The sequence below is a fragment of the Sphaeramia orbicularis genome, chromosome 13 (genome assembly GCF_902148855.1).
Source record: "Sphaeramia orbicularis chromosome 13, fSphaOr1.1, whole genome shotgun sequence".
Lineage (NCBI taxonomy): Eukaryota > Metazoa > Chordata > Actinopteri > Kurtiformes > Apogonidae > Sphaeramia > Sphaeramia orbicularis.
Window position 1 is genome coordinate 4,495,503 of NC_043969.1, and position 72,078 is coordinate 4,567,580.

Genomic DNA, 72,078 nt, shown 5'->3' on the forward strand with positions numbered 1-72,078 from the left:
ATTGAAATCATTGCTTGGTAGATTAATCTGGTTCAGGAAGGTATCAGTCTGGTTATCATTGTTTGTCTGTGGTTGAGAATATAATATTTTATAGTATTTTTGGAAGCATTGCTGAATTTTCTCTGAACTAGTTTCTATTTCATTTGTTGAGGAGTTTCTTATTTTGTGTATGGTTGTATACGACTGTTGTTTTCTTAATCTGTAGGATAGGAGTTTCAGTGACTTTCCACCTGTCTCATAGTATTTTTGCCTAGTAAAAAATAGGGTTTTTTTTTAATTTCCTGAGTGTTTATTTCATCTATTTCTTTTTTATTTTTATAATCTTACTTTATTGTCCTCTTTAAGAGATTTTGTGTGTTCTTTCTGTAGTCTTTTCAAGTCCTCTTCTAATTTTTTAAGTTTTTGTTCTCTTATTTTCTTCTCATAAGAGGAGATGGCTATTATTTTACCCCAATCACTGCTTTTAATGCATCCCAGAGAATAGGTGGAGTCACTTCCCCATTATCATTAATCTCCAAATATGATTTAATTTCACTTTTCAATTTTTCTTTGGTACCTGGGTTATTCAGAATGTTTGCGTTCAGTCTCCAAAGAGTGGACTTATTATTATTCAGATGAACTGATATATAGATGGGACCATGATCTGAAATGGTACTCAGTCCTATTTCACAGCTAGATCTCCTTTAAGCATAAAAAAGTAATCAATGCACGAGTAAACATTGTGAGCGGACAAGTAATGGGAGTAATCTTGGCTCGTCAGATTTATCTCTCTCCATATGTCCACAATCCCCACTTCACGCATCCAAGTGTTTAATCTTCTGTTAATATTTTTTGCGTCAGATTTCCCGTTTGATGAGTCAATTTTCGGATTTAATCGGATATTAAAATCTCCACCACATATTATAATCCCTTGACTTTTAGTTGTCATTAAATCAACTATGTGTTTATAGAAGGACCAGTCGCTACCCGGAGGAACATACACGTTAAGTAGACTTATCATAATAGCTTCTATTCTGCCTGTGATCATGACAAATCTGCCTTCCTTATCCTTATGTTCTGATATGTGTTTGTAATTTACAGCACTGGATATTAGAGTCACCACCCCTCTCCGCCTACCTGACACATGGGAAGAAAAATAAACATGTTTGAATCCTGACTTATTTAGTTTAGCAAGTTCAGAGTCATTGAGGTGTGTTTCCTGTAAGAAAGCTACTTGGATTTTATCCTTTTTTAATTTTGATAATATTCTCCATTTCTTAATTGGATTGAGTACTCCATTTATATTAAATGATATTATTTTTAAAGACCTATTTTACATTTATGTGATTTCCCCCTTCATCTCACTCAAAAACCTGGTGCGCTTCCCCCTCCCTGTAAGAACCAACAGGGAATGAACATTGAACACATTAATAAACAAACTCAACATAATTTGTCCGTGTGACTCCCTATGTAGGGGTTGATTAACCTGACCCTGTTGAGCCTCCCGAGGGGGCTTGAAGGGAAAAGTCTCTCTCTTCAGACCGGAGAGAGAGGCCCTTACCTGCAACAGTCGCATGGTGAAAAAAGGAAAAAAGATAATAATCCAAAGTGGACAGCCAGTCCCGAACGAACCAGGTCCAACAATAATTAGTCTCCACCACATTCACAGTTATAATAGAATTGAAGAGATTTCACAGTTAACTCCGTTGTCCTCGACTTGTGGGTTAGATCCTTTAGGTCCCGGATGGGGTCGGTGGTGGTCTCCTGAAGGCTCGGAGCTTCTCTTTGTAGTTTGAATCCTGTCCGGTGTGGCATAAAATACGGACCTTGTAAAATTTGGACCTATTTGGAATTTGCGCATGCGCGCGGGTGTTAGGGTTAGGGGTCTAGGGGTAACTACTAAACAACACGCAGACAAATTAGGGGTCTGTTATATGCATAAAATATGTACCGCGGATTTTCACGCATGCGCAAAATCGGCAGGGGTACAAATTTTATAGGGGTCCATATTTTATCCCACACCGGCCTTGAATGCACCCTTCACCGCTCGTCTGTTCACTCTCCGCCAGGACAGCCGCCGCACCTGCTCCATAAGCGTCTCCGGAGGTTTGAAGGTTGTCACAGTGTAGCCTCTTCTCAGCAGGTCCTCTGATGCCTCCTCTATGGTATCATAGGTTTGGGTTCCATCGTCGAGTCTCACACGCAGCCTGGCAGGGAAGAGGGTCTGGAACTGCACTTTATTTTCCTTCAGCACTTTGCGGATCTCTGAATATTCTCTTCGTTTTTTAAGTATTAGGGGTGGATAATCGTGATCCAGATTTATGCGGTTTCCTTGCCAGGTGAACCCCTTCTTCTGCTATGCTTTGCGGAGTAATGTGTCTTTTGTTTTAAAACTTAAAAACTTAATTATCATGGAGCGTGGCAGCGCATCCGCTGGCGGCTGTGGTCCCATCGACCTGTGGGCTCTTTCAATCTGCAGGTCGGGCATGTCCTCAGTTAGCTCCAGGCCCTCGCAGAGTAAGTTTTCCACAAATGCAACCACCGTTGTTGAATTCTTCTCAGATCCCTCCAGAACCCCATAAATCCTTATGTTCTCACTTCTGGAACGACTCTCTAGATCCAGCAACTTGTCCTCCAGCTTAGTGTGCAGCTTTAGCATAGCCGTGATAACCTCCTTTGTGTTTTGGATCCTCTCTTCTGCTTTTTCCATTCTTCCTTACGCCTCGTCCATTTGGGCATTCACCTTTAATAATTCTTCTTTTATCGTCTCCAACTGTTCTTTATTTTCTTGGCGAAACCCTCGTATTTCTCGCAGAATCAGATCCAAGTCGGCCATTACTTTACATTGAACCACGTTGTCTGCTAGCTTAAAACTGTTAGCTGCTAATTGTTGTTGCGCCCTGTCTTTCTCGCCGATCAGTCTTTAGACGATGTTTACTACACAAAGTGGCGATAAGGTTCTTTTCCCCTTTCTCAACATTTTAATGGAATAATTTACATAGTTTGTATGGGGAAATTTATCTAATTGCTCTGATTCGACCGGGAGCTCGTTCACTATGCGGCCATCTTGACGGTGTTCTGACCGGAAATCTCGCATCTGAGATTTTAGTCCTGATCTGGATACATTCAAGCACATGAATATATACCTTAAGTTTTATAAAGCTTCAGTAATATCTTCATTTGTTCCAAAATTATTTTCTCTAATTTTTTTTTTTTTTGTATGTGTTTTCTGGGTCTTTTGTTGACCTCTCTTGTAACCCTTTGTTGTGTTCACTCCACAATTACATTTTTGTCAGCAACAGTAAATATGTTGCTATAAATTAATTGGAAACTAAGCAGGCACAATGTCTCTGTAATTTTGCATGTTACACCTTCCAGTCTACTTCTGTTTGTCAGAATAGCACTTTATAATGTAAGGCCTGATTTCCTACCAACCCCAAACATAAAAGAATCCCCATTTTGACTATGGAAAAAATCTACCACCAGCAGTGTAGTATCTCTGAAGATGAGGTCTCCTGGAAAGGCTGAGTATCATTTGTCTTTGGGGATCCTCTAGAAGATCTCAGTGACTGCTTGACCTAAAATGGTCTTGTTAGAATGGTCATGATCATCATGTGAATCCAGTTCAAATGGAGGTCAAAGACAATGCTCAAAGGTATCTGAAGAGAGGGGAGGTGAAGAGCCACCACTTTTTGCTGAAGTCTATAAAATTACACATTAAAATAAAGATCAAAGTTGAATGACCTTTGCTAAGGCTAATTGAATGCCAAACGTCAGATAACAAGAAGAAACAATTTTATCGATGAAACTCTGAGTCTGAATGGAAAAAAAAGCAAGAAAAGTTTACACTTTGTGGAAATTAGTTCTGCAACCATGCAAGGCGCTAACACCCTCAAAAATAAGAGCATTTTGTCAGTGGTTCAAAAGTCCACACCATATGACAGCAAATTAATTCGTCTTTGTTTCACTCCACTGGATAAATATAAATGACAATGAAATGAAAATTCTGCGAATCAACCAAATTGTTATACTTCATCCTTGATTTGGCTAGAGCCACACTGCTAATGACTTTAAAATAGCTTTTCCTCTTTTGTCCAGTACTATTGCAGTTCCAAAAACTTTGACAAACAGTATATGTTTTGTGCAATGTGATCCTGGCTTTTATAGCACCATCATTCTCCTCTCATATAGTGAATGAGAAATAGGTGAAAAGGACAGCTATTAAAACACTGAAGACCACCTCTTCTGTTGTGTCATCCTTCAGCTGCAGGTGTGGGAGCAGTAGGCATTTCCATTATCACAAAGGTGCATCAGTACACTGGTGATAAATGAAGTATTGACAGTGTTGACAGGGTTACCTCTAGAATGCATTACAAATTACAGAATACATGCCCTTATCATTTATAATTTAGCCTGTTACATTACTCATAGTGAGTTAAAATTAGTTGGATTACTTCAATATTATCTTACTTTACCTTTGGATATAACAATGTGAATGGATGTGTCATCCCCACACCACCTCTACCTGAAACAGACCAAACTCAGGACTCATTCTGAATGTATAATACTGTGTAAAATCTTGAGTCACCTTTAGCCTTTTTGTTTTTGCAAGGTTGAAATGAACTTATATATTTATTTTGCTTTCTATTTTCTTCCCATACTACAAGAAAATACAGGAAATATGTGTGCAGCATTAAAAGACACACAAAAAACTGAACTACATGTGTTTTAAAGGTTAAAGTCACTATTTAGTGTGACCAGTGACCCCATGACATGAAGCAGCACAAGCAGTTAGACATGTTTGACATGTTTGGAAATGAAACCAGGTAAAAAGCATCAAAAATGTAATGCAATAAATCTCATTATCTGAACAAAAGGGTTACAGACATGTTAAGTGCAAAGGCACGTCACACTTTGGTGTATAGAAGCTGTTTTTATTTTTACTGCTGTATACTTCCCATATATCCAGATTGTATAATAATACAGAGACAGAGAAATACATATCTGCGGTCTTTGGAACCTTACGAAACCAACAAACATAATGTAGGCTGAAGACATTTTGCACAATATGGTTCTTAGACATAGATGAAATGTTATGTGGGGCTAAGTCCCGATTTTTCTTAAAATGTTTTTTAAAGTGTATTGTACACTAAATCAAATTCAAGTGAAAACCACAAAAATGAATATCACAATTAAAGTATCTATATAGTATAGCTCCATAGCAGAACATTTTGGTCCAAGTGCTCTTAATACTAATAGAAACAGCAGAGAAAGCAGCTTTTACCTTCTCTGTTCTACCTTTGTTTATTTTTGGTTCCACACAACATGAAAGGGAGTGAGAATGATATAAAATAACCCACAGAACTTGACTGTTCAATAGATTCATGAATGTTTACTGTCCATTACTCCATACTCTCTGTTGTGTGTGGACTTGTAGGCTATACACCATGCATAGGTTAACTGTGGTAGTACATTTTGCACTTTGTTTTGCACTTTATTTTAAATTAACCCAGTTTTTAGTCCCTCATCACATACTGTTGCTTGGTCACAAGCCCCTACAGCATCCATTTTCAACATGCATGGTAGCACGTCCCAAGTCCATATACATCAGAAATAAACAACATGGAAAAGGTCACGTTGTTCTATAGCAAAAACTATACAATGGTATTGTCTAGACGTATGTTGATCTACTCTGCACCTTAAGAAACAGCACTCTAAAGTACACCCTATGTATTGAAATGCAGTTTTATAATGGAGCAGTATGTATGTTATCACTTTGAAATCGGAAGGTGTAGTGAAAGCAGGGAATTATGGGGAATTAGAGATGAATTTTAAAATTCAGTGACTCAAACTTGTATCGTATAATTTCGATAATATGCTGAATACTGGAAGCACACACTGTACGGTTGGCTGTTGTGCAGTATATAGCATCCATTATGTCATGAATAGGAGTTAATTTAACTTACTACTTTCATTCAGTGTTTCCTCACAAAGAGCCTCTGTTAAACCAGTAATCATCTTGATGTATTCTCCAGCACTTTGGCTTTGCAAATCAACTTCACAGCCGGTTGTTTACAGCCCTCCACATGCATTTAATTCTGCAACGCTGGTCATTCTGACTTTGTGGTTCAGTCAGTGTAAAGAAAGGCCAACTTAAGGCCTCAGTGGTTCCCATGGACCGGGAAGCATTAACCCTTCATGCTCATTAGCCACGTGAGTGGGTATTGAATAGGTGAACAGGCCTCCAGTTGGAGAAGGGATGGATGGGGGTAAATCAAAATCCACTCTACTCTTGGCAGAAGACTTTGTTAACTACTGAGTTGTTGTATAAAGTAGATAATGTGATTTCCGGACAAGAGTTCTCTTCACACCTCTCTGCGACAGTGGCCAGCTGTGAAGTAAAACTCCATAAGATGAACTCCAAGAGGGAGATTTTCTGAATACACTGGACCAAATCTCCCATTCAATAGAAGCCCCCCATTCAGGTTGCTATGGGCCAAGTCCAGACCGATTAAACTGCCTAAAGACTCAAACAGTGATGACACAGGAGGACAGTGCAGGTGCTGTACTTGTTCTTTCTTTTAGCATGATGATGTGAGGAGAAGTAATGGGTGGAGGAGCTGTGTAGTCAGTGGAACATAACAGTAATGGCTGATCTTATTTCCAGACACATTAAAATCAAAACACTTTATAGATGTACTGTACTGTAGATGTATGAAAATGCACTCTTTTGTTCCTATTACATGAAATAGTCAAGATCACACACAAAGTACTTCAGTCCATTTACGGACTAATTGGACGAATTGTGCCTCCATGACTCTCCTTACCACACCCATCATTACAAACACATTACACAGCCAAGTTTTGTCAAAACCATGGGAAATTTTTCTGAATTTTTGAATATATTGAAAATCACACAGGCAATATTGTACCCCAAAATTCAGCAAGCGAAGTGTCACTTCACATCTGAAACCTGTACTATTCATCTTAGAAAATGAAAGGTCTCCTTGTCTCCTTTGACTGTAGCAGAGGGATTGAGAGAAAATACCGCAAATCATGATGATATCACTCTAATATCAGCAGAGATAATTGTTTTGAATCTTCAAATCTGTAACAGACACAACCTGTGACATGAACATGGCTGTTTACCAGTTTGAAAAATGTTATCGAGTTGCACTGCAGGATCCAGGAGATTTAGGGGAATCTCACCACAGAAATGGAAGATAACATTCATAATCATGTTTTTATTTGAGAATAAAATACATGAAAATACATAATGTTTTATTTTTGTTAACTTAGATCGAGCCATTGACCCATTGACATCTATAGTGGGAGTGGATCATTATTTACAGCATCTGCCATGTTTCTCAGAACAGACTTCCACTCATTTCCTTCTGTTTATGCATAGACTGCATATAATTGACAGATAAATCATAATGTCACCCATTGTTTTCTGAAGTGCTTTTTTGAAGCTGGTATTTTGTAATTTGACCAGTGCTATGCTGTCTTTTTTTGTTGCCAAAAGTGACCATATTTGAACTAAAGGGGTTTGGGTGCAGGAATTCAAGGGGTCACAGGTGAGCTAATGCTAAATGATAGCTTACAAACTCAGTAAAATGGTAACCATCATCAAACACTCAGAAAAGCTATTTCATAATGTTATTATCTGTGAACCACAAAAACCATTGAGCTCTCAGGAGAACAAATGATTTTATTAAATAAAAAGACCTTGTCTTTGACCTGAGATCTTATTAATAGACGTAAAATTTGGATGCAGAAAATATTAATTTAGTATTTAGAGAGAAATCCAATGTAAATCTATGGGCCAAGGTTTTTTGGAGCCAACCCTAGTGGCTGTCAGTGATATTTTGACTTTAAGATACTTCCACATTAGCGTAATTTTGGAGCTGACATCTTTGCCCTTTGGGTTTTATAAGGTACATTACTATCACTTACTATTTTATATGAGCGACGACCAGAGTTGACTAAAATGTTCAGAACAGATGAAGCCAACACTGGGGAACTTTAGTGTTTTCTTGCAGTACAGGAGAGTGAGAGGGTATTCAGCTGGTTATAACCTGCCACTTCACCGCTAGATTTCACTAACTGAACCTTTAAATAACTTATTTTCAAACAGTTTAAACTGCTCATAGATTTTAGAATTTAGGATTTTACTTTGTTACCTTTTACAGTGTTTGTATGTTTGCATCAAGCTGAACTTCATTCGATGCAACTCATATTTCTAAATAATCTCTGGCTCAGTGAGAATCTTATTAAAACTGGAACTAAAATGCATCTGCTTACTACTACTTCATACTGACCATCATCCATAAATGTGTTCTCCTCTGCCTTTTTTTCCCAGGGCTTTGGATTTTAAAATTGCTGGCATTGGTATGGATCTTTGACTTTATCTTCTGTAAATGAAGTACTAATGGTGTAGAGACGCCTGTTCACATCTCTTCTGTGATGCATTGGGCTTGCTGGGCAGCTGCCGGCTAAGCTCAGTGTGTTATTACAAACTAGTCAGGACAATGGAGCTTGAATCAGCAAAATACCAAAGTGGATAAATGAATGTGCTTTCATCAGTGATCATGCTCCAGTTGGAGAAGAGCTGAGGTATCAAGACTGTCTCATCTCATGTGATGGAAGACTGCGTGGCACAGCACAAATCTACTGCAACAGATACCACTGAAGCAGTGTTGCCCAGGAGAAAACAGACATCCATCCAGGTTGTCTTACAGGAATCTGTGAAGAAATAGATGTAGCAAACTAACTGTTCCCTCGCTGTTGTAATGTAAAACATCTAATGACACCTGCTGGAGTTGTAGTCAAGACCACCTAATCCGAGATCAACTCATGATTGGGAGTATATTGGGACAGGGACAAAACTAATCTTGAATTGTGATCCAAGACCAGACCAGATACAGATCAAAGACATTATGAGAACCAAGTTTTTCATATATTAACACAAGAATGACTGATTTGATAGAAATGATGCTGAACACTTCCAGAATATATTAGACTTCTAAAAAAAAGGGGGATGATGCATATTTTGTCTTTTAAGTATCCAACACCCAGTTTGGGAAGGACTGAGTGATTGACGGAGGCAACACTCAAAACACGTAAGTACTAGGATTAGAATGTTACATACCAGCAAACCTTCAAAAAGTCTGATTCTATATCTACAGACATTTTCAGACGGATGATCAGTTATGAATCACCATACAGTTTTCATCATATGTATACTTTATTTTATACAGCTAGATGAATGTATACATAGTATACAATACATATGACAACTGATAAAAAATAACATTTTCTGTACATGGCGTGAAAGAAAAAAAAAAAACAAAAAAACCTGTACTATACCATCTTTTAGATGGCACTATTGGTCCCCCTGAACCAAAGCAGAGTGAACTTTTGTTAAGTAAGAGTAAGAACAGGCAAAAGCAATTCCATTTTCATTCTCAGGATGTGGCCCTAAAACTGCAGCTCCGTGTTAATCAAATTTCTAATACTGTTTCCATTTCATTCTATGTTTGTGTTTTGTTTTTTTTTGTTTTTTTTATGTTCCTTCTGTGTGAATTTTATGCACTACTTTGTACACCTCTGAAAAGTCCCTCAGTGGTTTAAAACATCCAGTGAAAAGTAGTTTTCTTTGGATGTAAGGTATTTTCTGCTATTAATCCCAGTAGCCAGTGTATTAGATAACCCTGGGGGAGATTTAAGACACAGTCTGTGTTGCTGTACAGAAATGATATGATCCAATGTTAAACAAGAAGAAAACAATAATAAATGGAATGTCAGGAGTACATCAGTAGCTCTTTTTATGCTTTTTACTTTTTAGGGTGGATTTTCTTTTTAAGTTCTCGAAGAGTGTTAATTTAACAACCACTTGAGATTGGATGGTTGGGGCAGTATAACAGTAGGCTGATATGATGACACATTTTCACAATTTACACTATTGTTAAGGGTTAGAGGTTATAATGAAGCCATGCAACAGGAAGGCAGAGTGTCCAGGACACGGCAGCTAATAAGTATTTTATCCAGAACAGCACAGAGGAATTGAAATGTTACTCTACTTCTAAAATGTCCCTGTTCATTTTACTGTTGCATGTGAAAATTATGCTACTTTATACTACATTACATTATTATTGTAAAAAATTGCTGCAGATTAATTTTCTGTGAACATACTAAATTAATTGTTGAATTTGTACCATCACAGGTCTATAAGAAGTGAGTTTACTTGTCAATAGAGAAATTTTGAGGGAATTATCACATTTAGGTAATTACAGAAAAGTACAAGTAAGCCATGCCTCTGTTCATGTAAACTCTCACAGTACTAAGGCTTTGTAGCTCTTTGGCAGCAGAGAACAAGCAGCGAACATTCAGAACAGCCTACATTCAGTGTGCAGAGTATATTAACAGCTTCACTGGACATATTTATGTCTTAGGAAAATATTTTTTGGTTGAAGTGAAATACAGGGATTTTTTGGTACAACAGGAGAATGTACCAAAGCTTACACAGTTGATATTTTGTCATTTGGGAAGAATAAAGCTATTAGATAATAAAAAATGACTGAATGGCAGTGTGGCGGACTGCCGGTTTAGATTTATTTTCGTATTAATGGTTGTAAGACAACAGCCATTAGCTCAGAACTAACAAAAATAGAAAACTAATTTCAGCTCTTTGTTGCAGATACAGTACTGTGTTTCACATTTCCTTTAGTTCTTCACTGAAACAAGAAAAATGTCAAGTCACAGGTGAGACTCTGTGCCTCCGGTCCCAGCACAGCACAAGTGTTGAGGTTGAATCTCGCAATGTTCAGGACTTTGAACTCTCATTTCTCTCATCCCCTTCATGTAAATACAACACAAATATGGTCTGTGTGCAGATGTGTGTGATTACTGTCTGTATCTTTCTTCTGCTAATGCACAGGCATTGTGTTGTCTGTGCTGGTAGAGGTAGACTAACCACAAGTCAAACCTGTCACTGATGGTTTGACAGTTTAAGAGAAGGCAGCTGTCCTTTTCCCCCAGGTAAACAGATATCTGTCTTTTATAACAAGAGAATCACTCTCTCTCTCTCACGATGTGTCTCCATTAGCTTCCTTCCCTATATCAGATGCCAAGCATTTGCATTTTTTTCACCCAAAAGCAAATCAATTATCATGATAATTTGGGCTGTGAAAAACGTCTGAGGACCAGAGAAAGTTCTGCTCTAACATGGCTTCAGGTTGCAGAGATCTAGTTCCTGAGGCTTCCTCCTTCCAGAGCAGTGCTCTCTGGGTAGGTTCAGTCCATTCTCAGTCATGCAGCGAACTGGCCGCCTTTTAAAGCCCCTACCACAGGACTTGGAGCAGTGAGACCAGGCCCCTATGTCCCACGTTGGACATGGATCCCCACAAGCTCTCACTGCTACCGGCCGGTCAGTGCTGTCACAGTCTGTTGCAGGACGTCCCTCCATGCTCTGGCACTGCACCAATCTTTTCTGCAAACCACCTCCACAAGTCACAGAGCATGCCTCCCAGCTTCCTGTCACCCAGTGGATGGCTGGCCTTTTACCCATCACCTGCTTCTTAGCCTCCACTTTATTACTATCCACCAGGACACTGTTGTGAGCTGCATGACTCCGCTCCTCTTTACGCAGAGTCTTCTCCTCCTTACTTTCTTTGCTGATGTAGAAGGAGTAGCGGACCCTAGGGGGAGTCATCTTCCCCACAGAAAGGACCTCCACAGTCAGTGGCTCCTGCAGGGGTCTGGTTGCCTGAAGAATCTCTACAGATGTGGATGTGCCACTGTACCGTAGGAGGCTGCCCTTCACCAGCAAGTCACGTTCCACTGCTGACACCACATAGTTGCCATTGAGGAGATATTTGCCATGGCGATTCTTCACTGCCAGGTAGTTTTCATCACTGACCATTCCACGGTAGCCCCGCTGACGGATGTCAATGTTGGATGCTCCTACAGGCAGCATTACCACAAAATTGTAGCCGTGACTGGAGAGGGAGAATGAGATACAGAACATTAATGATGCTGAACAGACAACTGGCTGTTACAAACGCTTCAATGGTGATGATTTTTGTTTAACAATCCTCCCATCTAATGCCTAGTGCTTCTTTTGTAATATCACCCCTTTAAAATGTGATCATATTACTCGTATTACTAATTGTAAAATGTGAGCTATCGCTTTGAGATGAAGGTGGATGTCTGAGGTGGGATAGGGTGTTCTCCAGTTTCAGAATCACTTTTTCTGCAATCTCACCCAAGAGTGGAAAAGAAAGACTTTGAGTTGAGTCTATATGTTATATGCTTATGAAAGATCAAAACATTCATTCATTAATTCATCATCTGAACCGCTTTGTCCTTGAGAGCGTCATGGGGGTGCTGGAGCCTATCCCAGCTACCTATGGGCAAACATGTCTCACCTAATGTAAGCCACTAGCATCTGCAAAAACAATGGTCATTTTTGTGTTTTGTAAGTTTAAAAGAATGATGTCTTTATAGAAAAAATCTTCTGAAGGAAAGCACCTCGGATTTTACTGGTTTCCCTTTTGTTTCTTTGAGCTTAGTTGGGTTAAATATTTCTTCATCGAGTTTCCAGAGCCAGAGGCAAAGGATACACAGTGTTCTAGATCAAAACTGTGACATTGTAGCATACATCACAGATGTAGTTTAGTCTTAAACTGTTTTTCCTTCTGCTTTTGGAGTAATATTGTTTTGACTCTGGTAAGACTACACCATGTCTATATTAATAACGTGATCATCGCCTCAGCCAAGTTTTTACCGGCGTTGTCTCAATAAAACCCTATCCAAATCACTAAATATAGAGCTCATGTTTACATATGTTTCCTTACATGGGCTTGGTGAACATTCCTGAAATTTTCTTGCAACCCTGGTTGTCCCCACCACATACACCGCACTTGTCAAACTTCTTGTTCGAGTCCAGCTTTCCATCGCAGCCTGCCTTGATGCATCTTCCTTGAACACATACTGCTGAGGTGTCAGGAGAGCAGGGAGTCCCGTCCACAACCTGTAATGTTTAATGATATAGACAATGACCGGTAGCTGTCAAGAGAGTAACTATGAATTTCTTCTACCTCTTCTTATGAACTTTGTTCCTAGAAGTAGCACACGAGAGAGTATCAGCTAATGTAAATGAGATGTCTTTTTGTATTGCTGCCACAAGCTTGTTTCCTTTGCTGCTTGCATAAATAGTTGCTGACAAGCCACAGCTGTTAAGTGATATTGTCCCTGCATGTTTCCCTTTCTTTAAACTCCATCTGTCTCGCAGCAGTAACCAACACTCTCTCTGCTGCCACCAACACATCACTTCGCACTGCCGTGCTGTTAATGTGACAGCTACACTTATTGCATTGTGGATGAGGGCCAGTTCATACTGAGCAAACTGTTAGACACTCAACCTGAAACCCTGTTTGAACAAAGAACCACTAAATATTGGCGACAACCTTTTTCTTATGACTAGATGCTCACTGACATAGTTTTCATAATGTGTTTTTAAGGCCAATTGTTGATATCCACTTTACTCACAGTCACGTCTCAGCTGCTCAAGTGTAAGGTTTTTATACATAGCAGCAAGAGTTTCACTATTAGTCTACAGCACGGAGCATCATTTGCAAAAAAGCTAACAATTATCAAGCTGAAATCAGCCTCTAGATGGTTTGGTAAGAATATTTTATTTGTATTGACACTCAGTATGTTGATTCTTTACTTAAAAGCCTAATTTTCTATATGTTCTTGAACTAATTCCATTTTTCAGTGATTAAAACATCGCACAGTTGTTTGCAACAGTACAATCTGATAGCGAAGTGAAAATTGCAAATCAGCTGCATACCTTTGGAGCGAGGACATAGAAGTACCCCGTCCCATTTGCTCGGCAGATGAGCTTGCATTTGTCCTTGGGAGAGATGCCAGAATATTTGGGAACCCAAACCACGGAGGAACCCAGTCTGTTGGTGTTTAGGTTTAAGCCATTGTATGCTTCACACTGCTCTTCCCGGAAACTCTTGACTGGAAATTTAAAAACAAATGCATTATGTGACTTGTGGTGACATTGAGTCTTCAAGATGTTTTTCAGCAAAATTGTAAGACATAATGCAAATACTATGTATTGTTTGATATGATTTTTCCACAAAAAAATTCATTAAAATCTAGACATTCCCTATCCTCTGGAAACTCAAACTTTAGAGCTTATTAATGTTTGCGTACTTTATCTGCTGGGCATAGGGTGTTTCAGAAAAAAGAACAAGCCCAAAACTAAAACACAGTGGCTTTTGAGTGATGCTTTAATTGTGTCAGGATACTTATTGCTTCATATGTGAGCATTCTAGCCAAGCATTGTTTACCTGTGTCAGGACAAGAGTTAAGGTTGCAGGACCGATATTTGAGTCGAACGCCATAGCAATATTTGCCCCCATTTTCTGGGACAGGGTTGTTACACTCTCTTTTGGCCAGTTGAACACCTCCGCCACAACTTCGGGAACAGTCTCCATATGCACCCCACTTCCCCCACCGTCCATCCACCTGGGGCAAAAGAAAACATGAAAATCAGTCTGGTAGATAGTTAAAAATTTAAGACAGTGTTTTCGTTCCATCCTCACCTTAATGTACATGGTGCTGTTCTTATCACTGCAGGTTCCTTGGTAGCAGATCTTCCCATTGCCACAGCCAGTTCCGTCAGCCCAGGGAAAGTGTCTGGTTTGACAGACCAGCTGTCCACGAGCCTTGCCTGTACACCACAACTTGGAGCAGGGATGCATGTAGGGACAAGGCTTGGAACCGGGGCCGAAGGCCAGTTCACACTGACGGTGAAGGCTGTAGCTTGACCCAGGTAGATTGTCTGGGAGAGAGAGCTGCTTCTGAGGCTGGTCCAGCAAACAGTCTCCTATGGAAGAACAATAAGTCACATTAGTGTCAGTTTAGAACTGAAATAGAACCCGTCATGAGTGAACGTTTATCATGAGTGAACTTTTGTGCCAATCATCTGATTAGTTTTTTTGACAGTAAGTTGTATAAGTGCACTGAGACTTGTTTTTACTCCAAGGGTTAACTAATTCTAGATACCTTTTTTTAATCTTTAGAGTCAAGTGACAATTAAATAAATAAATAAATAAATAAAAAAATAGCCATTCAGTCGCAATTGGTTTATGTGTTTATTTCTGTTTACTAGTATATATCTGCAAAGGTGCTAAAATATTGTCTGAAATTAATAATTTGCTAATAGTGCAGTGGAATTGATGATGACACATAAACAGAAAAAATGATGAAAATGGAATGTTCAAAGTGGGCTAAAATAATTCCTCTATTGTTTTAGGTTGTTCAAAAATCTACTTCTGCAACTTTAGTTACAAACATTTAAAAACTTCAACTAGAAGGATGTTTTTATTTGCATAGTATTTCTGGATGATTGATTGAAGTGAAGAAAGCAAAAATTTGTAATTACATAATATTACTTCTAATTAAATTTCCACTTGTTAACTGTCAAAATTTCAAGAACATTGAGGAAATGGAATTGCTCAAGTTTGTGCAACTGAAAAATTATGCTTAAAGAACAGCACAATGCAGATATACTCAATCTTGAGATTATTACCTCTACAAGAGACAGTGCAGGCACTTTTAATGTTTAGATTAAATAAATGACTCATGTCTTAAACTTAGCTATGGCCATTTGGTTGTACACTAAGTATGTACAAGCAATAAATTGCTTTGTGTTTTATTCTAGCCATTAAACACATAGTCCACTTCAAGTCACTTAGAGGAGTTTACATAGAAATGCAGAGGAATAAAAGCCTATGACATATTGGCACTTAGGAATGTTATATACACTCATGATGTTATATAAGGATTTAAGCTATTAATAATGTGGGATCTGCAGTTTCATGGATTTTTTCTTTAGCAGTCCTAAACCAGACTTTAGATCTCATGTAAGGTAACTTTGCTAACATCTATTTTTTTTTTTTTGTTCACTTTTCATTTTTCGACTATTAGAAATATACACTTGTTCACTGTTTTATGTCAACTACAATTAGTTTCCATCAACATTGTTTCAAAAATTGCACGACACTTCAAGAAGAAACATTTACATTTTGTTTATGTTTTTATATCCAGCTGAAGAATGGACCATGTTCAGACATTTTCCACCCAGGGTGTAAAGCTCAAATGCTTTCAAGGTTTTGAATTCAACAAATTGTCATAACTGTTACATAAAATCAAAGTAAGATGTATAGAGAAAGTCTGTCTTTTGTTTTTTGTTTATTGTGTTTATTTTGTCTATCATAATATGTGGAGATAAAAATAAAGTATTAAAAAAGACATGTAGTGAAAATATACAGGGGCCATATTTCAATTTAAAACATATCTTTGATAGCACATTAACAGTGGGAGAGAAACTAATGTTAGCTACTTCCAAGCTAACATTACTATTTTAGTTTTTGTTTAGGTGTTATATAATATAATGGGAAATCTGTAAATTAATTGTGAAATATCAATGCCCATGTCTTTGCACGGAAGTAAAACATAATAAATATATCTTGTATAGGAAATTTAACTTCTTCTTTTCACCCAACAAAGAAATGTTCTGGTACCATTAATGTTATCTGATGCTATGTTCATTTTGACACGCACTTCTGTGTTTATTCACATTGCATGGAACCCAAAAGAGGGTTTAAAGACCTTTGGTGGGTGAAAAGACAGACAGACTGATAGGTGTTTCAGAATTGTTTGATGCCTTTCCTGTGATGTCAAACTGTAATGTTAGCTGGGAAGTGGCTGAATGCTAACACTAACTGTTAGCTAGATTTGGTATAGGTTTACTATAGGTATAACCAGTATAATATACTTTTTATAATAAAATAATAGGCATACTGTTTTAACTTATGGTCTGGATTTTAACTTTCACCTTTCTTTTCGGTTGCTGATCCAAGCAGTGATATGATGACAATTTGTTACATACTCTGCAAGAAGAGAGAAATTTGTTCCTGGCCTAAACGAACTTTGTTCTCGGTCTTGCCACCTCAAGAAAAGAGACTGCTTTTAACTCAGTAATGAAGTTAGCTTTTGTCAATAAGCACAAATGTGTTTTCTGCTAGGAAAACAGACTCCAGCATTAACTTCACATAAACACTTTTTTCAACATATCATAATTTTTCAGACTTATTTGATGCCTTTCTTGTCATGTCAAATGGTAATGTTAGCTGGTCAGTGGCTGACCAGCTAACATTAGCCAGATTACCTGGCTTTATATAACTTAACACAGCATTTCAGCACCCTGAAAGTGATATTGGAGGAACAATGACTGTCAATTTTGATTTGGTTTCTTTTGCAGGTAAATACAATTATACTCATCTGTTGGAAATTTGTCCACCATTTAGTGCCAGACATTTGGCATGAAGGACATGTCTCACTCTAAGCAGATGGCTGATGAGAGTAGAAATGAGGCCAAAGAAATAAACTGTGAGCCAGAAAACCAAAATATGGAACTAAAAGAAGCCAAAAGTCTGGAATAGAAATGTATATAAGTTATTTTACAGAACTGACAAATGTAACCATGATAAACCAGAGCCTATTGTTCTTGTTGGTACAGTTTGATTACAACCACCTGAGAACATTGAGCCTGGACAGAATTAGCAGTCCAGAGACACATATAGGAAATGTTTACTAACCATGACCTCTGTCCAGGAACTCAGTAATGATGGCAGCACTGCACACGGACCAGGGCCGGCTCCTGTCAATCTGAATCAGTGTGGGAGACATCATGTGGTTGTCCTTTAGTTTCCCAAATACCTCCTCACACGCCTTCACATTGTCATGGGGCATGTTGAAGACATGGCCTGAGGGGAGAAGGTGGGGTATTAAAACAGACAGAATGTCTCATTTTTGCTGAAGTTTTCTATTTCTTTGTCACATTTTCTACTTCTGCTTGTTGAGTAGATACTGCAGTGATGTCAGAAGATCATGAAAATATTAACAAAGAGCAACTTCTTACCAAACATGGATTTTTTTGACTCACGCGTGTATACAAGGCCAAGTGAACTCAACTGGGACTGATAGGAAGCTGATGTCATAACAGACGGATTACCTCTATGCATGAGAATATACAGCATGGTATGCATCCATGTACTAAACTAGACCTGACCAGGGAATTTACTTCCCAGGGAAATAATTTTATTCCCTAAATACACATGTTGTACTTTCCAAAAGAAAGAAAAACATATACTGTGGGTTTCAGCATGTTCAATCAAGAAATAGGATCATTTAGAGGGGAAATTGTGTTATTACTTAACATACATGAGTGTGCTGTAAACCGATGCCTCTCAAGGGGCCTCAGGATTTACTTGTAGATCAGATGTGTCTTCCTTCTTTTACAGCCTTCTGAAACACTGACACCAAAACTCTCACTTTAACTATCCACAGGATTAGATTTAGATGCATGAGAGACTGATTTACAGTGGTCAAGTTCTACTTTTTGCCATTATCATTTTTGTTATAAACTGCAAGAAAGGAAACACAAAAGAAAATTTTGAAGCAGTAAGCTGCCTCTCAGAACGTTAGATGGGAGACCAATAGCATGCTCATATTGTTGTATCATAGGAATGTGTTTAATTGTATAGTAGTATAATATAATAGAAGAGATAGGAAGAAATACTAAGGTTTGTCTCAGGCTTTTTAACAATGCATTTTATATCATCTGTAAAGAAATACAGGGTGGGGAAGCAAAATTTACAATATTTTGAGGCAGGGATTGAAAGACAGTGTATGACCAATTAGTTTATTGAAAGTCATGAGAATTTATTTGCCACAAGAAAATTTACATAATAGAAAATGTTTTTATTCTACGTGTCCTCCTTCTTTCTCAATAACTGCCTTCACACGCTTCCTGAAACTTGCGCAAGTGTTCCTCAAATATTTGGGTGACAACTTCTCCCATTCTTCTTTAATAGTATCTTCCAGACTTTCTCAGAATTGTTTTGCTCACAGTCATTCTCTTTACATTATAAACAGTCTTTATGGACACTCCAACTATTTTTGAAATCTCCTTTGGTGTGACAAGTGCATTCAGCAAATCACACACTCTTTGACGTTTGCTTTCCTGATTACTCATATGGGCAAAAGTTTCTGAAAAGGTATGGATAATAGTGTTTGGTATGATTATGACATCAACATATGTTTGGTTTCAAAACAATTGACGTAGTGCCTGCTGAGAAAAAACAACTAAATGTTCATTGTAAATTTTGCTTCCCCACCCTGTATAAATGGACACCAATGGACACTAGCTACCTAGGATAATAGAAAAACAAAGGACATTTTAACTTTAAAAATACTGAAATAATAAAGTGTCAGATGCTCTGTCTTTGACTGGATATTTCAACCTATTCTCCAGAAACCCTGACAGCCAGCAAAATCACTACAATCACAATTCACTGCATTTTGCATATAGAATATGTTCATTCCCTATGAAACTCCAAGCAATGAAGATTATGGCTGACCTGAGTTGTACCCTTGGATATTTGAAGGCAGTTTGCACATATTTACATATGTTTTGGAAATGTCCCCAAATTAGGCCTACTAGTTTCTGGAGGCAGGTTGCTTCCATTCACTCCAAAATGTTTAGGGTTAGATTATTAGAAAATGGGTAATTCTGGTGGGACTTTCAGCAAAACAAAAATTGTTGGCCGACCCACTGGAAGCTTACTCACTCTCTGTCTATTCATGGGGGTTAAATTATATTAGTGGGTCTAGGTTCTCACCTGCAACAAACCCCCAGTTTCTGTAATGATACTACTCCACACCAATATTATTAAAATTGGTCACAAAAAAGTATTGGTGGTGCACAGTGGTTGGAATTCATTAATTTTCTAAACTGCTTAATCCTCAAGACTATCACAGAGATGCTGGGCATTGTGTATGAGTATTGCAACTTATTGCAATACTCATATTGAGATTTTTGAAAATAGTTATTTCTTTAGCCAGATGGTGTGGGTGCCTGTGTCTTAACTAACATAGTGCAGCTGTTCTGTCAACACACACAGACCACAGCCTTTCTGCCTGTGACATGAAGACCTGCTGGTTTTCATTCAGTCTGTTTAATTAGAGGCTGATTTACAAAGGTGAATGCCATTAAGTAGTTGGTAGGAATCAAAGTTGATGGTGCTCTGAGACTGGGACTGAGATCAGCTCAGTACTCAAAGTTGCAAAGCCATCCAGTGAAGCCAGTTTCCTTACTGATTATGCACATATACATCTGTCAAAGCTTACTACAGAGTTCCTTTGATATTTTGAGCTAAGGTTAAGGCTCTTGCCTTGAGCATTTCTCATTTCTCGGCTACACGCAGCGTAAACATACATTTGCATAAATCTAATATGTGCATTTAGTTCCTGCCAATCAAATTTATTTTTTCAAATGTTATTTACCAGTCCAACTTTCTTACCAAGTTCATGGGCAGTTGTGAAAGCTGAGGGCAGGCCGTCATCCTCGATGACAGAGCAGCTCCTCTTTGGGTCACACATGGTCCCCACATCAGCCATCCCCAATGTATCACAAGTTGTGGCTCCACAGAGATCCTGACAACAGACACGGAAGTTAACTGGAGAAGGATTTACTATTTTTGTAGGAAACTTGAAAAGTCAGAACATACTCAAACCTATGTTTGTGCCATGATTTGTGTGTCTCAGCCTGGAGCTACAGAAAGAACAGATCATGAGGGGCACTAATACAGAACATATGGCACTCTGGTTTGCTTCTTCCTAAGCAGAAGGTTGAGGGGGACATCCAACCACAAATTGCCTCTTGGTGTTTAGTTTTGGAAGAAAGGACAGAGTTTGGGAGGACTCAATGAGGCTCACCTGCAGTACACAGCACAAGAACCATAAAGCATCATTTCAGCTGGAGCTCAGTAGCCTCTTCCTCTTCTATCTCTACTTGCTAATAGATTGTGTGGGGTGGTCAGACGTTCAGTCCACTGTCAGGTCTCCCTCCATTAAACATCCTTGCCATAAATTACATCAGTTATGTTTTATTCAAGATGGCATGAAATGTTATAGCCATTTTTCTAGAATGCATAACGTCTGTCACCATGACCATGTAACCATAACCATATCTCATATCATAGAAATTTATCAAAAAATCATGCCAAGGTTGGTGTGACTTTTTCTTTAAGTAGCACTAATGTTTTGATTAGGATTTGAGTTCATATTTTATTTCTGTATGACTTTTCAAAGTGAATATGACACAAGTAATGGAACATAAAATTACAGTACATTTACCCAAGTGTTGCTCTGAAAGGTTCACTATATGAGATGTATGTATGCAGTTACATGGAGTTTATGATGGAGTCTTTGTTCTACTGAGAGGCTGATATCTGTTGACATTAACTGACTATTACAAAGCTAACAGTCTGTAGTATATCACACTACTGCAGAGGGAGAAGAACAAAGAAGGCAACAAGGAACTCATGATCAAGTGTGAAAATATGGAGGGACTTTATTTCAAGGTAAAACAGTATATTTGATAATACATTAATTATTGGAGGCCAGCTCATATTAGCTATGTCATAGCAAACATTTCAATTTCATAGCTTTTATTTGTTATGTGATATAATCAGGAACCTGTACATTTATTAAAATTGAAATATTCATATCTTTAAGTATGGAAGTAAAACACTGAATATAATAAGACTTGCCTAGTAATTGTAATGCTAACTGTCTTGCTTTCTTTTTACTTGACAAAGAAATGTTTTGGTATCATTAACATTATATATTGCTTTGTTCATTTGACATACTTTAATGCTTATTCACATTACATGCAACACAAAAATGTGTTTTAAATACTTTGTTGGGTGAAAAGTCAGAGAAACTGACAAGTATTTCAGAATTATTATTATTATTTGATGCCTTTCCTGTTATTTTAAATAGTAATGTTTGCTGAGAAGTGGATGAATGCTAATGTTAGCTGTTAGCTAAGTTTTCAAATATAGTGTTTTAACTTGAGATATGGTCCAACATCCCTCTGGATTTTCTGTTGTCTTTTCACTTATTGATCCAAGCAGTGATATAATGACAATTTGTTAGAACGTTGTTAACAAGTGTTTGGATTTTTACTTAAAATCCAACCCAAAACCTCTACCACTATAGATTATTACATATTCTGCAAGAACAGAGAAATTTGTTCCCTCTGCCATGGCTGTAATTTTTTTTTTCTTTCAGCTTGTTCTTGATACATGATTGGGCATACATTTATTCTTGTGTAGTGTCAGACAACTATTGTGTGATTGGTCCTAAATCTGAGGTGAGCATAATTAATGCAGAAAAGTGGAGGACTTCCCAGGAGCTCTGCATTTGAGTTTCTCATTAAGAAATGAAATGTCCTGGCCTAAATGAACTTTTTCTTGTTCCTGCCACCTTGAGAAAAGGAACACATTTCTCTGTTCTTGTGGAGTATGTACAGGCCTTACGTCAGTACATTGTAGCTGTTATAATGAATGTAGGCCCCCACAACAGCTGTTAGCTTAGTAATGAAGTTAGCTTATGTCAACAAATGACCAGCTCCTAGGGGAAAACAGACTCTAACATAAACTTCACATAAACACACTAACAACCCCTCTTAATACTTCTTGAAATCCAGATTTGGGGTAATTGTACTCTACTTACTTTACTTTACTTACTTTACTACTTGACTATTATCATTATACAATACATTAACTTCCCCCTCAGCTATCTTTTCATTCCATTTTTTTCCCTCCCCTCCTTGTTCAGTGACAAACAAGTGTTGATTTTGAATATTTGTTGAGTGAGTTGAGAAATTTTGACTGCTTCATCCAAATAAACCATTTTAAAGCCCTCTTGGAGATGTTTCAAATGTATTGCCACAATGCTGTAAACAGGCCTGTTTTGCTGAGCTCATAAAAAGTTGACTCCTTAGAGATATGTTGTCCTTAGAGGACAGTGACACAATTAAAAACCCTATAAAATATGATGGATTGCTTTTTAAACAAGCCAACAGTATATAAAACAGTTCAAATGAGCTCAACCATGACCATTTACAACAGTAACACTGAACAGACATATTAATGGAGCAGTAAAATGACTCCAAAAACGTTCTATATAGTAATAGTAAAACACTAACAGGGACTGTTTTGCTGCACACTCCCTCTGGTTTATCATACTTTAACCTCCTAAGACCCAGAAAATGTCAGTAAAGACCAAGCTTTTTCTGTTTTTTTATTAAATAAGTGCCTATATTGGAAACATCATGATGTAACAGTTTTTTCAGATGCATTTTTAAAAAAAAAAAATTTATGAAATGTCCTTTATGGTGGACAGTGGGGTTTTTTTTTTTTTTGTATAAAGTTGTGAAACTCTTATCCAAAAATGTGGACAGAAAACCCATAGCTGGTATATTTTGTTAATAATACTTCTGTACTTACATAACTTGGTACTTGTAGAATATTTTCACAATGTGGTATTTGGTAATGTGATAAAGGATCTGAATTGTTCTTCCACAACTGTCACACTAAACTGACAATGCCCTTGTTGACCCAAACAGAAGAACTACAAATGATGAAGAATGATGCCAGAATCACCCTCTGCCAGCCATGTGTATTCAACACCCTTCACTTTCCGTAACCTATTACAAGATTTTTTTTCCAATGCCTTTATTGTGCCCAATAAGCATAACAACACTGGACCTGGACTTTCCTACATACAATTGTCTTTGATGTAAATAAGACATCTTTCCTGGCACTGGGATGATTCTTCCTTGGTTTTGACCTTTAAGTGTTTTTGTATGTTGCTATGCAGTGGAGGAGACAGAGGAGGGCTGTGTATCAGATGAACCTAATGTGAAGCAGGCACTAACGACAAAGGCATCAGAGTGTGACACAGAGATAAGTTACTCACAGTGAGGAAAGATTTCCGAGTCTGTAACCACATCTTGCGTCACATGGGCTTATCTGATGGACATGACTGGCCGGAATGCTTTTGCATCAACTCATCAGTTTGAAGTTATAACAAGTGGTTTTATTTGTTATTAAATGTTTCAGTATGAATACGACTGCAAGTGCTTTAAATACACACGCTGTTACCCAGTTTTTATTTTCTACTTAAGACAGCAGACAGAGGTGAGGTCTTTCATGGAAAGAACTGGCTCAGTTGGTCTTTTCCAGTGACTCATTGCAGCAGCTAACAAAACTAAATGTACAAATGACAGGCAGCACCACACACAAGTAGTGTATAAGTGCTTTGCTTTGCACCATTAGTGTGATGCATTACAGCTAAATGCGACTCACTTCTCCTTGGCTTACCTGCTTGGTGAACAGTATGGCAGTGTCCCAGTACTCAGGATGCTTGTCGCTGTGTTTATTCAACTTCTTCTGCCAAGAGCAGAAGTTGCGCAGAGTCAGTGCTGCATTACTGGAAACCTTAGGTCCCTTGTCAGCGTCATTTATCACCATAAAGCCCACCACCACAATGTTTATGGAGTTGAGAATGCTGGGGTGCTTGTAAAGCCTAGCTGCTACTGACATCAAGGTCAGGAGGTAATGCTTCAGGTCATCCCCGTGAAATTTAGCCATCGATTCATCTGCTACTACCAGCACCTCCACAAACCTAGGTATAGAGGCGAATCTTTTGGACCTCCCCAGGGTTTTCAACACAGTTTCAGTTAAGCCATGTATCTCCAGATCGCTCATGTATTTGTATTTCTCCAGGGAGATGTTAAAGTTAGTGTCAGGTGTAACTCCACACCTGCTGGTGAAGTTGCTGCCTGTATGCGCAGCGCGTCTCCGGCGCTGAATTACGTGCGTCTTATCCAAAGAGTTTCCAACTCCAGATGGGGCTGCCGCGTCTTCACTCTTGGACTGGCTGATGAAATACTCCATGCCGTTGTAGGAGAACCCCCCGTGGAGACCTTTGCAGAGACTGAGCGCGGCGAAGGAGTCCCTGTCTGCATTGACATCCCCGGAGTAAAAGCAATCCTTGAGGTCGGCGGCCGCAGAGTAGTTGGATGCTGAGGAGCCACTCTCAGAAAGCATGCTGCCCGGTGCAAGGAAACTAGAATCCGGCCTGAGATTGAGGTAAAATTCCTGATTGAATGCGCTTAATTTAAAAAACATCTGTTTTTCATCTATTGGCTCCTCTCTCCGGTGCTGATGTTTTTCATACTGTTGGTGATCCATGCGAACAGGTATGCAAAAATCTATCTCCACGCAATATGTTAGTTTCATGTAAAGCAACATCTTTGTTAAAATTATCAAAGAACTAATGAGTGTAGCCATCTCTGCTCCTACTCAGTGAACTCAACTCTGTATTTCGGCTGCGGTGCGTTTGCATCCAGTAAGAAGTTGTGCGCAATGGCACAGAGCACTGGCTGTTTCCTCAGAAAACTAAGCACCCGCTCTGCGTTCTTGCTTTTTCCCCATCTTGCACCTTTTCCTTTGTGGCCACCAACTCTTGTGAGTTGCTGAGCTTTAAAGTCGCGCATAAACGCAGTCAAGCGAAATCTGAGGAGGTGTGCAATAGAGAGCTCATTGGTCATACGTCTGAGTTTGTGCTGCAGACCGCAGCCACTTGGAACTCTCCAAATATTATTGTTGCTGTACAGCATGTGTGACAGGAGCTGGAGCATCAACCCCCTCCCACCAGGGAGACTCACTGCGAAACGAACGGACAGACAGAACAAACAGAGGAGCGGACTGTTGTAATTTGGAGGATACATGTTTATATCTGCTTCAATCTGCACCTCAATGCACCTGCGCATTAACCAACACTGACTTTTCTTTTTTCTTTTCTTTTTAATGTTGTGAACAAGAGAGCTGACAAATACCTAAAACACACCTTTCTGTATAATTAACTTATTATACAGCACACAAAACAGATAAATCAAAACAAAGACACATTGCCTTTGGAAGCCCTGTAGATTCACCCAAATTAATTTTTTCTCTCTAAATATCCATTCGTTGTTAGAAAAGTTAGACCAAAGGCAAACCAAAATGCAGGCGAAGAGCGACATCTGCATGCATGACAAAACTACTGCAACTTCGGCGCATCTTTGCGCCTCAATAAGAACATTATACTCTGGCACCATCTGACGGTAAACGTGCAAAATTGCGTCTCTGAGGCTATTTTTCCTTAATGCAGTGGCATTCGTCTGGCAGACTGTCTACATTTCATTAAAGTGATTTACACCGTGCCTGGCAAACATGTGTTAAGTCTTGTAATACAACAGGGGCCTTTTAGAAAAGAATTCCGTAACACTGTGAATACATGTTTTGCAGACTGTTATGGAAGAAAAAAAAAAAATCACGACTACACAAGATGCTTCAAATTTGCTTAAGTGAAAAAACTATTGTAACTTCTATTGAGATAAATATTGAGACTTCTTCCTAATGAAAAGTATTTTGCAGGGAAATCTCTTTATTTGTATTCATTTTCTGGTGTGTTTAACGCCCACATACGTCGGTGTTCAAGGTGACAGTCATTTTTAAAGCCCATAGAGTGTGCTGTCTCTTTACCAGCGGTGGACCTTTGTGCTAAGATAAAGGAGATCAACCTGGGGGGCTCCAGGCTCTGTGGGAGCCTGCCACTCACACACAACTCCGAAATAACTCGACTAGAGGACTTCCAGCTATGCGTAGTATACATGTCCTGCCGCTGTCATATAGCACGGTGGGTTAATAATAGGAGCGCCGTTGTCAAGCTATTTCAGAAGGGGGGAGTGTCGGCTTATTCTCATTGGACCCATTTTATCGGCGAGTTTCGCATGAAGTGCGAGTGGGAGGAGAATTTCCAGCAACGGAGGATATCAAAAATAAACCCCCTCGTGTCCAGGGAAGAGCAGAAAGTATAAATACCCCTGATATGTCCAGACTGCAGCTTTGCTGGTGAGTGGTAGCTTACAACAGGACTTAGCTTGGTTAGGGAATTAGATGTGAGGCCACAGACAGACTGAAATTAAATTCCAGACATAGTTTGACCAAGACTGGTTTTACAGCGCTGGAAAAATAGGATCTGATTAGAAAAATCGCCGATTCTAGAAGTTACCTTAGTCACTGAAGACGCGTTACAAGCCAGAGAATAGAGGACATACATTAAAAAAAAAAAAATTTTTAACCACTTAGTGCAATTTTTCAATGCGGAAGATGTGTTCCACTATGATTTTAATCTTTCTATCCACGTGCGTAATGAGCGTGGCATTTTCTGCTCCGTTTGAATCAGAGGATGTTGTACCTGTTCGGATAAATGGACGAATCAGCAGTCGCTTTTGGAAAAGAAGTGAGGAACAGCCGAGGTATATCCTCAGTGCATTTGGCCAGGACTTGACTCTAAGTCTTATCCCAGATACCAGTTTTATTGCGCCTTACTTCACCATACAGCGCATCAAAGCCAGAGATGTTGGCTCTTTACGCAGCGCTTCAGGTGGCCAACCTGCTCTGGACGCGGATCTCCAGTCATTAATCAACCAGACCAAGGAGAGCGAAGGACAGCTGAGAAGCTGTTTCTACTCGGGGAATGTAGATCATGATCAAAACTCAGTTGTGGCTGTCAGCTTGTGCTCCGGCATCTATGGCTCCTTCATAACGGAGGGGAAGGAGTATTTAATTGAGCCCAAAGTTCGTGGCGGCCTGGGGCCAGACTCTGCCGAGCAGCTGCATGTCATCAAAAGGAGGACACTGACCCAAAGTACCGGCGTTCCCCTTCTGTTTGATCTCGCGGTGGAGGAGAGCCGAGCAGAGAAGCACAATGGGGAAAGTTTTACGCACGGCGACAGTGACGCACACAGGGAACCTCGCCGTAGACGCTTTGTTTCCGCGCCACGGTTCATAGAGACCCTGGTCGTAGCAGACTCAACCATGACCCACTTCTATGGAGATGAAATAAAGGTCAGATACTCATTCTTTCCTGCACCCATAGGAACATAAACAAATCATAGTTTAATCTAGACTATCCCACAAACAAACCCACAATTGGTAAGGATCATTTTAAATCCTCCTTTATTACTCCATCTACCCTGCAAAGTTATAATTCATGGCTAAACTGTTGTGGAAGGATTGTTTGTCTCATGTTGCTTCATAAAACATGTTTTGGCAATGAGAGAGCTTGGGAGGAAATCAGTGGGCTTCATGTTTTCCATAGGCTGAAAAAGAGGTCAGGCAACAGAAATGCAAGCAATGCTGAACCACATTCCTCAGGAGTTGGTCACAATTTGTCAGCCAGCTCTCAGCATCATCCATGGAAGGTCACAGTGTCTGTTCTATTCTATGACTCTTCTTTTAAGATTGATGGTACTTTCATACATAATGCTACATGTTCTATTAAATGTTTGAGTTCAATTACAGTTTTATGAATTTGGGCTGTATGTGAAAGCACTCCTACTTCTATCTTCCATCACAATTATTAAACCTGGGTATAGCCTGAACTAAACGAAGGATGTCTTTCAACAGAATAAGACGATTCATGATCCTGTCTGTTAGTCCTGAATAAGCCCCTTAAATGCCAGACACTCTACAGGCTACAGGCAACCAAGCAACCAGCTACATTAGAGTGGATGATGGTCACGTTCATAATTTGTTTTCACATCAGATGTAGTTGACAGCCAGTCATTAATGTGGAGATAGTTTGATTCTGACAAAGTTATTGCACCTTGCAACCCTATTATAATGATTTTTTTTTTTTTTATTGGCACTGGTGGTTTTAGTTTGAGGGCCACTGGCTTAAATCAACATGTGGTTCTGTGGGTGTATGCACAGCACATGTGGAAAAACTTTTTGTACAAGCTCATCATCCCATCCTAGAAAAATTTCAACCAGACTGATGGAACACACCACATGGCACAATCCCCCACATTCATTTGTAAATGATCATATGTTATACCAACTGTCCACTAAGGCACAGTGCCACGATGACACTGTGGAAAAGCTTACATGAATCTGTTTCACACAACACACTTATGACCTATTTGGAGGCACAGGGTAAAAGTTACAACTTTTACAAATACAGATAGTGTCAGACTTCAATAATTACCAATCACTTCTGCTCCTCTCATCCCCTTTAAAGGCAGCAGACGGTTTATGGGGCCAGGAGGAGTATTTTGTTATTGGATCACACAAAATATTGTATATACCAACACATGCATGAATCCGCAACACCTTCACACTACATGTTTAGTGATGATATTGGTCAGAGAGTCAGATTTTGATTTAAATTTACTTTTTAGGAAACAGTAATCCCTCTGCCTCCTTCACACAAGTCAAGATAACAGTATGTTCTATTATTACTTAATGATTTAAGAGTACATGTGCTCCTAAAACTGCTCTTTTCATTTGCATTGGTGATAAATGTGGCCCATGTTTGTGCCTGACAAATAAATCCATTTTAGTTACCAATTATAGCTTATCACATGTGTTTAGTTTTATCCAGTAGATTACAGCACTGGTACATGTAGCAATACTTAAACAATTGTGTCATCATACTGTGGAAGACAACAATTACAATTATTGTAATTGTTGTTCCACTCAGTACATACATCATCTTAGTCACCAGTCATAATTTAACTGTTTCAAGAATGATTATGTACAAATGTTTATTTATTGTTTGTTGTTATTATATATACACAATGTAACGTAATCTTTGTACCATGTCTTTCCTCCTTCATAGCATTATATTCTAACTCTGATGTCAATGGCTGCCCAATTGTATAAGCACCCCAGCATAAAGAACTCAGTGAACATGGTGGTGGTGAAGATGTTGGTGGTGGAGATGAGGAGGTTGGTCCAGAGGTCTCCAGCAATGGAGGTGTGGCCTTGAGGACTTCTGCACCTGGCAGCAACTTTTCAATCCTCCAAGCCAGAGGCATCCAGAGCACTACGATACTGCCATGCTCTTCACCAGAGAGGTGAGAACTAAGACAACAGTATATCTGACTTTTTCTTTTCAGAGATGTGAAATGTGTATTTAACCTAGAATATTTTCAGAGTGGCTGCAGTGCTAATTGTTGTACAGTAAAACACAGCTTCAACATACATACATACCTGCGTCAACATACAGTTCAAAAATAAATCCCCAGAATCTACTGGAATACCTCTATGTAACTAACACTTTGACTGGAATTATTAACTCAGTTCCAGCTAATGTTAAGCTCTGAAGACAGCTCATAGATGAACTAACTTACATTTAGAATTTGCTTATCAGTCACAGAGTCTACATTTGTGAAAGAACCAATACTCACTGCATTGGAATTTATGTTTGTTGTAAACAGAAAGCATGCTCTATATGTAAAACCACATAGAACATTAACTAACAAGGGTCAAAGTTCATAAAACAGGGGTCAGTGATCTCTGGCATTGGATGGTCTCCAATGCCCAAGACCGTCTTTAAACTAGAATTACAATCCCTATTTATATAATCATCAGCTTTCTTGTTCCAAAGTCACATGATGATAACCAAATCATTTCCATGACAACAGATCAAACTTCACCTTAGGTTCAACACCCATATTTAGAAAACGCTTTCTAGAATGTTGTAAATGTAAAATGTAAAATCTGCAGTGGTGAGAGAATTGGTCCTTGGGGAACACCTCATTTGTATGGGGGGCAAGCTCTATCTAACAGGATTTTATTTTGTTACATATTTGGTTGCAGGAAATGCCAAATGGTTTCAATGTTGTGCATCAGAATTGCACATATAATATATAAATATTCAGAATTTGCCCAGCATTTCATGAAACTTATCACACCTAAGTATTTAAAACTATTACAGGACTTTGATCTAAATTGTTGCTGTTTTAAGACTTGTGTTTTTTCAGTGCTTGGTTTAAATATTTTGGCATTGAACAACATCTAGAGTTTTGTGGGTATTTTGTAGTACTATGTAATTACAAAAAGGGCAATCCCCTCTACTATTTAAGCTTAGTTTACTATGTTGTCCGTTCTTACAAGGGTGAGTCATGTATTAAGCCCTGGTGGAATCTGAACCTAGGCCAGCTGCGGTACAAATGTGGTTTCAGAGGCAGCATACATAACCACAAAGCAATTATTTGAAACTAAAGTGTCTTACACAGGTGCATTAATGGTCAGTTGTGTTGGGTGTGGGTCCATTATCCCTCTTAAGTTTTGGCCAGTTATCACATTTTTCCATTTAAGCAACCCTGAAATGCATTTGAAATTTGAAGAACGAAGATGAAATAAGGTGAGTAAAGGAAACCTACAGTTTTCCTGAAATGGAATTATCATCTTTTCCAAGTTGGGGGAATGTCTACAGAGAGCTAAGAAACTGCATTATGAGCACTTCAACAGGAAATAAGGGTACACATTTTTAAGGTTTGAGTTGGGATTGGCTTGTTCTGCTGGCTGCCTTTCTCCATCTGGTATGTGCATGTTGACAAGGAGTTAGCAGACAACACATTAGACAAGTAACTTCTCTATATTATTAATTTTTTATTGCTGAGTGTCCCAGTTGCAGCTTGATTTGATGACAAGCTTGGCGTTTATCCACCTACTGAGTGACGTTAGACAGCTACATGTGTAAATCTGGCCAGAAAAATGATGAATAGAACATATGGGCTTGCAGTCCTGTCTTAGATTTGTTGTAGTGGCTTTCGATCGGGAAACCATCATTCATGTAAAGTCAGTTTGTGTTTGTTTTTCCATTTCCGCATAGGTATGCTTTGAAATGTAGAGGACGGAAGGCTCCTCGTGGATGAGCTAACTTTAGTGCATCCACAAATCAGTCCTGTCATGATGAAACCACAGTAAATGGTCAGGGTATCAGTGTGCAGTTTGACCAGCCTGAAAATGTGTGTCTGTTCATCTATTCACAAGAGAAAGCTCAGCTGGTCATGTGAGGCTGTTGTGAAACACAAAACTTGCACACTGTTACATGTAGTGGAAAGATTTTTGTCACTCATTTTTGTGGTCTTGTTATATGAGTCTTTTCCCTTCACTTCAGTTTTCCACTCTTTCTGCACTATCTGCAAATGCAATCTTCTGACCTTGCGTTTTGACCCACGCATACATACAGAGATATGGTTTTGTGTGTGTCTGCATATATGAGTGGAGGATGCTGTTGTGGAACAAGGTGTACAAACACATACTGAGCTCCATTCAGCTGCAGCTCCAAGTCCAGATGTGTTTTGAATCACAGAGGGTTACACTTGGTGGTTTTTGGGACTGAGGCGAGGCCATGGACATGTCTGTCTGCGTCCTACACAGCCAGGCGTCTCCTTGAACGGGGAAAGATTTCTGATACACCACACTGTTAATTTTCCCACATCACAACTCCAGACAGATGCATGCTGAGGGTATTTTTTGTTTTTTGCTTTATTTTATAATGGAAATAATGAACAACATGTTTTTGATTTCTTTAAGAAATGCAGGAAAACAAGTAGACTGGAATATTTTTTGTCCTACATGATTAGTGTAACAGCTACTGAGAGCTGCCCAAATGCTAACTATATTTAATGTTTGGTAGAATAATGGCTTTAACCCATTAATCGCCCACTTGACCAGCTGTTTCTAAGCATTTAGTTTGTTTAAGGATGACCACTGCAGGCCTGATGCACATATGATTTCTATCAAGATAATGCATTTGACACTTGGTTTTAACATGCCATTCCTACTTCTCTACTGGTTTTTTCGCTTTTACAAACTGCATGATGCTCTTGTTTTCTTGTCATTCCCTCCTTACCAACAAGTGCTGATGATTATCAAAGAAAAGCTAATGCACAGGGCATCACTGTGTAGTGCTGACATATACCACTAACTCTTACACAAAAACCAACTCAGGTTAAGCACCTCTGCTTGCTTAACTACCAGATAGGTATGGGAATAATTTTTTGACAGAAAATACCAATAGAAGTGGAACATGTTTGTTGGGATTGAGTTGTGCCAGTGAAACTCCTCATGATGCTCATGTGCACATTCACTTTGAACCATTTGTCAGTCTCTGTATCACTCTGCTTTAGAGGTTTGTTGAGCCTGATGATAAATAGTCCACAGTGTCGTAGGTTTATGTTTTCATCGGTATAGCAATGGACACTTTAAGGTTTGTCTTAAGAAATTATGGCTCAACACATCTCTGTTCATCTTTAACAACCACCAATGCCAAAATTCCCTTCCAACACAGTTCCCCTGTCATCAAAAAATTGAATACATCAAACACATCAAATGCCACAATTTTCTAACTAATAGAATAAAATAATGACTACTAATTACAATATGTAACTTATTAGAATGACTTAATTTAGTTGTGCTTATGTGTTCTACAAAATATAAATCTTTCCTTACAATAAAATGGTTTGTTCAATTTTAAAGCTTCTGCCTTAAAATATTATCGATGTAGGTATCAGCCTCTCAAATCAAATCACACTTTCTAATCTTGTTCTTGGTGGTTGTGTGTTTGTTTTTAGGACATCTGTGGACAAAAGAGCTGTGACACATTAGGTGTGGCCGATGTAGGCACTATGTGCGACCCCAGAGAAGCTGTTCTGTTATTGAGGACAATGGCCTGCAGGCGGCCCTTTACAGCTGCACACGAGCTTGGTAAACTCATATTTACTGTCACAAAGATCTTTTCTGAAACGGTTATCATACATCTTGCATGTGTAACCCTTCCTATCCTTTCCTCCTGCAGGTCAGGTGTTGAGCATGCCACATGATGACTCTAAGACCTGCGAGAGGCTGTACGGAGATCTGGGAGGTCATTATCTAATGGCTCCTTTGTTTGTCAGCCTTAACAAAACATCACCGTGGTCTCCCTGCAGCGCACTCTACATCACTGAGTTCTTTGACAACGGACATGGTAGGAAATACAGTAGAAAATGTTTGTATTTCAGTATTTTCCTGTGTTAAAATTTGTTACAGTGAAAGAATCAGAGACTGAACCCTTCTGCCAACCAGGACATCTGCCATCAGACTGTGCTGTGTAATTACAGCTGATTCAGAGATGATAAAACATAATGTTATTCCTCTTGCACTCTAACTATGGCTTCCTGCTTAAACATGTTGCTCTCCTCAAATTATGGGTTGTAGGGATGGTTTATCTTGTTCTTCACATCCTCTTTTCGTTACCCTCAAGCTCTTACTCTATCTCTCTTTACCTCACCTCTGTTGCTCCCGCTCCTTATCATGTGTTGGGCATCTTGTATTGTTTGTATCCTTGCTAGACCCATGAGCAAACCTTCTTTTCCACTGAGTCATACTATGGACTTCTTCCTGGTCTCCACCTCCTCAGCCAAAAGCAACAGCTGGTGTCAGCAAAATATGTTCTTTATCAGTTGGAAAATGTCTCCAAAGAAAACTTATGTGGCCGAGAATGTTCATTCCGGACTGTTGACATCATTGTCAACTCCAGACAAAAAGCTTATTCAATGTAATAAAACATCATTAGAGAAAATGTGACTAAATTCAGATTTAGAGTAGCTGTCATTGGTCCAGATTCAGAGTTTGAGGTTGCCTATGAAAGCATTAGTTAAATCTGAATTATTCATTTTTATAGTCAGGATTCAGCTTGCCCTGAATATTTTTCCCTCTTGCCATACCACACAGACAAAAGCAACACATTAACAGTCGCTATCATGCTGCAAAATCCAAAGTGTCCAGTGCACAACATCTGATCAGCCTCTTACAATCTTGTTTTGTTTTGTGACCGTAGGCGATTGCCTGCTAGATGTCCCCGAAAACGCCATGCCGTTACCAGAAGAGCTGCCAGGCATCAAGTACAACCTGGACCAACAGTGCCAGCAGATTTTTGGAGAGGAGTATGTCCATTGCCCGAACACCTCAGACAGCGACATCTGCAGCCAACTGTGGTGTCAACAAGATGGGACCACACAGTGCACCACCAAAAACGGCAGCTTGCCCTGGGCTGATGGCACCAATTGCGGCGTCAATGGGATGTGCCTGCATGGGGTGTGCATGCCAGCCCAGGAAGTGATACAGCCACCGGTACGACTGCTTTTGTTATCTAAGAAGTCATGTTATCCAGAGTGTGATCACTGGCTTTGAAGCTTATTTTTGAACAGTGGATTAAATGTCTTATAGTGACTTGTAGTCTTATTTTGTGGTGACTCTCCAACAGACATTCTTCACTGGACTCATTGGAGTTCATTGTTTTGACTTTATAGCCCATAGCTTTATGGTTTTTATTCAGTATCACAGCGTTCATCAAAGCTACAGCTGTAGCAGGAACTGTTTTCAATAAAAATACTCTTATAAATTGACTCTTATAAAGAGGTGGTCAAGCTTGATGCACCAACAGCTGACAATATTAGCAATTATCTAAGAAGCTAAAAAAGAAAGACAGAGTTCTGCCACTGTGTTTCTGACAAAAAATAATGTACTATATGCAGCTTTCAGTTCATATTGCATATACAGATTCTATACTTCTGCACAATGAGATTTCATACCTCTGCACACTGTTGGCTTAGTCGTGTTGAAAAGCTCCGTTTGGCTACACTGTCCTTGAAACCATATAAAGTAGTATTTGTAAACTGGATGTTTTGCACCTTCTTCACCTGTTGCTGCATGTTGTATACTGATGAGGATTATTTGCACTTGCTAGCTGCTTCAAATTGCCTATGATGGATTGATGAGTCACTTCCTTTTAGGTGTGCAACCGTTTCAGAAAGAGTTAGAAACGCGCAAAAGTCAACTTCATACCGAGTTCCAATGTCTGCTTTTCGTGTTAACAAAATAGACCCATGCAGTTCGTTTAATTACTAAAAGCTAAAAAAAAATTAAATATACCTTTACTATTATGTAACTTTATTGGTCTTTTCGTAGACTCAATTTAAAGCTTTCCCCCCGTTTTAAACTTTTTGACAAAATCCACAATAGCATACAAAAAAAAGGTCAAAAGTATTAAACTCCCTAACTATGGTGATTTAGTCAGTGGAGACCAGGCATTTATTTTGCAGTAAAGGCCAGTAAAAATAAATAAATAAAAATACCCTCTAAAATGCATATGACAACATTTTTGGCTTTTTCTGAACTTAAATCCATCCATGATGCTTTTTTATGTTTCCTTCAAGAATGTTTATACATCTCAGTGTTTCATTGTAGCTTGGTTGCCCTGATGTGTTCTCCGTGTGTTATGATCACACATCTGCTTATGAATCCAGACATGCTGGCAGTTAGGATGCTAGCTGGTCCAAACTCATAAAACTTCTGGACAGGACACCCACACGAGCAAAAGCACACACCAGCAAACGCTTTTAATTTTGTGTTACAAAACTACAGCATGGCAGGTTCCACTAGGGGTGACTGACACATGTGGCAGGAATGTGGGTAGAGGTAGACAGTAGGCGCGTGCCGAACTTCAACACAGATTTAGCCTGTAGTTAGAGCACGCCAACACACTGTGCGGCCTCAAACCCAGAAGCCCAGACTGTGGTTTAAACTGCACAGCTGAGACTGCCTTGGCACTCTGCTCTAACCAACTACTCTCAGTGCTCTCTATTTGACTTTTTTTCTTGCTGTGTTTTACCGCAGATGGTTGTGGATGGTGGCTGGAGCTCGTGGGGACCCTGGCAGCAGTGCTCCAGAACATGTGGGGGTGGGGTGGAGTTCTCCTATAGGGAGTGTACGGACCCTGTGCCGCAAAATGGAGGGAAGTACTGTGAAGGACAGCGAGTCCAGTACCAGTCCTGTAACACACAGCCCTGTGACGACAACAGTGGTGAGTGAGGAGACATCGTTGGACTTTTGACTTATTAAAATTGTAGTTTTTAGAGATTCACCTAGGGTGAGACTCAACCATTGCACTCTGGTTATGCTGACACCCACGAATTCCCTAAATGTGGGAGTCTCGACTGCATAATATCTGATTGTGAAGGGCTGCGTTTGCCCTCTCCCTTAATAATTAAAAAAATAACAATTCCCCCTGGGATTAATGAAGTATTCTGATTCTGATTCTGAATCTGATTCTGATGTTACCACATTCAATCATCTATTTTGTGACATTATAATATGGCACCATAAATGACACCCAGGATGATTCTGAAAGTTAACTTCTATCAACATAATGTTGAATTTCCTTGTGGTATCTGATATGGTTGATTTTTACCCAACGTCTGGTAAAAGCCAAGCAAGATAAGGTCATTGCTGATTGTCCATTGTCCATCTCACATGAAAAGTTGAGCAATCACTTGAGCAAACACATTTTTTCTTGAACATCATTTTGTTGCTGCCTTGACCATTGAATTTCCCTGTTGTGGGATCAATAAAGTCTTATCTCATCTCTCAATTACAAGCTTCCCAAATGAACAATGATGGTGAGTGGCGATCTAGTCTAATAGTGTACTGCATCTGTCATTCCTTCTTTGTCTCTTATTTCAAGTGGACACTGTTTTGTGATGACTGACACACATTGCATCAGAAATCACCCAATTATGCTTCAGTGACCTCTCAGTATGCTCCTGAACAAGATGACTCGCCAAGGTGTCTGATGCAAGTCTCAGTCAAGTCAAACCAGGTTAATACTATGTCTAAATTAAGTCAGTCAGTGTTAGTCAAGTAAGAAGTCAAGCCTTGAACATTGTGACTCAGTTAGGTCTTGTGACTTAAATCCCTCATGTCTGGTCAAAATCAAACAATCATCTTTGTATGGATGACCATTGTATACAGCCTAAATCCAACACCACATTTGTCACTATTATCTCCACAGATTTAATAAAACTGAGCACAAGTCTTACCTGCAGCTGAGAAATATATTTTATTAAATTAAGAATTCTTAAAAAAAGTTACTTACTGCACAAAGTTATAGATTTTCACTATTGCCCTTTCAGCAGGTTGATCTACATTTGCGGTACTCACAGTGTTTTTTTTATCCTTTAGGGAAGAGTTTCAGAGAGGAGCAGTGTGAGAAATACAACAGCCCCAAATACCTGGACTACAATGGCAATGTGAAACAGTGGATACCAAAGTATGCTGGTGTTTCTCCCCGAGACAGATGTAAGCTGTTCTGCAGAGCCAGGGGCAGCAGTGAATTTAAGGTGTTCGAATCCAAGGTACATGCACTTTACATCACAACTTACACAGTGTTTCTTAAACTTCTTATAATTGTAGTTTAGAACTGTACCTTTAAAGCTTGTTGCCTTGTGTTGAAATGTTGGAGCTGTCAGACAGTGAGTTAGAATCACATGACAAATGATAAATCAGTGTAACATACTGCAAATGCAAATGGAAATTAGTTTGATTCAGCAGCATATTTTCAGGATATCTGCACCTAAGAGTTGTGTAAATATTTATTGTCAAAGTGACCTTGAGGTCTTTGCTTCCATTTTTGCTGCTCCACAAAGAATATCTTTACTACAAACTTACATTTTTTTTTAAATGCCTACATCTTGGATGGTGCCTAAGGCTAATATACACATGTTAGACTTGATTTGAATATCATCAAGTTTCTGGGTTTAACATTTGTCTGAAACGTAACCACAACTACATGGCTGAAATCCTAAAAGAGGTGGCCAGTGACTGGGTGGATGTTCAGAAACTTTGTTAGATTCAGATAAATTTGTCCATTGTGTCCTTGCAGGTTATAGATGGAACAACCTGTGGCCCTGACACCACTTCAGTATGTGTCCAAGGCCAATGTGTGAAGGCAGGCTGCGACCAGGTGATTGGATCCAACAAGAGGGTGGATAAGTGTGGAGTCTGTGGAGGGAGTGGGCTAACATGTAGAAAGATCACAGGCTCGTACAACAAAGCAATGTAAGTGGTCACGAAAAGATGTGTTTTTGAGCAGAGGCAGCCTATCTCTGTTTCTCAGTATTTTGCGTTCATTCATTATGATGCAGAATAGTATGGTATAGTATATGCAGTACGAGTATGGAACTGATATATTTGCAGTAAAAAATCTTGCTGCAAAATTTTAGACTACACACATTCTATTACTTTCAAGCTGACTGTCAAATCAAATGAAGTACAATTTAATAACAGCAATTTCAGCATTTACAATCAATTTTAAGGGAAATGACTTGGGGGAAGATGGATAATAAATACTTTACAAACAAGTGGTGCCAGGCACAACAAACCCTGCCCCTCATACGTATTGTAGCTTATTTTGGCATCGATCCAGCTGATGTCATCATGTCTATGTGTGTGCTGATGTCAGCATATCTATTGCCTCTATATATGTGCCAAGCTTGAAATAAATGGAAACAAAATTGATGTTTTTTATGAACATTTGAAATTTCACCCATTATAAGTAAATGGGGGAAAAAAAAAAGATTTTAAAAAATTCATGAAAATTTTTAATTTGACCTACTTTTCCCAAAATGTAATCAGATCTATTCTGGGTCACTAGCAATCTATGAACACAATTTGGTATGAATTCAACCAATAGTTTTGCTGCTAGAGTGTTAATAAACAAAGAAAGAAACAAACCAAACCAAAAACAATACCCCGTGCCTTCCCTTCGGGGGGCGGGGTAATAAATATTCTGTGTAATCATAGGAGACCCCCAGGATGGTGATTATAGACAGAAAGAGGTGGTTGCTTCCAGTGGCGGCTGGTGAAATTATTTTTTGGTGGGGCGCAGTATCCAAGTCAGTTTTCAGCTACACTATAAACACATATCATCACTAGAATACATGTACATGCACCACTATTCTAATATATTAATTTAAACTAAAATAAAACTAGAAATACACAGTGTGTGTTTTCAGTCATTTATTTTTTTAAATATAAATTTCACCTGTCTATCCTTTAAACATATAAATTTTCCCATGACTCTATTGTTAAAGTCAGACATGTCCCTGACAAGTGCCTTTTCCACTGATAATATGGCCAAAGCATTTAAACCAGTGGTGACCAGTGGTGTAGGTGTCCCTGGAGAAGTTTATATACTCTAAATTTTTGCCTTTTTTTTTTAAAGCAGTCCAGAAAAAAATGCCCTGTTTTAGAAAAAGTGACATTTAAGACTACTCTATTTAGTTTACCCAAAAATCTGTCAGTAGTATTTGTTCACTATTATAAAATTATCATGACTTAATCAGGAGCAGTTTGTAGGTATTACTGGTCACACAAGCAGCTGTATGGTTGTAAATGTATTCAACATGAGGCAAACATAGGATAACATTAGCCTTTCATAACAGTAGCCTACTCACACAGTTTAACTAATGGTGACAAAATATCTTCTCCTCTAAATGTGCAGTCATTTGGCCAGTAGTTTACAACAGTGAATCATTTGGAAACCATCTTAAAACTTACCTCAGAATTATGTATTCCATGAAAGTAGGTTCTCTCAATACATGCCACTCACTTGAAATACGTTTATTCTGCCTTTCTCATTCGCATTTCCAATAATCATACTCTTCAATTAGGTTCCAGAGGTGGCCTGTGCTAGTTGGCAATATTTTCCTCGGCACGACCCACCCTATTCTGCCTCTGATTGGCTCATCAGTCATCATGCCTAAAGTTAACCAATCTAATGAGTGGCAGTGCTAGCCAATTAGAGGAAGAGTGTGGCGGGTCATGGCTTCACCATCCTTGGGGAAAAAATGAGCAATTTGGCTCAGACACTACTGAATGGTGCGCATCAGGGGGATTTCGAAGTGGGTATACGCATTGCTGACTGAAAAATAAGTAGGTATAGACTACACCACTGGCGGTGACAGTAGTGCGGGTAGATTGCATGGCATTCAAAAAATAAGATAAAACAAACTGGCAATCTCACGTGCCAGGAATTCATCCTTTGGACTCCAGCATTAAAGTCAGTTGTGTTAACCACTGAACTATCCATAGGCATAGTTAAAACTCATTAGTATTAGTTACATACCTATTCACTGATTCCATTTCTGAGGAAGCTCTTGATTCTTTTTGGAATGTGATGTTTACTCCTGTGGGTGGGGCTTGGGCACAATTTTTTGTACCCACAGGCTCTCCTGTCTCTACTGTGCATGCACTATTTGTAACGTGATTATGGTATTATGGTAAACAGAGAGCCTTGGGCACAGATTTTTGCATCCCAAACAGGAAACACGTGACTTGACTGCTCACTCAACAACCAAAAACATGTTTAAACTACACTTAAATGCGGATATACATGGTACTCATGGGCTGTATCATGTATAGCGCATTTGTTTAAATATTAATGTTTTTATAAAACTATTTTATGGGATTCCTATTGTCTTCTTCCGCATGTGAGACAGGTGGGGGTGCACCCTAGTACCCTCTATTGACAAGCTGCCACTGGTTGTTTCAAAAATTGAAGAAAAAAAAAAGAAAGAAATCAAACAAATAGTCTACATCATTGTAATCTAGCTCTTTCTTTTCTCTTCTAGTTTTGGATACAGTGACATTGTTACTATTCCTGTTGGTGCAACTAACATTGACATCAAACAGCGGAGCCACAAAGGAATCAAGCATGATGGAACTACCTTGCCATAAAAAGAGAGAGTGGCGGTTACATTCTCAATGGTAACTTCTCTGTCTCTACAGTTGAGCAGGACATTCCTGTGCTTGGCGCTGTGCTCAAGTACAGCGGCTCATCCACCACTCTGGAGAGGATCCAGAGTTTCAGGCAGCTGAAGGAGGCCATTACTATCCAACTCCTGGCCACTGGAGGGGATGCTAACCCCCCAAAGGTTAAATATACCTTTTTATTCCTAGAGATGCAACCTTCAATAAATCCAAGGAGAGGAAAGGGTTGGCCCCATCTATGCATATGATCCATCCATTTGGCGTACCAGACTGGGTGCTGGGGAGAGTGGTCTGAGTGCTCAAGAGTGTGGCTCTGGTTGGTCCCGGAGGAGCGTGGAGTGCCGGGACAATGCAGGTTTCCAGTCCAGCCACTGTGACAAAGACCTGAAACCTACTGACATCAGGCCCTGCGGGGATCTGCCCTGCCCCATATGGCAAATGGGACCTTGGTCTGCCTGTTCACGAACTTGTGGCCAGGGGAGCACCGCCGCAGTGTCTTCTGCATAGACTACACTGGGAAGACTGTTGAGCCAGAAAAGTGTGATGCAAGCAAGATCCCAGAACCAGTCTCTGGAGAATGCCTCACCAAGAGTGCTTATGAAGAACATGTGGATGGTTGACTTTGAATGAGTCTCTTTTTGCTCTGACTGCACTTACCAACCCGTTGTGTCAATGGCATTTGCCTAATTATTCTTTGTCATCTTTGTTTGACATTTGACAACCACTATTGAAATTTACACAAGTGAAAATCTACCTCAGGATGTACATGTAATGGCTATGTCTAGATACTAGATTCTAGATGAAGGTGCTGTGTGTGTTTTCTCGAGAAAGTCCCATTTTTAGATGACATTTGGCTTATTCCGCAGTACATGTTTCACTTTATCTTTCAATGTGAGCTGTCAGTTAAAGTGGGACTGGAGCAATGGCATGAAACCTGCTGTCAAACACCAGCACAGTGTAAATATACCTCCAATTCTCCTCCACAGAACTCAATGGCCGATAAAGCTTTGATGGAGCCATTTACCTAAGTTAGTTGAGGTAGGTACATTTAGGTTGGTGTTTTAAGATTTTAAGCCTCTGGGAAATGTGCTCTTGTTGGATTGCTTCTCTTTTCTACACATACTCACTTACCAAAATGTGATTTGTGTTAAGTGATTACAATGGTGATAATGTCAAGTATTGACCCTAACATAAGAAATACTGAACTACACTATGGTAACCAAGGATATATGCTATATTTAAGTTGATGAATGGTGGTTAAACCACGCTGACACTAAACTGAAGTAATTTGGACTAGAATATGTTATAGCCTTAATTAGCCGAAACAGATTGTTTAAATGCCAAGTACATGTATAAATTTATAGAAATAGTCTGAGTTTACACAGTGTGTGAAATTTTTAGCTAGAGGATAACCAGTCATTTCTGGCAAGGGGTAACCTAAAACAGAGAACTTTCCTCTGCCCTGTAGTTACACTTATACATATTCCTTTCAATTTTGTATGAGGTTATAATGAGGTTGACATGAATAGTGGTGCAAACAGACTGCAATGCAACAGATGCGCTTGGAGGTGTTATTGCTAAGTTAAGTGATAAGCATACTATCTATCATGCATATGAAAAAAAAAAACATTAATTTTATTCATTTCCCGATCCTGTATTTGTTGTTGCATTATGCAAATGCTCACAGTTGTATGTATATTTGATTCTTCATTCCTGTTGTTAATTTACAGTATGTTATAAAGAAAAGAGATGGAGTATTAGGCCTATATACCTTCAGTGAAGGACCATACTATTTATTGTTACAGCTTCCTTTTTAGCTATTTATTTTTGTAAAATTTTTACCATGGAGATGTAATTGACATGGCATATGCTGCCTGTCTTTGAGATTTTTGTCTGTAAAATGGTCAATAAAGACATGTATGTCAGTAACTCTTTCTTATCATTTCTTTTCTTTTATTTTTGTCTAAACTTCTTCATTCATTCTGTTTAGCCATATCTCTGTTGTGGACAAAAGATTCATTACTTGATGATTATAAAACATCAACCACACAGTGTTTTCTTGGATTCCCACAGAATACACCCAACCAGATTGCTGTGGAACGCTACAAGGCTCCAGTGGAAGCCAGACTAATAGCATTCTTTTAGGTGGGTCAGTGGCTTTTAAAAGCAGGGCGAGGCAGATTTCAGTACCCATTTTATAGACTGAAACCTCAAAGATGTTGAGTGAAGTCCTCCCACAGTGCAATGACTTTTCTGGTCAGACATCAGGAATAAAACAGCCCTATAAAATCATACTCAGTAGCTGTGGTTAGGGAGGAACCTCTATTAAACGGGAAACAACATGGACTTCATATTATCCCTGGATTTATTATACCAGTCTTATTCTATTTACAGCTGATTAAGCTTGCTGTATGTGAACCTTGTGACTGACAATACCAACAATTGTGCTATTGCAGATTATGGTTGGGTAACATTCTGATATGATTAACAGATGGTAAGGGATGAAATGGTCAAGTCTCTGAGATTTTTAATGTGAATCCATAGCCAGGCATTCAGTGTCTTTATTTAAGAACCAGTTACAAACAGTTCCAGTGCAACGCTGAGTGTATACTTTTGCCCATAAAGTTGGAATAATTTGTTTTCAGACATATTCCTTGTTTTGGTCCTATTTATACATACCATTAATCACATTTGACCTGGACAAATGATTACGTACTGAGTCCCAATTACACTTTATCTATCAAAATAACTCACATTTTCACAATCATCTCATGTGAACAGCTAAAAATATGTTTATTACAGCTTAAGAGCACCGTGTACTTGAGCTAATAACACCATGACTGACTGAGTACAAATAAGATGATAAATCAGGTATACTGCCGTAAAATACACACACCCCATTCAATCCCCACATCAATACATAATCACATATAAAAAATCAGCATTTTACATGGAGAGCGATCATTAATATGGACACCAATGATTTAACATTTTTGTTCCTCACAGGAAAAATATATTTTGTGAGAAGAAACCCACTTGGGAGCTTATTCTATTCCCGTGTGGCCCTCACATGAAAAGGCAGATTATGTGAAGTGGAGCATCTTTCAGAGAGAGTCACTTGGTCCAAACAGATAACCCTTGATGCTCTGGGTCATCTGAGGAAAGTCATGCAAAGCAGCAGTGAGATGCAGTATCATGACCTATTTTAAGTATAAGATGACCATCTGAGCATGACAATAGATTCAAATATTTTGCATTTTCTAATTATATCACAATCTGGCTTGCATCAAAGATTTTTTTTTAAGGTTTATTAAGTTATCTGATTGGCTTTAAAGCTGTCTTATTCACTTGAGACCAGCTAGAGGTACAGTATAGTGGATGTGAGGGAACCACTTATGAGCGACTATTATACTTGAGTATTACAATATTATATTTTGTGATACAATATCAATTTTAAAAAATATTGCATTGATCTTTTTTATCAATATGTAATCCTGCAGATAAAGAATCATGACAGATACAGTAATTAAATGCGTATAGGGGTCCTCGGTTTCTGTAAAATTAGCTTTTCATATCACAGTACATCTCTTATAGTATGAAGGATCCAGCTCTGTATCATGTTAAGTCATAGTCCCGGTCAATAAACAAATTGAGAAGCCCCTTCTGAAATATGTCCTAAAAGTGGGAAATAATGCATTTAAATAGCAAGTAGTTATCCAAGACAGAGCACATAACAATAGACCATATAGATGAATATACTGTTAGGCAATAAAAACACTGCATAATTTGGTGTAGTCAAATGAAATATAAATGAAAAAAAAAAAAAAAAAAAAAAAAAAAAAAAAAAAAAAAACATGTTCTAAAAATGTGCATGTGTGTTTAAATGAAGTGGTGTAAGTTCCATGCATGTGAAGGACGACAAAGTGTGTAAATTCCTGTACACCGACTTGTGTTGAACATGTTGTGAGACTTCCTGTTTCTTACAGTACGGTACAGTGAGATATGCGCGTTGCATTGTGGGGATACAAATACAGCGCAGAGGAGACAGCAGGGAGCACAAAGGAATGAAAACAGGACCTTGAAAACTTTTAATACCTGTTTGGTGTGATGTAAATTCATGTGAGCGTTAATTAAACTCTGGCTTTTGGCCGCTGGCAGGCTGACAACTGCCTGAGAAGCGCAGGGAATGTGAGTGAGCGGTGAGAAGCGGCAGGGCGCACCGCTGTATCCGACTATCGCTGCTTTTTGTCAGCTGAGCTGTTCGCATCCTGAGGCCCAGCCGCTATCACAGGCCTGATTCCGGAAGGTAAATACCCTTCGTACAGCCTGTCTAATCTTGCTGTTTACACTTAGACCAGGGTACTTTGTGTTTTAAACCCTGACCGAGGCAAACAAAGCCGCTAATAGTGTGGTATGATGTTGGCTAAGGGTAGCTTGTTGCTAACGGTGTTAGCTAATGTGCGTCATTAGCTGCGTGAAAATAGCCACGGTGATTCAGGAATCATCCGGAAATTCCTTTTCAAAATAAAAGCAAAGCGTAAGTCATTCTTCACCAAATTAAACGTGGTTGATGCTGGACCTCGAATAAAACCATAACATTTTATGACTGATGGTTTATTATTAGAATTAGATCGACTTAGCCTATATTCTATAATGTGGGCACGTAAATGTTAAAAGTATAATGTTGGATATTAATATTAGAATTATATGGAATTTAGAAAGTCAAAATCCAGTCAGTTCCATAGATAACCTATATACTGAATTCACCTAAGTATCATTTTAGATGATCCAACTGAAGACCAATTTTGCAAATAATTGTTGTAGCGAATCGTAACAAACAAAATGTTCGTCAAATAAGAGAGCTTGATCATGATAAGTTTCGAGTGTTTCTGAAAAAGTGCTTCCCAAAGTAATTGATTGTCAAAATAGATGCTTGTTGAAAACAAATCATTCATCAGTCATTTTGCAGCCCAGTCATTTTTCATACTGCACGATCAAAGAACAGTTAGGTCGTTCTACAGTCAGTATGGGCTTATTTTTGCAATACGTTGCTTTTATTTTGTTAGTTAAATTCGGAACTACCTCTTTCCCGTGATTCTTCTGACTATGAGCTGAAGCTGTTTGCCAGACTTATTGTTGCAAACATGTTTGTTCAGCAACTTGTTCACTACATATTCAGCCCTCCACATCTATATATTTCATACACTCTCTGTAAATGGACTTTGACAGATTATGACATTTAATTCACACTGTGGTCATTTGGTGGTACGTGATGTAAACAGAGTAAAAGTAGCATGTTGAAGGCTACGCCTCCTCTGTCTTGCCGCCATCATATTTTTTGTTCTGCATTTAGGTGTTGTTTCTTTTCTTTTTTTTAATGTCACGACTTGCTTTCATCATTGATAAATTAGTAAAATGTCAGATTTTATGACAAAGAGAGAAAAAGAAGAGGGGAAAATATTGAAGTTATGTCATTAAAGTTATATGGATTGAAAAGCATTAAACGTTTGAGTTGCCAGTTTTTCCAGGTAACTTTACATACACATCAGTTATTTTATGATTTCCTGTAGTTGATTGTTTCATTGTGGTCACATGGGGGACAGTTATTATGTATTTAAACTACAGCATAAATATTTTTGTAGTCTGACCTTTGTTTCATGTATTTTTTTAAATGAAAAGTTTGATATCTCTGGAGAACAGGATCATATGTTGGTTCTTAATATAATTTATGTCATGGAGTCAAAATCTTATTATTTATATAATATATATAATATATATTATATATAATATATATATAAAGACTACTACTTGATGTTTATGCTTCATTCCTCTGAAGCTGATGTGGTGTGAAGAACTTTCTTTTTTGTCAGGAAGAAGTGAATGGAGATCATGTAACTAAATATGTATCCTCCAGGAGATATTTTAGCGTTGATAAAACCCGATGGTGGAATTAAAGCTCATACTATTAGTCTTGTATGCTGTTGCACGCCAGTAACTCTCCTGTTGCACTTCCACAGCCCAGGTCTATAATTCACTTTGCCTTTACTGGGCCTACATAGCCCAAGAGTATTTTCCTTTCGTGTGTGTGTGTGTGTGTGTGTGTGTGTGTGTGGAGGGGAGCGGGCTCTCCCTGCGAGAGCCCCTTCACTTGAGCTTTTGTTTGATGGAAAATCTCATGCCTCAGAGAATCCACATGTCTCACAGACAGCTGCTGAGCATCCTGTAGTGTACTGGCCTCCACATGGATCTGGCTCACATCACTGCGCATCTGCTTTGATTGTTGTTACATAACTTGGCATTTCGTCCTCTGTGCTCTCTGGCCTGCTTTCACCCCTTACCTTCCTTCCCCCTCTGCACCTATGTATTTGTCTCTACCTACACTTGATTCCTTTCTTAATGTGCTGGACTTTTCAAATCTGCTTTTTTTTTTTTTTTTTTTTAATACCATGAATCAATCAGCATTTTGGCCTTTCTCACTACACAACTGCAAGGATGTTTTGCTAAGTGATATTTGACATCTTGTTTTGCTCTGTACTTGCAAATTATTAATGAAGTGGTTCTGCAAGGGTCCAGTGTGATATCATCTGTTATTTCACACCTGATTCTTTCACATCCAGCTTTGGGATCTGTTTAGTAAGCTGTTTATTAGAAACACCGACTCTATCTGCTCTATACAAACATCAGTGATTGGAAGTATGTGACATAAAAGAATAACAAAGCTTAACAGAAGTATTTGTATAACACTGATCCATTTTTTTTCCTAGTGCTCATGTACATGTGCTGGTTGTTATGTAGCAGTGAATTTGGGGAAATGCTTTTAAAGGGAGTGCAGCCAGTTGATATGATGTTGATCTTCATCAGCTGACAAATACAGATAAATTGAGAAGTGCAGCAGTAGTGGTTCTTGAGGATGAAGTGTCACAGGATAAACAGATATGCAGACAATGAGTACTAACTGCTGTGGAGTGTAAACTAACAAACTTATGTCACAGTAAGCAACATAAAGTCTGCTTTTGAGTTGCACATAAAGAATAGTCTGCATGATGTAACACTGACCTTTATACTGTTGTATATTTTGGCAAAGTTTGAATTTGATTTTATGTATTTATGTGATTGAGATGGGATGAATTAGTGTAGTTTTAATATGGGTGCTACACACTCTTATCGCTGTTGCTGATTCAGCTGTTGGCCCTAGTTGACTTTTTTCTACACAGTATAGCCTAATCAAAATACACAGTTTGCACTCATAAAACCACAAATACTACAAATGTCAGAGTACAATAAAATATGCAGTACAGATAGGGAAATAATGGCTACAGCTCTGGTTTGCTTTTGTCAGCTTTTAACTTTCATTATAAAAGATTTTATACATCTAATTAATATGACTTCAATTGCTAATGTCTTCCAGATTTGGCAGCTGCTTGTGGAGAAAGCTAATTGCCTAAATTTAGATCTTTGATGTAGTATTCTGTATTTTTGATCCCTGTTACTATGCTACCATCTTGTGTTTAGATGTATCTAAAAAGATGCTCTGGAGAGTAGTCTGTGACTTTCAGAGTAGAGTTTTTGAAGAGCTTTGGAAAACAAAGTGTTTTGTTTTTCTCTGTCTCTTTGCAGGACTCATTTCCTGTTCACAGTGAGAAACTGACTCTACCATGGGGGTCAAAACCTTCACCCACAGCTCAACCTCCCATAGTCAGGAGATGCTGGAGAAACTCAATGCTTTACGCAATGAGGGACACTTATGTGACGTCACCATTCGCGTCCAAGACAAGCTCTTCCTGGCACACAAAGTGGTCTTGGCCTGCTGCAGTGAGTTTTTCCGCTCCAAACTTGTTGGCCGGCCTGAGGAGGAGGACAAGTTTGTGTTGGACCTTCATCACGTGACAGTTAGTGGCTTTGCTCCTCTGCTGGAATATGCTTACACATCTACCCTCTCCATTAGCACAGAGAATATTATCGATGTCCTGGCAGCTGCAAGTTACATGCAGATGTTTGCTGTTGCGAGCACATGTTCAGAATTCATGAAATCCAGTATTCTGTGGAGCCCAGGTAACAACAACAACAACAACAATAACATAACAGCAGATAAACCTCATGAATCTGCACCAGAAAGCGCTTCATCAAACTGTGCCCTGACTCCATTGGATGGCAGTGTGTCACCTGTGTCATCAGACTGCAGTGTGATGGAGAGAAACGTCCCTATATGCCGCGAATCACGACGGAAACGCAAGAGCTTTGTAACGATGGCGTCACCTGAGAGTCCACTCAAATGCACGACACAAACAGTAACCACCTCTCCTCAGATCCCCAATCCATCTCCTTCATTCTCAGACAGCACAGCCCAGCCTGTCGAGTCATCCCTGGCCTTCCCTTGGACTTTTCCATTTGGTATTGACCGGAGGTTCCATTCAGAAAAATCGAAGCTCCCAGAGAGCCCTCGTTGCCTGGAGCAGAGCATGACAGGGACAACAGAGGTGGTGGTGGGCCGGCGTCTCAGTGATTTCCTGACATGTGAAAGCTCCAAGGCGGTGCCGTCACCGGGGCCTGTAGAGGAAGAAGATGTGAGGGTGAAGGTGGAGCGACTTAGTGACGAGGAGGTACAGGAGGCATCGTCACAGCCGGTTAGTGCCTCCCAGAGCTCTCTGAGTGACCAACAGACGGTGCCAGGAAGTGAACAGGTCCAGGAGGAGCTGCTCATCAGTCCACAGTCATCTTCCATAGGTGAGGCAGCTTAGAATTACTTTTCCATGTAGTATTTATTGTATACTACTCGTTATTCCATACCAACTTACCTTGCAAACTCTCAAAGCTCTTCTCTAAATATTTTATGAATCAGAGTTTCTGAGGTTTGTCCCTTGGAGCTACATTTCATCATTAGTATGTGCATTCCAAGCTTTGCCATTTGCTTAGTTTTCAGTGAATTAGGTTGTAATTTGTAATGAACATTCAGGAAACCCAATAAACCCAACGCATTCAAAATAAGCTGAAATCAAATTAATAAACATCATAATTTGTTACCAGACCAAAGAAATCTATTGAATGATGAAGTAGATATCAGCAATGAATATTTATACTTTACCATAAGAAAAGTAACCAAAAAAAAAAAAAAAAATCAATGCATAGTCCTTGAGAAACAATACAGTCAACCTTTCTTATGCAGGTCAAAATAATATTAACACTGGCAAAATCTAATTTTTTTTTAAATTAAGAAGAAAAGAACAAAAGAAAGTTTCAGTTTTTGAAAGTGAAAGAATCTTCATGCAGTCATTCTTGTTTATTCATTCATTTGATTTCAGACATTTTGAAACATTTGGGTGACTGAGATGTTCTGTACAAATTTCAACCCAATCTGATGAGAACCATGCAATTGGTGAGGTTAAGAATACACTTGATCTTAAGTAAGGGCAAAAATTTAGGACAAAAAAATATCTGGGATAGAGTTTTAGGATTTTGAGAGGGAACATGGTAAAAAGTTTTCATTTGTTTTTTTTTTGTTTTTTTCTAAATAATCCGATGAGTTTAAATGAATGGACATCAGTGGAGAATAACAGGATTGTGTTGTTTTATAGATACAGTACATCACCTTAATGAAAGGTGATCTCGGTCACATAGAGTTGTATTTCTTTGTAGTTGTGCTTTTCCCTGCCCTTAACAGCTGCATCTACTGGATTTTGTAATGTTACAGTGGAAAGTTTTATTGTCTAGTGGCCCAACTGCCTGTTGATAGGGTTGTAAGCCCTTCCATAAATAAAAAGAAAATGGAAACATTGGTAATTTTTTCCTAAACTGTTGGAGAGCACGGCGCATTTTTATCCAGCAGCATCAATCCTTAAATATGGGTTTAGCCCTTAATGACCCGTATTGGTCTAACTCTATCCAAGACAACATTGGCCTCCTCGAGGCTCTACAGTAATTTCTTTTTTCCTTTTCTCACTAGGCTCGATGGATGAGGGAGTGTCTGAGGGCCTGCCATCAATGCAAGTACCTCAAACGCTGGAGGACACACGGAGGATGAAAGGTATCATGCTCTGTTATGACTTGCAGCACACAGCAAGTCATAAGCAATCAAGAATATATAGACATAAACCTCATAGCTGAGTGTCTGGGCCACACCTGTTTGGATAATAAACCTAAACGTCACGCTGAAATGGCAAAGGCACAATGAACTATAATATTCCTGTGCTTGCCTCAAGCCTCAAACATTCGTGATAAATTTTATGTGCAAGCTAAGGCTGTTACTGGAAATCTATGAACGCACATCTGCATATCACTGTTCACTAATAAACAGCGCCAGTGTCAAACAAGTATCTATACATGTTGTACATGTCTCTGCAATACTGGAATACTAGCACCTAAATATGAATATTTTTAGTGACAATATAAGCGCAAAGGAGAAGAGCTGTTACTCAGATTTGTCCTCCCTTTGTGTTACAGGCTGGAAGGTATTCAGTATCCATACCACCTCTATATCAGTCCCTCAGCCAGACCCGGCACCAACGGCCCAGATAGACCCTTTCAGTGTCCCACGTGTGGAGTCCGATTCACACGTATTCAAAACCTGAAGCACATGCTAATACACTCCGGTAGGTGGAATGTTAGCATTATACACTGGTCCTTTTCTGTGGTTAGAGACATCATAGGTCAAAGAAGAAACGTCTGTAATTTGGTTGTTAGTTGTTTTTAGTGAGAAACAGTAATGAAGTAAGCGTGGGTAATTTAACAGAATGAATAGAATCTACATGAAATCATCAAATATACGTAACAGGAAAAGACTTAATATTTAATCTATAAAGCGGTTATAGCTGACATCAAATTTATGAATTTATTAAGACTGAGTCTGAGACTCAGTCTTTATTACTAATAGTCATGTATCCTGTCTTAATGTTAATATAGTATTTATGTGAATATGGAGTGAAATATTGTTGAGCCACTGAAAGTTTCCAGTGCCTCTGTGGATGCAGGTGCTATGATTTCCTTAAACACAAGAAAAGATTTTAAATGAAGTAGTGTCAATAGACAGACTATTACCTTAACAATAAATATAGTTGAAGTAACTCAACAGATTTTTTTTTACTAAAACATAAAGGTTTTTTTAGGGTTTGTCAGCTCTGCTTATAAATGACAAATCTTCATAATCTCTAGAGCCCGACCAATTAATTGGCCTGCCGATTAATCAGGCTGATTATAGTGTATCACCGATTAATCAACATCAGTCAATTTGTAGCCGTTGTATTAACTTTTTTGCTGCATGGAGATTCTGTCGCTCGCTGCTCCTGTGTGTCTGTCCTGCCCAGAGAATTAGAGGAATAGTACAGTGTGTAACTTTCACTTCCGCTCCAAAAATCATGGTACCCCCTTGCCCGTGCTCTGAAAATCATGCCCCCCCCCCCCAAAACACACACACAAAATCACGGACCACTATCACCCCCGCTCCGAAAATTACAGACCGCTACCCCCATGCCTGCTATTCCAAAAATCACAGACCGCAATCCCCACCCTTCTCCGAAATCATGGACCGCTACTACTTATGAAATATACTCACATCTTTTCCCAAAAGTCTGCTCCCTCTCTCTCTCTCTCTCTCTCTCTCTCTCTCTCTCTCTCTCTCTCTCTCTAAGACTATTAGACAGCGTTTCAAAGTTGTGTAAATTATCTTTGTGAGATAAACAAAGATGCAACTGTTAATCCACATGTCCACCATTGTCTAATATAAGACTATTATATCCTGTGTTTTTCAAGTTTTTTATTTCATATATTGGTCGTTATATCGGTTATCAACCAATATATCAGATATCGGCTGATATATCGGATATCGGCTTTTTTAGCCTCCAATATTGGTATCGACATCAGCCCCAAAAATCCCATATCGGTCGGGCTCTAATAATCTCCCACCCATTCACTTGTAGGTTTATGGAAGACAACATTTATTTTAAACTGAAACAACTGAAATGTGAGAGACCACAGTTTGTTTGTGTTCGTCTTGTTGATACTGGAGATGTAAAAAAAAAAAGGTAACCAGGCAGCTGCACTTTCCTGCAGCTTGTTTATGGCTTAGTGATGATATCTATTGTAGGAAACAGTGATTTGGAAAACAGTCGAGACTGACTTTATGGTAAGATGTAGTCATTAGGCTTCCACTCCCCACACACACATACATACACACACACACACACACACACACACATTTATGGGATTACAGATGAGCTAATCATTGGTGTTTTCCTCTTCCTCCAGGCATTAAGCCTTTCCAGTGTGACCGCTGTGGGAAAAAGTTCACACGGGCCTACTCCCTAAAGATGCATCGGCTGAAGCACGAAGGTAAACGCTGTTTCCGGTGCCAGATTTGTAGCGCCACATTCACGTCCTTCGGTGAATATAAGCACCACATGAGGGTCTCCCGACACATAATCCGCAAGCCGCGGATTTACGAGTGCAAAACGTGCGGCGCCATGTTCACCAACTCTGGCAATTTAATTGTACACCTGAGGAGTCTGAACCATGAGGCATCCGAACTAGCAAACTACTTCCAGAGCAGGTGAGGAGTCCAGGGGCATTGACCCCCATTATTTACTCAGATCTCACCTGGATCTTAAGACACCTCTCAACTTAGATTCTAATACCTGAGGTTCATTTGATCATTTTTTACTTTTATGGCTTTGGTTGTGTCGAATTGTTTTCGAATGTTTGTAATTGAGCTGACTGCACAGATCAAGTGTACCTGAAGTATTTGACTGGATTTATGGGGGAGATTTGATCCAGATCTCACTCGTTATGAAAAATTTATGCTTCAGAGAAGGTACTTAAAGGCCTTTTTACTGAGAAATTAAAGGAGATATGAGGCTGAAGTAGGTATACAAAATTAAGTCCACCTGAAAAACTGTAAAAATGACAACATAACACAAAGTATTGGAACTTTCACTCAAGTTCTCTATCTTTTATTCTCAAATTTTTATCCAGGCTTACTTTATGAGAGAACCAGCTGCACATGGACAATTTAACCTTGTGGTCATACAATGTCGAACAACACAACTTGAATCATTTTGTCATCTGTGTTTGTTTCTATGTGAATAGATTTTTCTTAGTCAAATAGAGTGGCTTGTTTGTTTTCATCAGCTGCACAGTCCACAAAGCCTTGTGAAAGTCAGAACACAGTGTCTTTATAAAGTCGATGTGTGTTTTTATTTCCCAGACTTTTCCACTTCTTAATCAACTCAAGCCCTCACAGGTCGGCAGGACTCAAACGGGCCATTGACTCCTCAAAAGTTTTATTGTAGAAGGTCTCCGCCTGAGATCATAACAGTGTGGAAAATTCTCTGGCAATCCAGTTAGGCTCTTAACTCCCATCCTCAGTCCTCACATAAAAAGATATGTTAACTACATTGTGTTTTTTTCTGAGTTGCAGATTTCCAGACTAGTTTGTCAGATTCAGCTGCTGTCTGAGCCACAGAGGACATTTACACTCATCTATTTATTCTGGATTTGAAGTCCCAATTCCCATTCTTTGATATTTGCTGCACTGGGATAAATCTCATGTACAACTCTGCTCACACTGTGCAGATTCACATAAACAGCCTTTTGTGATTGATTTCATATACAAATTTAATTATTGAAACAAAAAAGTTGCTTTATTTAATAATATCCACATCAATTTTCCTAAGTAAGCATTCATTTATTTTTACATAACCTTTACTGTGCCTCCATCATTATTGAGGAAATATTCCACGTGAACACACTTTAAGGCTGTCAGAAGGTTGTTGCAGTGCAGTTTAAGTAAGCTGTGGTGTACATGTAAAGCTATTCCTACGGGTAGGTGTGAATTATTAAAATCAGAATGTCTAGCAGTAAACTACAAGAGCCTAAAAAAACCTTTACTACCAATCACTTAAAAGTAATGTATATTTCAGAGATTTGAGAGTTGATGCAAAAATTCTGACTTGTTTATTTCTTAGTACTTATCAACACGCTGTGTCTATAAAAACAATTTTGGAAGAAACTGCGACATATCCTCTACAGTTTTATTTAGACCTGTCATCACAGAGAGAACAAAACAATAAAGGAAGACAGGTCATTGTAACCCTTAAAATGAAGGCCTTCCCATTAGAAAGGAAAGGAAGGTGTGCTAAAACTTCTGACTTATATATAAATGCATGTATGAAATGTATAAATTGAAGTCATTTTGAAATGATTGATAACATTTCTGAGAACTCGTTTTCAGATCATCTGTTACAAAATGAGGTGAGACTTGAAATGGTAGAACAGTCGTTACATTTGAGAAGTGACTGAGATGATGGTAATAATTCTAATCTAATAATCACTGTAGCAACTGTACACCAAAATGAAGTGGATTTCATTTACTGAGGTTCTATAGCTTGAATAAATGAACACTGCCTGAATCACTTTTTTTCTCTCATGACTATTAGAAAGCATGCTGGGAAATGTAAAGGTCTCACTTGTTTGTTCAGGAGCAGATTTAGAGTTGATCCTCATCCCAGTTATTGAAACTCTTTTATTTCAAACCACCTAACTCTGACCAGTCATCTGAGACCAGCATGTCCTGAGCAGAGCTGTCAGTTTTAGTTTTGTTTAGGGTTTCACTTTTTGTCTTAAGTTTAGTTTTGTAAGTGCAGCAACAGGAATTGTTTATTAAGGTCCCATATTTTTCAAAGGCATTTTGTTCTTGTACATCATTTGGGGGAAAATGAAGCTGATTCTAACGCAATTCTATTCCATGTTGCTTTTTGTTTATTGTAGTTTTAATTTAGTTTCCATGGTTTTGAAAGCTGGCTTTTTTATTTTTATATTCAAGTTATTTCACTGCTACTTTTAGTCATAGTCGTTGCTAAATATGAAAACCATGGTCCTGATAAATGTACAGGTACAATTACTATCCAAAACTTGTGTTAAGGCAGATGATAATACAATGAGCTGAATCTTTTTTTCTGCGTGTTTGCAGTGATTTCCTCGTGCCCGACTACCTGAGCCAGGTGCAGGAGGAGGAGGAGGCGCTGGGAGTCCAGTATGAGCTGGAGGAGTCCCAACATCACACCGTCTACCCGGGAAGCACCTCCAACTCTACCACCACTGCCGCTCGTCTTCCTCCTCAGTCCAGATGCCCGTCATCTCCCAGGTCTCCTCCTCTACCCAAAATTGCGAGAGCTCCTCAGGCTTCCTTTCACCTGAGCCCCTGGACCCCTGGAAGCCCCAGCCTCCCTCAAGATGGATGCCGATGAAACGGCAGCCATGACAGAGGAGACCAAGTTGGACAACAGTGTGGGTGGCAGTTCCCCAGAGGTGTTTGAAGAAGAGCAGCAGCAGCAGCAGCATGCCCAGGCCAAGGAGCTGGCATCCATTTCCATAGAGTGATTCCAGTTTTCTACTTGTCCGTCATGTCTTATTTTGCAGTCATGTCATATGGGAATATCTGTGCAAATGACTTGACGGTTCAAAGAGACGACTTGGACATGATCACAGGTTGAAACTTCAATCATGCAAAACCATCAAGAGGCCATGAAGTTTCCTGAGGACAATGTAGAAGCGCTTAATGGTTTACAATACAACCAAATCCAGCAAAGTAGTCCGGTCATATGATAACATTTAGAAAATTATGTTCAGAAAATGATAATTTCCTTGGCTTTATTTGCCATTACAATATAATTTCCTAAACTTTACCACAGCAGTTTCCTGTTAATGATTTCAAGAGGTCAAAAAATCAGAGCTGAGTTTGTCACCAAAGGATTTTAAGAGGAGTATATTTTTTGGACAGTTATTTTAAGAGGTTTATTATTATTTTCCCATATGACGTGAATGCGACATTAGCTAAAGTCTTTTTTCGTCCTTGCCAATTTAAGCTGGATTAAATCCAAGCCTTGCCCTACTTTTTGGAAAGTGCCTGAGAGTTCCCATTTTACCAAGAAATGTGTAGTAGAAAGAGAAGTCTTGACTTTGCTAATGGGGACAAATCAAGTCTTTGCAAACTGAGCTAAAGAAAAAAAAATGTATTTCATTTGTAGTGATAATGCTAGTTTTTATGGGCAGAGACTGTGTTATTCCTTCAGTGCCGTCACTATAGGCAAACTGTTAAATGTCTATATTATCTATACTGCAATAGCTTGTACTGTAGTTTTACTATTTGAATGCTGTGTATGTTGGGTGTTGTGAAGTATGATATGTCAGGTGTGTGTATGTGCATTTCTTTTATCAATATGAACACAGTACATTTCATTTTTAAATGTTAAAAACTTGAAATTATATTGACAGAGTATTCCCTTAGACGTTTGTGTGCAGTATTTCATTGACCTGACCTATTGCAACAGTTTAAAAAAAGATTATTATTTCTTTTTTAATTTTTAGTTTTACTGAACACTGCTGTTGACTCAAATCCTTGTGGCTCCAGAAGAAACTAAACTCACATCAGCACTGCTGCTTTTTTATTTCAAAATCTAACAAAATGACACTGAATTTGAGGTTAAAAACTTTGATGAAAGTGGAGTTACAGGGCTTTCTTACAGCTGCAGTAATATATTACCTAATGGTCTCTAAGATATGGTAATGTAGCATTTCATCCCATGTGAATCAGTCTGCTTTGCAAATGTTTTTCCTGTTGTGAAGACAGTTTTGTTTTATTGATATTAATATCAATAACAGAGGTGTTGGATCATCCTGATTTTCCAACAGGTAGCAGGATGTTGCATGACCGTTGAAGTGGCGTTACACTTAGGTACAAAATGATTGTCTTGTTAAAACTTTAATCTTTGTTTATGTTTATTTGCGGCTGATGAACCAAGAATATTACATCAAGCCCAAAATGTGTAGTAAGCACCAGCAGCCTCTTTAGGTTTCTTTTACCTTGAGTCGTAACAAAGGGAAAAAAACAATGTTGTGAACAATTCCCTGACTAAACTGTACCATTTACATCTGCAGCCAGAGTAGCAAGAAGCAGATGATAGCAGATTACAGCAGCCATCCAAGATGGTTTGAGCAGATTTATTTGGCTTGTAGGTGTTTTGTTATTATGTTGCTTTAGAAGCAAATTGTGAATGCAAATACTGTGAATTGATTCATTCTAAATGACAAACTAATTGGCATGAGCTTGTCCTTCTCCTTTAACTCATGAACACCGTCTGGCAGTTGACCCTACTTAGGTGTTTTGTTTTGTTTTTTCCTTTTGGCTGATTTTTGGGTCAAACCTCTGACTCCTGCTACCCGTGTTGTGCCAACATGGTTTAATTCTGTGCTTTGTTGTGCCTCTGTTTTGCAAACATAATAATGCCCACGGTTAATAATTCATGAGTTGAATGCTACTGACTGTGACCAGGTATCCTATTCAGTGACATTTCTTTTTCTCCCTGAAAGTAGCGCTCACCGCTCACATGTAGGATGACCACAGCAGGGGATGGAAGAACTCATACACAGGGTCTGATTGTAAATGTAGAGATTCTTGCTGTGTTGAGGCTGTCGGCATCATGGAAATTCTCTAAAGAGCTGTCATGCACTTGTGGTCAACCTGTGCCATCATTTCCGTCACGTCATCAAAGTTGTGCCATTTGCCCTTTTATCTGGGTACCAATCAAACTTTTTCCTGAAGGACCAAATGTTCTCTATCTCATTGGGGATTTGCCATGGCAATCAATAATTGCACATAATAAAAGAAAGAGATAATCATTCTAAGTGGTCCATGCTATTAGCAAAGGGTCCCTGCTGTGTCAGCCCTTAAAACACTGTATGATGTTGTGCATTTAAGAGGCTAGCCTTAGTAAATGGACCTATTAACTCTACTTGCACAATATCAAAAATTAAAAAAAAAAAAAAAGTTTTCTATTCTCCATTTGTATGTCATGCTTTCATCTGTTGCATTCAGTTTCTGTATTAATACAACTTTTTATAATGAAGCTGCTGTTTGTTGAAAACCGCAAAAGTGCCCGAAATATTTTTGGTGACCAATGGTGGTGCAATAAATGGACAGGTGTTGTTATAAAGTTTTAAGTCGATATTTTGTCTTTTGGAATGGTGAATTATGTAAGAAAAAAAGATATGTATAATTTTTGTTTTACTTAAATGTGACTGAAGGTGAATCAATAGGAAAAAGACCCCGCGTTATCTGTGAAACAAAGGAACAAGGCATTTGATGGCAAACGACTGGTTCTATTCAGCTCCTTTCTGTTTGTTTTATCGAAAGTTGCATGTTCATATTGTTCTGTGAAAGTGGAGAGCATGTCTTCATTTGGCAATGCGTTCTGTCAGGCCTTATTGTCCGATGACTCTTCATCCAGCATAGCTCTGATCTGTTGTTCAGCATGCCCTCTTTTCTGTATGTTATCCCTTTATGTGCAATGTTTTAAAAATATTTCAATTATATACAGGACATGCCTTTTCAATGTACACTTGATGTTGTATACGTTTTCCAGTTCATATGGTTTATTTAAGACTAGGAGAAAAAAAAGAAAAAAAACATGGTAGCTCATCATAATGGCATATATATATTTTTGGTGACTTTTGTATTATGGTTGCTGTTTCATGGCATCTTTGGATATTCTTGTTAAATGTGAATAGAACAGCTTAGTCTGGGAGTTTGGGGGCCTTGGTAGTCTTCACTTTGTGACTGTCTGCAGTGTGTGTATATATATAAATATACAGTATATACACTCATACTATGTTGCATATTCTTTATACTGTAGGCTACTGATTACAACCTGCTTTGAGACAGATGTTTGTATTTTGCGTCTTTGATACTGTATTTAAACTGTAGTTTGGAAAAACTGTACAAAACATCCCAGATAATAATGCAAGCTGCACATTGTATAGGGAGAACTGACGTTTGTGGTGTTGAGTGTTTTTAACTGGATCATATATCCCGGTTGGCTGTTCAAAACTGACAAAGACCACTCTGTATTTTGGAGTTTATGGTTGTTCTTAATCTTTGCTAGTGTTCTGGCTTTGCAGTCCTGTTGTTATTAAAAAAAGAGTTGTTTTTGTAAAAGTATAAAGTGTAAATTAAAAAAAAAAGTCAGAATAAGTCAGAGAATGTGTCTGAGATTTTTCATTTTTCCTTCATCCATAAACTTGTGCTTGTAGGGGGTGTCTGCAATAAAATACAGAAACAAGGTTGAGAAGAATAAAAAAGGTATTTATATGGACATTGTTTATATATATCAGGCTTTTAGCAATTTAGTAGGATATTAAGAGGCTATTGGTTTTTTTTTTTTTTAAAAAGGTAAATTAAAGGCTACGATATGAGTTGTTGGCAGCTTGAAGTGATCAAATCCTTAAGAAATGTGGAACAGAAGCCATAGTCCTTATTTTGCACATAGTAAAGAAATAAAATTGTGTTTTCTCCAAAGGTTTACTGAATTCTGTGTTTCTCCACAGTATCTCATACTGAGCCCTAGCAAAGAAAAGCAATGTCTCAATCACTAGAACACAAACACATATTGCCCAGATATAAAAACCTTGAAATGTAATTTTGGCCAATCTTTGCCTTTTGTAGACAGTACACAGACAGATCTGATTATAACTGAGGTAAAACCATGAGGTGAGGTGAAGACATGCAACAATAGGACAGCAAAGTTTCAACACTGTCCTTTCTATCATCAACCCACGAAGTGTGGATCCTCTACCACTACTGACTGGATCTCCTCACATCCTCATATGTTGAGTCTTTTTATGGGTTTAAAATATAACCATCATGCTTTAGAGCTTCTGTGTTTTAATGTTTGGCGCTTGACACATAAAGCCACTCAGTGTACTCATCTTGGAGTGTTTATCATGCCACTCACTTTAGTTTTGGCTCAGATTGTCGTCCTGAAGAAGTCCACAGGCCGCGATGAGTGATCTGAGCTGCAACAAGCTGCACATAATGATTAGTGAAGTGCAAAGTCGCACAACAACACAGCTTCATGCAGATACAATCGGTGCCAACAATCGCAGGTTCTATATTTTGTTCAGTTTTAACAGTATAGGTTCAACTTTCAAGCAAACTGAATATTATTTACAACCAAAAACTATGTGGAGCAAAGTTTACTTACATTTACAGCCATGTATGTTAAACTCTCCTATTTCCCCATTCTTTGTTGTTGTCATTTGTCAAGTTTATTTGAAAACTTCCATAGTTGTTTGCCAATGATCTGAGCCCATTTTGATCAACTGATCTCCATTTGAGGTGGGTCATTGCCACTGAGTCACTGTTAGAAGATGTCACTGCACTGTTACTGTAGCCATAGGTTAAATTGGGCCAGAGTGCACTGAAGCTCAGCTCCATGTACTTAGGTCCACAACAACCCAATCAGAGCTTAGCTCCCTCTTCCTCAAAGTAAACTGACCCTCTACTGTTTCTGTTACTCATTTCATCTCCTGATAAACAAAATTAACTATGAAGCTGAGTAACTGCAAGATGACCCAAAGACACACCCAAATTTGCGGCATGGGATTGTCAGATGTCACGTGATAATGCATTCCATGATTCCAGTATCTCAGTACATCAAGATCGGTGCTCCGCTCATCTAAAACCAGATCTATTCTAAATGGATCCTAGAATTCTAGAGCCTACAGCTGGCTTGTGATCTACCTTTAAAATGACCAAGATAAAATGATCTACCGCCACAGTATATTGAATACATATCAGCGGATAGCTCGTTATGTAATATTGCTACCATTTATGTCAATGGGTGGATAGCTTAGCGGGTAACCCCCCTGACTGTGATGTGGGAGTCCTGGATTCAAACCCCTGTATTAGCCACAACTAAACAATTTTACCCGTGCTAATTTTAGCTCATCTTTACTTGTGGCATTGACCATATCACTGTGTTCTGACACTGAAGTGGAACAGCATAAGGTACAGATTCCTTCAATGTATTTGCTGTACTGCATTTTATCTTCTTCATGCAGCTTTGTAATGTTCAAATAAATAACTTGAGGACAATACACTGAAATGTACATGCGTGTAAAATAAGATGACCATTGACTGTAGGCTACACAAGGGCTCTCCTTCTTCACAAAAGTCAATTTAACCACTGACTGCAGCCACTCAGTTCAGCTCAGCTCAGTTCAAGCTTTATTATGGACACAAAAATCTAAAAAAAAGTACTGTATTGTAGTAGAATAAATATTCTGAATTGATGGAATTTTGATTTAATTGGCGAGTAACTGTCTTGTTAACCACTCTTTCATTGACTTTCAGTGCAGTATATTCATAAATCAGCAATGTGAGCAGGAATTTGAAATGTCCAACACTAATACACTCATTTATGGACTGACATTAAGAACATTCATTCAGGCTGTATGTATGTATGCATGGGCCCAGAAAGGGTCCCCCTGGGGCCCAAGCAAAAAAAAAAAAAAAAAAAAAAAAAAAAAAAAAAAAAAAAAAAAAAAAAAAAAAAAAATATATATATATATATATAATATATATATATAATATACCCACATACACACACACACCACACACACACACACACACACAGGTGGGGGAGTGGGCAATTTGGACTCAGGGGGCCCCTTCAGGAATTTGAGACAGCTAGTTGTACTGCAACTTCTCACTGCCGCTGTGAAGTGAACTTATTCTTTAGACTGTGTCAAGTCTGTTGGTCCTTTGGGGGGCCCCTGCTGGCTTAGGGGCCCAAGCAGCTGCCTGCCTTGCCTAATGGCAAGCAGCACTACTGTATGTATGAGGTATGTATGTATGCATATATGTATGTATGTATGTATGTATGTATGCATATATGTATGATGTTGTATGTATGTATTTAGCTCTCAGTAAGGCTGCTCAGTGTGTAGGTTGTAACCAGGGCCTCATGTACAAAGGTTGCGTACGCACAAAAATGTGGCGTACGCCCTGTTCCACGCTGACGTTCAGATGTACAAAGAGGTAAAATGACCATGGAAATGTGCGGTCCTCCACGCCAACTTCATAGCTGGCGTACGCACGTTTCTATTGCTTTTGAACCTTTGGTGACCCTTAGGGCCTGATTTACTAAGATCGCAAACAACGGGCGCAAATGTGTTGCTCGCGCGAAAATAGCAGGTGCTATTGATTTGCGTGTCGGGGTTGATCAACTAAGATTGCCTGCGCAAGTGACGACAGGTGCAAGGGCTTGAGACCGCCCTATTTAATGAGGATTTTGTGCCCACAATGCGCTTTGTGTGAATTATGGAGAACATGAAGACCGTGTCCCAGGAAGCGCAAAATGAAATTCGAAGCATCGGAACTAGAGGTGTTGGTGGAAGAGGCAAATCACATTTAACCGAGTTGCAGCAGAGAAATCTAAACATAACCCGGAGAAACGCGATTTGGGAGGAGATCTGTGCCAAAGTAAATGCAGTGGGTAAAGTAAGAGAACAGCGGAGGAAGTCAAAAAGAGATGGCAAGATTTACGACGGAGAACAAAGAAAAAGTAGCCTATAATAAAACATTGGCTAATAAGATTGGTGGTGACCTGCAGAGGAGAGCCCCCTGTCTACAACTGAACAGCAAGTCCAGCTTTCCTTCTGTGATGAGCAGATCACTGGACTGCAAGGATATGAGCCCTTGAGCCAGAAACTGCAGACAAAGGTAGGTTTGGCACAAACGTGCGTTTCTGTTACTTGATACATATAATCTGGTCAGTTTCCAAATAACAATGGACTGTGCGTCCTGTTACCTTTCAATGTACTATACAAAAGCGTGATTTCCTAACTTATTTAAAAGTATTTTTGCTAATGAACTCTCAAGGAAAATGTATATCCCAGCAGTGGTGCAGTGTGTGCGTTTAATTTTACACAATTACAATTTTTTTTCCCCCATACGCCGAGTCCAGAGCATAAACATTTGGTTTAAGAGTTTTTGAATACATTTATTTTGTACAAGTACCTAACATAATGAGGTAGCATTCTTGGTGCTTTTCTGATTTGAACTTGAAAAAGAACAACCTGTCTTTTTTTTTTTTGTTTCCATGGAGAATCTACATCAGAGGTGCGTCCAGCCACATCTCACTCAAGTCGGACCAAATCAGCACACCCAGAAGGCGTCCAGCTGTTGAGGACATTGATATTGAGTTGCTGCAGGGAACAGAAACGGCAAGTCTGCGGCTCTCGAGGAGGGGTTGCAGCTCATTGTGCAGGAGCTGAGGTCTGTCCTCTGCGACGCGTGCGCTCAGGCGGGACACTCGGGCCATCGTTGCGCACAACAGGCAGCTGGTCGGCGCGTATCCAGGCTCACAATGGCCATCAATACCCTGACCAGAGGGATTGAAGATGCGGGGAAGGCAGCTGGGGTGTCAGGAACCCCAGTGGCCCCTCATTTGAAGAGCCAACATATGGAAGGGAAGCGCAAGAGGAAACCGCGGTTCACGCACTAGACGCACTCTGCGACAACGCAGAACAACAATGTAGTGATGTGTGTCCATTTGAAATATATTTTTATTTGGAATTGTTTTTCTTCTTCTTTGTGGTGGCTGTATGTTAAGTTACTGCCTTGGTACTTTGTCAGTTAGAAGTGGGTCACAATAAATGTCTGATCAGGTGTTTTTGCTGTTTATTTATGGTTTGAAAAAAACAAATGCACACACTCAAATGAGAAAAGCACTCGGAGAGCGCAGACCTCCGCCAAGAGAGATCTGCCCCCCATCACCACCAAAATGTAATTATTTCTTCCTCATAGCAGTATCAACATTTCCTGAAAATTCATCCGTCCATAACTTTTGAGTTCTTGCAAAAACGCACGCACACAAAGCAAAGTGATCACAATACCTCCTGGCGGAGGTAATCACTTAAGAGAAATGACTTTCAATTAGACTGGCGCGTGCTTGCATTCCCGCAGCATTAGGCTGTCCCACATGTGGAAAGTTCTCATTCTCCTCCACGTCCATGTCCTTGTGCTCCATCCCATGGCGTTTTGCGATGTTATGTAGAATACAGCAGACGACCATGATCTGAGCCACCTTTTCTGGGCTGAAGAGAAGGGCTCCTCCAGTGCGATCCAAACAGCGGAACCGGCATTTAGGACACCGAAGGTGCGCTCCACAATATTCCGTGTTCGATGTGCGCCGCATTGTAGCGATGTTCACCTGGTGTGGTCGGGTTGAGAACAGGAGTCAACAGTACGGGTGGAGGGGGTATGCACTGTCACCTTAAAAACAGAATTATGTCATTAATGAGCAAAAATGTTTTTGTTTTTGTCCAAAGCAAAATGATGTAATCGAATTACCTAAAATCCAGCCATCTCTCAACTTTGAAAAAAAGAACGCGGTTTCTCAAAATGAAAGTCGTGCGCTGACCCTGGATATTTTGCCACAACGTTCGTGATGACCCCATGTGAATCGCACACAACACCTGCACATTTAAAGAATGCGTGTGTTTACGATTCCTGTAAACATGCTCGCGGTCAGAGGGGGGAGGGGCGGGGGGGGGGGACAAGTTGCACATGAGTGCAAGTCTATGGCTCCAATTACTTTTGGGAACCCAGCACCGTATAAAAGCCATGTTTTGTGGCATTTAATGCATCCCGAGTGGTGGGAATTGTATGTGCCGGCCCATCCTGCGTGACATGGCATTTAGGACCTGAGACACTACGCTGCAAAAACTGCTCTGGGATATGCCCGCACAAATGGCAACAGTGCGCTGAAATGATCCACACGCAAGGAAATGTAAACGTTGCTAGTAGTTTTGTCATAGCAGGATTGATGACTCCTTCTTGTGACTGTCCCCAAATTATCTCCCAGTTCGTCTAGAAGTTCTAAAATGGCATTGCTGGGTAGGCGATAAGTCTCAATTATTTGTTCTTCTGTCATTCCAAAATGTTGATGCGCGCACAAAAGATTCGTTCTCTGCGTTCTCTTGGGTGTGTCTTATGCCTCCTCCTTGCCACAACAACTGCAGCCATTTTTGTGCGAAGCTGTGCCAGTTAAACCTGCCTTTCAGAGGTGCTAAATATAGAGGCAAAATCAGTCACCGCAAACAGTTTGGTAAATCACATTATGCGCACTAAATAAATATTTGCATCTGCTCCTCCCAATAATTTTGCGCGTTCTGGCAGAAACGCCCAAATTACATATTCATCAAGGCAACACGCCAAATGGGTAGCGCGAGCTATTTTGACCATTCAAGAGGTGCAAACCTTAGTGCGCCCTGTTAGTAAATCAGCTTCAACGTGCTTTTGCGTGCTCAGTCAAGTTGGCGCACGTTTCACACGCGCAAACCGTTAGTAAATCAGGCCCTTAGAGGTGATACTGGGAAACTGTTAATGATGTGAAAAAGGTCATTCCTCCAATTGATGTGCACACCAGAGATACACAGATAAACAATGAACACACCGGCACGTCATCCTACTGCCAGAGCAGCGCATCCACCACCAGAACCGGAACCAACCCTGGACCCTCAATACCAATCCTGCCAGCCAAATGTGATTTCAACCACATGAAGAGACAAGGACACAGAATTCACTTGTTGATAAATCCATTTAATGTAATATTAATGTCTGTAAGAACATTTATAAGTTAGTCGAGGTGCTCATTGATTCCACCGATTGTCCTCACTATGTCCTCTAGTGACTCAGGTGAGCACGGGTGAGGACATGGCTGATGACGGGCATCAGCAGCTGGCTGTTGGACCAGAGAAATCCCACGGTCTGTGACAGGCTGAGACTGCGTCTCACCGTCTGCTGTCTCATTGTCTTTTGGGAAATATTAAATGGAGTGATTAAACACAATTGAAGTCTTTGATTTCCTCTTTGATATCCTGACATGATTACACAGGAACCTTTATCTTGTTTGGCTGTGATCAGACTACTACTACTACTATTGGAGGACCAAAAAAGGCCAGTGGATTTCAGATCATTCAGTTTTTCTAATCATTTTGGCCACAGCAAATTTCAGCTTGTAAGGGACTGAATCGAGAAGACAAACAGATTGTGTCTCCTGTACATGTCTGACCTCTGGAACTTCATTCACAGCTGACCTCAGGTTTTGAGTCTGAAGGTAAATAAATTGGTTGATATGCTACTGTATATGGCAGTGCAAATATATTCATTTCAGTTCTTTCAGTTTGGCAAAATTATTCATTGCAGATGATGCTTTCCATATGCTCTCTATTTGCAGGTACACTGTCAATAATGATAAAATAATCAAGTGAGTTTTTTATTTAGTGAGGGAATTTTTTTTTTAGGCATTTCAGACTTAAATGTCACTATCATGCATTAAACTGAAGAGGTATAAAGCTGCAGTGGACCCTCAAAAACCCACCAGCAACCAAACGCTTCTACTGATATAAAATGTTAAACTTCTTGACCACTAAACATATCAACATGTATAAATAATAGTGGTAAAATGCTGTTTCTCAGCTTTTCATCATCTTCAGATATGACGTTCAGTGTCTCTGTAGTGACCATGGAAACTGACAGTGGTTATAGATGCATGTTCAGGTGCATGTTCAGGTGCTGACATGTTTTGCTGAAAAATTCACTTTTGCTTCAATTTTCTTTTTTGATATAATAACCTCTAAATTTACTCTGAACTCTCAGTAAATTAAATATAGGAAAATACCTGATTCGCACTGAAAAATGCAAAATGCTGAGGATAACATTACAATAAATGGCAAAAAATTCATTTGGAAGTCACCACAAAAATAGTTCTGGGTCTTGAAGGGTTAAGAGATTTGTGTTGAATAGAATAGAATAGAATAGAATAGAATAGAATAGAATAGAATAGAATAGAATAGAATAGGGTAACCTTTCCTTCGATCTCTTAACGCCTGAACTTTATGCGATTGTTGATTCTGATGACCTGCTACCTCTGTAGTTGAGTTGAATGTCCCTCCAGGGTAATGGCTAAACAATATGAAATGCAGATTTAACATTTTTCATTTTTCACATTCATGCATAGCTAAGACTTCTTTGGAATGAAACATTCATATACCTAGGCGCTCCTATGACACTGGGTTCATTTTGGTACCTGGCACTTTGCCAGCTTTTTTAGACCCAATAATAAAAGAGAAATTTAGATGTATTTCCTCCCCATGATGTACCTAATGATAACCTCAGATAAATGCCAAAAAATTATACTTTTGCTCTGAGCCATCCCAAAATTGATTAATTTTTAATAAAATATTGGGGTCAAAAATACAACCATACAGCTTGAAATGGTCTTATATCCAGCTATAAATAAAGACACTGTGTTAAATGTGATGATTCTAGTAGTTTTTCAAATCCAGCCATGTGGGTTTTTCATGAATGTCATTCTCATTACAGGTTTGGTGTGTAACCCATTGTGTCCTCTCGTGTTACATGCAGAACCTGCCCATTTAAAAACAAATTGCGAGTGATTTTGCAACAGCAGTCATTTTTGTGAAACACTCTACCTTGCATATTTACTTCAATTCTCAAAATGTACCTGTGAGAGAAAAAAAAAGATATTTGAAAAAATAGTAGCACATAATTTTTGTGTCCTTTTTACTGTGTTACATGCAGTTTTTTGTATGAAAATAATATAAAAATAATATAAAAATTTGTTTTATCTGAAAAATAGCTTGGTGAAAAATTTATTCCGAAATCACCACAAAAATAGTTTTATCTCAGTAAATATTTATTTAATAGACCCAAAGTGCTTCCAAACTTGCTTCAAAACATTAGTCTACATCTTGTTTGAATTTTTAGCCCCTCTACCCTGTTTTTAGGTACCAGTTTCATAGAAGCACCCACCTGTATTTCTCCAGTTACAGTTGCCACTTGCATTACAATTCTTTCAGTTGAGTAATGTTTAGCCTTTCAGGGTGATTTCTTCTATCCCTAATCAAAGGACTTTTATTGTCTAAACAAGCATCAGGATGCAAACCAAAATGAAATAAGTTGCACCCTCGAAAAGTAATGAAAAACTATGATGAAAGCTGAAACCAAATGATGCCACACGTGGACAAAAAAATGCAGATTGTCCACCATGTCATCACGTAACGATGATGACAGACATACCAACTGCTGTATCCCTGACAATATATATAGTAGATGTATAACAAATATTATTCAGCCAGCATTATATTTTTGTAATTAGAGTTTCATTTGAATTGTAGACAAAAATATAAATGTAATTTCTGGGGCAAAGTGTTGACACCTAGAGTAAATTTTGTGTCCTTAAAATACTGTTTGATTCAATTCATTTTACGTTTTGAGCTTTTAGCAGCAAAAGGTAATCCCAGCAGTTTCTGGTAACCATTATATCAGGTGAAGCCACAGTCTGTCTAGGTAAACAAGCTCAGCCAACTCAAAATATTTTTACTGCTAATTATGTGTTGTCAGATAGAGCAGCCTCTGAGAAATTCATCTGTTTCCTCTTTATTTTCCTTTTTTTGTTGATGAAATTTGAGCATGTCTTCGTCTGTTTTGATGACTATTGCCGCCAGTACTAACTACTGTGCTTTTCTCTGATTTATAATAAAAAAACGCAGTTGTTGTCTATAAACCCTAAATAAATCATTCTTTGTGATTTTCCTGACAAATAAACCATCCTAGTATGATGTTTGAAAATTATGTTATTTTAGTAATTAATTACTTATGTTTCTTAGTCTAACTGGAAACATATTACTGGGAACAGTACTTTGTTCAAAGGCTATTCCATGATGGAAAAAGTCAACAAAAGTCAATAAATTGGAGAAAGCCTTTTGTACTTAGAGAAAGGTTTTTATCCATTGTGTTTGACATTCTGCACTAAAATTCTTGCAGGTTATAAATTGGTTTTAAATTGTCTGGATTAAGGTTGTCATGGAGTTTTCCTCCTACAGTGGAAAACTGGAAAAAAAGAGGAAATTTATTGATGTTGCCTCAACAGACTCCTGCAATAACTTACAAAATATTAATCAAATCTAACAAATATATTGCTTTCTTAAAGTATCGTTTATCTCATGTAGAACTATGAGGGAATGTTAGTTGAAATTAACATGTCAGCTTGTGATATAAATCATAATCAACCTTTTTCAGATTCCTGGAAATCTCTAAAGAAGACAGCAGTGACGATGATTGAAGTTCATCTATTCCAGCCTACAGCAGGTTATTAGACCAAATGAATCACAGATTTGAGTCTTCCCCTGAAAAATCATCTTATTGTTTTATTTTGTAAATGATAACTCTAATAACTATACTTAAAATTTTAATAAGGAATAAAATGGTCATGAATAGTGCTGATGAAGATCTGGAGTTGGTCCCTGAATGCCTTTAATGGCAGATGACTGCTCCTAATATCAGCTATGTGCTGATGCTGGTTGTTGTGTGCATTACCATTGGTTGCCTTCAGATGTACATCCGTAGGGCTTGTGCGTACTGAGGGTGTTTTCACATAGCGCACTTAAGTCCATGTCGTACTTGGATACGTTCACACCTTTCCACAGATGTTGCGTTCACATGTGCATACCGCGGCCTGTGCCCAAGTATGAATGGGTGTTCCAGGGCTGAAACAGTAGGCGACGGTGTGGAAGGAATTCTGTCGCTATCCTACAAACGCGGCAGTCAGAAGAAGACAAACCCTTTACCTATCTGTTAGCCTGTTTGAGGCAAAGAGAGGCAGAGCGACCTTCGTTGTCTCTGATAAATCCCGAGTGGTTCAGTTGATAAGGCGAGCCTGTGCTGCACGGATCTGAGGCTTTTTCAGGAGACAACAGGAGCACTGTCTGTGGTCTCATGGTAATTAACCCACTTCCGTTGTCGGAGTGGTGATTAGGTCACTTCTGGACTCGGGCATGGATCGCATTCACACGGCAACATACTGTGGTGGAGTACAGGCAGCCCGGACCCAGGACTTCCTTCTCAACTGGACTCGGGCACAGTACTTGAACACGGAATGGTTGCATTGACATGGATAAAATCAAGCGGACTTGGGGTCCAGTGGACTCAGATATGGACTCAAGTGTTGCGGTACTTATGGAGACACTGCATTTTGGGTCAAATGCAAACACTGCGATAATAAAGCCAGTTAACCTCATCTTTAACCTTCAAAAACTGGAATGATGGTAAAGTGCCTGTAGAGGAGCCCCCCCCCCAGTTGGTACCATTAAGACTAAATGTCAAGAACAAAGTTTCCTAATATTCACTTACACTACTGAGGAGTGAGTTGAGGTGTTTCAGAGATCTAGTCAGGATGAATTCTTGGTGAGGAAATTTCAACTGGGAGGAGCAGTCCCTGGACCTGCTGGAGGGTCTATATGTTTTGATAGGTCTGGGAATACCTCAGTATGGATGGATGGATGGATGGATGGATACTGAACCACTTTATTTATCCCCAGGGAGAAATTCATTACATAGCATGACATAACATTGAAAATGGCAGAGATCATTCACTACAATAACATACAACAAACTGTTACTCTGATGAGACTTCGCACACACCTTTCTGCTTATGTTGAAATGAGTGTGGATCTGTCCACTGCATCTAGTGAAAAAAAAGACAGGTGAGTGCATGTGAATTAGAGCAAGATGGGACCCATCACTCACCTCTCCTTCACCCTGCATTCTTTGCCTCCATTACAGTCCCATTGCGTAATGTTGGGCTCTTACTTTGTTCCTTGTAAACTTTTACTGCAGAGCCAAAAATGTGTTTGCAGATGCATTTATGACTGTTTACATTTTGGGCTTATCTGTTGGACATGCATGGCTGGAGGGGGATTTTAGACAAACTGGATACAGCAGTTTGTGAGAAGAGTGATAATGCTGCGGTGAGCCTTG

General features: G+C 39.0%; 3 protein-coding genes and 1 pseudogene across 3 annotated transcripts; 3 read left to right on the top strand and 1 right to left on the bottom strand.

Moving 5' to 3' along the window:
- Positions 1 to 9,204: 9,204 nt before the first annotated feature.
- On the bottom strand, positions 9,205 to 25,401 carry LOC115431378 (A disintegrin and metalloproteinase with thrombospondin motifs 15). Its single transcript, XM_030151695.1, has 8 exons — positions 24,297 to 25,401; positions 20,427 to 20,559; positions 17,661 to 17,828; positions 14,601 to 14,884; positions 14,346 to 14,523; positions 13,835 to 14,010; positions 12,837 to 13,012; positions 9,205 to 11,978 (listed from the first exon to the last, which is right to left on the bottom strand). Exons 1-8 carry the CDS (start codon positions 25,266 to 25,268, stop codon positions 11,201 to 11,203), a joined length of 2,865 nt encoding a protein of 954 aa, XP_030007555.1. The 5' UTR covers positions 25,269 to 25,401; the 3' UTR covers positions 9,205 to 11,200.
- Positions 25,402 to 26,851: 1,450 nt separating this feature from the next.
- On the top strand, positions 26,852 to 43,334 carry LOC115431377 (A disintegrin and metalloproteinase with thrombospondin motifs 8-like). Its single transcript, XM_030151694.1, is given in 18 exon segments — positions 26,852 to 27,872; positions 29,647 to 29,746; positions 29,749 to 29,796; positions 29,799 to 29,884; positions 33,395 to 33,458; positions 33,461 to 33,504; positions 33,506 to 33,527; positions 33,619 to 33,786; positions 34,639 to 34,931; positions 36,477 to 36,663; positions 37,821 to 37,993; positions 38,521 to 38,696; positions 41,270 to 41,355; positions 41,358 to 41,582; positions 41,585 to 41,688; positions 41,690 to 41,712; positions 41,714 to 41,880; positions 41,883 to 43,334. Coding segments are annotated over 18 exon segments (2,862 nt in total). The 5' UTR covers positions 26,852 to 27,122; the 3' UTR covers positions 42,029 to 43,334.
- Positions 36,695 to 36,842, top strand: LOC115432291 (uncharacterized; annotated as a pseudogene).
- Positions 43,335 to 45,415: 2,081 nt separating the features above from the next.
- Positions 45,416 to 60,427, top strand: zbtb44 (zinc finger and BTB domain containing 44). Its single transcript, XM_030151697.1, is given in 9 exon segments — positions 45,416 to 45,714; positions 49,026 to 50,132; positions 51,349 to 51,390; positions 51,393 to 51,429; positions 51,846 to 51,994; positions 53,646 to 53,946; positions 56,365 to 56,497; positions 56,500 to 56,602; positions 56,605 to 60,427. Coding segments are annotated over 8 exon segments (2,004 nt in total). The 5' UTR covers positions 45,416 to 45,714; positions 49,026 to 49,063; the 3' UTR covers positions 56,775 to 60,427.
- Positions 60,428 to 72,078: the final 11,651 nt, after the last annotated feature.

Excerpts from the sequence above, each read along its gene's own strand:
- LOC115431378 (XM_030151695.1), bottom strand. The coding sequence starts at position 25,268 with ATGGCTACACTCATTAGTTCTTTGATAATTTTAACAAAGATGTTGCTT. Across the intron at positions 14,524-14,600 it reads ACAGCACCATGTACATTAAG|GTGGATGGACGGTGGGGGAA; the intron begins GTGAGGATGGAA and ends CTTTTGCCCCAG. Across the intron at positions 13,013-13,834 it reads TCTATGTCCTCGCTCCAAAG|GTTGTGGACGGGACTCCCTG; the intron begins GTATGCAGCTGA and ends TAAACATTACAG.